This window comes from Osmerus eperlanus, chromosome 4, assembly GCF_963692335.1.
Source record: "Osmerus eperlanus chromosome 4, fOsmEpe2.1, whole genome shotgun sequence".
In the NCBI taxonomy this organism is placed as follows: Eukaryota; Metazoa; Chordata; class Actinopteri; order Osmeriformes; family Osmeridae; genus Osmerus; species Osmerus eperlanus.
The window spans coordinates 15,381,713-15,453,801 of record NC_085021.1 but is presented as its reverse complement, the minus strand read 5'-3'; the positions used below and the strand labels follow the sequence as shown (position 1 = coordinate 15,453,801).

General features: G+C 43.8%; 2 protein-coding genes across 5 annotated transcripts; one reads left to right on the top strand and one right to left on the bottom strand.

Annotated features, from left to right (window-relative positions):
- Window positions 1-1,229: 1,229 nt before the first annotated feature.
- dag1 (dystroglycan 1) lies at window positions 1,230-11,243 on the top strand. Of its 3 annotated transcripts, none has more exons than XM_062459519.1 (3): window positions 1,230-1,424; window positions 5,609-6,169; window positions 7,334-11,243. In XM_062459519.1, the coding sequence occupies exons 2-3, from the start codon at window positions 5,804-5,806 to the stop codon at window positions 9,644-9,646; spliced, it is 2,679 nt and encodes an 892-aa protein (XP_062315503.1). In that variant the 5' UTR covers window positions 1,230-1,424; window positions 5,609-5,803; the 3' UTR covers window positions 9,647-11,243. The 3 variants fall into 3 exon arrangements, with proteins under 3 accessions (XP_062315503.1, XP_062315501.1, XP_062315502.1); XM_062459517.1 differs by lacking the exon at window positions 1,230-1,424 and adding an exon at window positions 1,513-1,665; XM_062459518.1 differs by lacking the exon at window positions 1,230-1,424 and adding an exon at window positions 3,288-3,461.
- Window positions 11,244-22,143: 10,900 nt separating this feature from the next.
- On the bottom strand, window positions 22,144-64,410 carry LOC134019028 (metabotropic glutamate receptor 7-like). 2 transcript variants are annotated; one of them, XM_062459511.1, is made up of 11 exons: window positions 63,783-64,410; window positions 62,792-63,572; window positions 46,725-46,941; window positions 41,513-41,648; window positions 40,771-40,925; window positions 39,545-39,682; window positions 37,112-37,312; window positions 34,066-34,205; window positions 31,691-32,626; window positions 25,863-26,118; window positions 22,144-23,049 (listed from the first exon to the last, which is right to left on the bottom strand). In XM_062459511.1, exons 2-11 carry the CDS (start codon window positions 63,299-63,301, stop codon window positions 23,000-23,002), a joined length of 2,739 nt encoding a protein of 912 aa, XP_062315495.1. In that variant the 5' UTR covers window positions 63,302-63,572; window positions 63,783-64,410; the 3' UTR covers window positions 22,144-22,999. The 2 variants fall into 2 exon arrangements, with proteins under 2 accessions (XP_062315495.1, XP_062315496.1); XM_062459512.1 differs by lacking the exons at window positions 62,792-63,572; window positions 63,783-64,410 and adding an exon at window positions 48,224-48,320.
- Window positions 64,411-72,089: the final 7,679 nt, after the last annotated feature.

The window sequence follows — 72,089 nt, the reverse complement described above, 5'->3', positions numbered from 1 at the left end:
ATACATATTTTTTTGTTAATAACTTAATTGACATGTACGTAAAGAGAACACTTTCAGATTCAAGAGCTCTGAGGAGTTCTGTGAAGGTTACAGGTACAGTGTACTGGCATCCATAGAGCAGAAAGTGTGGGATAAGAGTTTACATGACCTAGACAACTATCAAGGAACACCACAGGCATGTCCCTAATAATTCTACAGTTTCAACAGCCACGTGTTTGCACTATATGACACATAGTTCTCCAAACCAATGAGTGTTTTTCACCGATTCTTTTATTTGACTACTGACCAAATTTCAAGCGTGTAATCAGATAGTAGATAATCTTAATCAATGTCTTGATATAGTGAAGTGAGGGGAATGACCAGATCTGATTTAGAAAATGTTCTTAGTGAAGATGAGCAACTATTGAAAACGTAAGTTTGAGAACAAGAGTGCCCTTTGCACAAACTGAAATCTTTACCATACCTCTGTCAATATTTCAACATGTTCAAAAACAAACATAACCTTTAGACTTAATAATCAACCTCTCTTTCTCCGACAAATTCTGACCCATAGTCATACAATGCGTATGTTATGCTAATTTCTAAGCTCATTTTAAGCCAAATCAACTTGTATGTCATCACAAATCTTTGCCATTAATTTTGTATAGCCTACTGAAACATATTTTAGGTTTGGCAGGCACATTAAATGAGGGTAAAGTTTCAGTTTTTGGTTCAATATCTTACTTTTCCACCATCAAAGACAGAAGAGGCTGGCACACTTTAATACATTTCTAAATTAAAACATGTGCAGGGGATATGCTTTGAACTTGGAATACCACAAAACCACAGGGTTCAGTTTTACTTCTTGGTTATAATTATTCAGAGTTGAGGTAGGTATGTCTTCCATTCAATTATAAAACAATGTATTTATATACATATTGTGGATGTTTAGTGAAAGGCAAGCCTTCAAAAACTAAGGTTGTGTGCGTGACATTTACAAATATAAATTCTGCAGATATGTATGATCATTTATTATAAACATGTGGTTGGTCTTTGGCAAATTGTAATGGGGAAATGTTGTTGTCCTCATACAACAAAAACACTCAGTGTTAATCTTGTAACATCTGAGAAGGCTTACACGGTTGGGTTTCTGTATTTATAATTTTCAGTTGCTCTAATATCACTGCACCTGTGCGTCCGTCAAAATAAACAGGGTGCGAGCCCAGATCGAGGCGGAGTCAAACACTAGGATGAAAAAAGATTTGACACTCACCTGTAGACAAGGCGGAAGGACAGAGAGCAGAAAGTAGCACGAAGACCTTTCTGCCCAGCATATAGTGACTTTGCTAAGGCTAGTCTCCTTGCCATATAGCTTACATTTTGAGATATCAAACGATGGATATTTATTACATTTAGAGCGAAGAGGAGACATATACGTTAACAAGGTCAGTTTTCTGCATGTTAACATCTATAGATGTTATCATATCGTATTTGCTTTGCTAAATGGTTGGGTCACAACTGACCTAAAATATTTCATTTCATCACCATCCCCAAGCAGCAAGCTACAACACTCGATTAGTCGAGACTACTGCATCTTCTCTACGGAAGGTTAACAACAGTCATTCTTTGGTTTTTCGCAGTCGACATTCCACGAAATGGATGCATTCGGAAGAGAATAGTTAAAGCGTACGTATGTTATAATAACTGCATGTTGTCTTTGAACTATACACATCTTAGCGAGAAACATTTGTCTAGAGATTGGTTTGGGTGCGCTAGGCTAGAACAAGAGCACTAGCCTACTAGCGCCAGCTAACCCGGACAGTTTTCCCATTTTCCTAGAACAGGTGCATTTCGAGAGTGAAAGCCACGGGATGCGGGGTGTCGCGGCTAGGGGGTTCAAATAAGAAATGCCCAAAAATCTGTTGCGTAAAGAAACCAAATGATAATAAGCTTAGTGTATTCCATATTATTCCTTTGCTGTTGGCGTATTCTAAACGGCCGATATTATAATGGCTATTTTATCTTGCTAGCTACTGTCACTCAACCAATTGGGCCCACTGCCTCAGCAAGTAGAGAACCTTGCAGTCGCTATCTTGAGATTGCTGTGCTATTATTGCTAGCTAGTTAGCTCTAGCCTCAGTATATCTTTCGAGCTAGGTAGCAGCCAATGCTGTTCCTTAAAATATGAACGGTGACATTGACTATTTACAATCTTGCGGGAGTGACTGGAAAATAAAAACATGTACTTTTATAATATGCATAATGATACGTTGGGGGCAGCATAATGACCTGGGAAATCATTTTTAGCGCGCGCTTATTTTCATTTAGCTAGCTAACACAGCACGAGCTAATGGGACAATTATTTATTTGAACTGTGATAGCCGGGTACTAGCTGTTAGCAAATCAGTTGTCTCACACCATTCCATCACTTCTTGGTAGCCAGCCACAACGTTAGGTGGATGTGCCTTTCAATTACACAACACATTGGGTAAAAGCAAATATTACCAGGTGCTAGCTACTTTTTCTGCATATTCAGCAAATAAGAAAAATCATTTTTTAAATGAAGGTCAGTTTTCAGCCAGTATCGGCTGTGCAATATGAGCATTTAAGGTAGAAGGCAGACTCAATCGTGTGACGTTATCTTTATTTATTCTTTACTTGGGTTGTCAGGGTGGTGTTGTGCAATGTTTTGGGTTTGGATGTCCCTCTTTGTTTCCCAATCAACAATTCCGATTGCAAAGCAAGCAAGTCTTGGATATGTTTAATATTCAGCTCATGTGCTTTCCAGTGGCTGCTGGATGTGGGATACGTCAATTCAATTTGTCCTGAATGCCACTGTGCATTTGAGGACTAATTATTTTTGATGGTTTAAAATTATTGCCTACTGTACTGCTTAAATATCAGAGAATTGGAAGGGGAAATGACGCATTTCATGAAGCAATTGTGAGCATCTTTGTTATTCTTGATACATAGTAGACATATTTCCAGTATGTCAATTAACATTGTACACCAGGTTGCAGGTCAGTTGTGGGTGGGGGGCAAGCTTGGATACATTGAGTTTGGCATCTTGGCCTAAAGGACAGTGAAAATGAGATAATTTGCATGGAATCTGTTATATTAGAAAATATTGTTACAGGAGCGTTATCGTAGGTACAAACACATCACTTGTTTAGGGAAGTACCCTTGACCTTTTTTTTTTTTTTAACACAAGTTGGAATCATGTTTAGGAAATTGGAGCATGATGGAATCTAGGCCACAGTGAATAGCATTCTTTTGAGGCACAACATACTTTTACTTTTTGAGTAGTGTACTGTAAGGTGTCTTTCAGTAATTTAATGACCCTATGGACTATACACTAGCACTTCAGTCAACAGTGAAACTATGTGGTTCGATGTTGGTATGAGTTGCCTTTGCCTGTATTCAAGCATGGCCTTGTACAGTATGTCTTAAAGAAGCAGCATAAAAATGCGGCTTTGGAAAATGTAACTATAGAGTTAACCTTAATATCAGTCATAGGGTGGGTTTATGGAGCTAAAGCTTATGTTATGGTACATTGAAATCTAGATTTGCAGATTTGAACGTGGCTAACATAGGGAGTAGACCATTAGAGAGTTTGAGTATGAATTGATGAAAGATAACTCAAGCCAAACTTGTTAATTGTTTTGTCTTAGAATGATTGTGTGGAAAAGTCAGAGCCATCTAACGGACAAACTATTTTTTGGCAAGGAAATAAGATAAGGAATTCTATTAAAGAGGAAATGGTGGGTTTAGAAAATAGCCAGCTGGGTTAGCCTACTCCAAATTACATGAGTCAATGGGGGCGACTGTCTGTACGGTAGCCAATACTTAGAAATTTTTAGCGACATGGTAAAAAAAACAAAAAAACAAAGCCCTGTATTGGAGATGGTTCAATTTCTGTATCCAGCACAGAATATTAGTAGAGGATAGTGTGAAGCAAAGGAACCCTGTGGATAAGGTTTAATTGAACATTCCAGCATACTCAGTTGGGGATCCAGTCATAACAATGCCCTTCTATGGCAGAAACACCATAACTAGCTTCTGTAAGTGGTCTACCCTAGCACAAAATGTATCTCCCTTTGTATTGCACAAAATGTAGAAGTGGGACGTGGGCCTGCAGAGATGACAAAATAAGACAGTCCACAGGTTTCTCGTTATAATACAAATAGAAAAAGTTCATTGTGTTCAACACCCAGATACCATTTTTGACTGCATGGTGACTTCCTCCTGAGGAATGCAATGTTTCTCTGGAAAACACTTTGACTTAACTTTAGATGATCTGCTGCCTTAGCATTTAAGTTGACGCTCCCCGATCGATCTTGTCTGATCGCGAAAGGAATGTGATGACAGCATTTGGCCTCTGAGCAGCGTTGGCTCGGCTGTCAGCACAGTGGAGACCCTGACCCACCCCTTTACGTTTCAATACTGAATCTGAAGGATATTGCCAGTTGTTTCAAAGGAGAGAGAAATGCCTCACCAGTTGAGTTGTCAGGGATGTGTATGAGAGCTTTTGATAGAGGGAGAATGAATATTTGTGTATCATGGAACAAAGAACAATCAAAAAAACACCATAGTGGTGATAAACATTTGATAGTATTTCTCCTTAAGGCTATAATAGAGGATCTATGTAAGTGGACAGACAACTTTCCTTCCTCAAAATACTCTACATGCATGTGGTTTTCCACACATGATGACTGCAATAGGCTACTCATTGTTGTTTAAGTGCCCACTACTGTAGCTCCCCTCCTTGTGCCTGTTCCTCTCTGATCACTTATCTGATGGGAGATGAGAGAGAGGCAGCATGGTTGAGAGGTCTCTGTCTGTACTGAAGGAAAAGGGGAGAAGAAAGCAAACCCCTAAAGAGTTGTCGGACACAGTATTGGTCTTTATGAGCTGACGTCACAGGCTGCATTAAAATTCCAGGCAACTGTCCGACCCTGCCCTGGCCGTCTCTCAGTGCTACAGGATTGGGGTTGGCTGGGTCAGCACAGTAGAGACTCTAATTCCCACCCCCAGGGCACTTAATTAAAACTTACAACCAAGACAAACGACCTTTGACTCATTCCATCTCACAAGAATCTGACATGCAAAGGTTAGATCAGTTGGAGATCAACATACCCTCTTTACTAATGCTTTTTGCAACGCATAATATTCAGATGTTTGTAGTCTGTTTCTGAATCATGAAAGTTTGTTTTCTATAACTTGTAAAATGATCACTGGCTTTTAGCAGACTATTGTAGCGTATCTGACTGATTAGGCTAGTTCAGTACTGCTATTGAAAATGTTCACTTGTAAGATACATTATAACACCTCTTGACAATGTAGGATGTTAAAATGACTTGCTTTTCTAAAAGCTTTTTGTTATGTTGTCATTGATATTTAGTTCATGGGCCATTGCATTGAAGAATTGTGGTAGTCAAACTCTTTCTCCAATACTGTGTAAAACACCAAACACATTGCCTATTGAGAATGTGCATAATGGTGTTTTACAGAGCTGAAAATGGTCCTTTCTATCACAAGCGTGAAATTCCTTTAGTCAAGTTCAAATGAGGTTTGATGAGTTTGTTCATTAACCGTATCAGATTCTTACATGAATTGTCTCTCTCTCCAGTTGCTGTTTGACAAGCTGCCAACGCACTCTTCATGGATGACAGGGGGAGACGACAGGGGAAGAACAAAGTGAAACAGTGTTACATCTGAGCTCAGCCCTTCAGCCAGAGGATCAAGCCCACCATCCTGACGCCAGTGCATGTGGGCCCTGACGTTGTTCTAACACAGGAGGCAGGGAACACAAAGGCCTACCATCATGCACTATAGACAGACAGACGAAGGCTGTGGGGACGCAGGGAGAAGCAGGCCACCTCCAGGCAGAACTATCTCTCTGGTGTTGGTGATCCTGGTAGCCCTGGCCCCGTCTAGCGTGCGTGGCAGCCTGGAGGACACCCTGGGGGAGATCATAACCATGGATCTGGAGGCCTCCATGCACTCCTCTGTGCTGTCAGAGCTGCATGCCACAGCCTCTGTTACAAAGGGCCCTCCCACTACTGCTCCAGAATCCTTTGCACCCACCGAAGGAGCTTCCACGGGCATCCCAGACTCCTCTGCTGTGGTCGGCCAGGTGTTTCAGATGAGGCTTCCACCCAGGCCAGGCAATGGCAGCTGTAACATCCAGGTAAGCTCTGATAGGGTGACATATTTCTTCATGCTTTTTATACCATTTAGTTGTATAGTAGGGGGGCTTCTACTCCCTACAGATATAACTTAATGGACTGCAAACATGCCACACTGTGCATGCATTGGGCCATTTGTCCCTTTTACCAGGTAAATTATCCCACCAGTACTGGTTAGATAGGACCCTAGAGCTCACCTATGTTGCATGCCAATGCATTTTAAGTATAATGTATTCATGTATCTGTATTCTTCTGGCTTTATATTGTATGAATAGATTGCTGCCATGGAATTTTTCTAATATGGCTGAGTTGATATATGTTCTGATTATGTTGATTGATAACCTATATTGTGTAATCCCAATTTTTGTAGAAATAGCAGGTTTATCTTCTACCTTATCTTGCTAAGACTTTGTGACTGAACACCTATTGTACTCACTCCTGGCAGTTCCCCAAATGTGTGTGAATTGGGAACAGTTATTACACCTGAAAGAAAATAGCCTTTGTGTGTGTGTGTGGATAGTCCACAAAGGAAACAATGCCTCATGTCACTGCATAGAAGGCCTTTTCATTAAGCTTAACTTTATGAAACCATAATCACTCAACTGCTTGATTTTCTTGTATTTGCTTTTATTTCCTATGATTCCCTGGTCATGTGGCCTTCTTGATTGTTCTTGTATAAATGCAATCTGACATTAAACATGTAGTGTCATTTCCGTGCAAGACTTAAGCCCTAGTTTTCTTTTTTTGTGCTGATGTAGGTTAACATCTTATCTGAAATCTACGTATAGGGAAATCTACCTAACAATATAGAATGTACATCACCTTTCAGATTGAATTTATCTCTATCATGAATGATTGAAACGGACTGTGGTACAATTTGTTCCCTTTGACTCGATGAATGAGTCGAGATGTATTAATGCCATTTTGTGATTTTGAATGATATCTTGTCCTATCGTAATATCTCAAAATGAAGGGCAATGATGACTCAGGCAGCTGTCACGAGGTGAATAGGAGCTTGGTCTGGTTTCCTGTTTATTACCTCTTGTTTTTTTGTTTACTATATTGGCACAGCTAATGACCTCCTCCTCGTGCACTTCCTTATGATGTATTAGGCATACTTTTTCCTCCTTGAACTATTCTATTTTTGTGTCTCATTTCTCATCCAGCTAACCGAGATGGGCAAGGAGAGTCTCCCCTCCTGGCTGCATTGGGAAAGAGAGTTGTGCTTCCTCCGAGGCCTGGCCATGGAGCAGGACAAAGGTGTGCTCCACATCTCTGTATCTGGAGAAGACAGAAACAGGGTTGCCAGCAGCCCAGTTGCCCACAGCAAGGAGGTTTTCTCAATCGAGGTGTACCCAGAGGAGCGAGCCGACACTGAACCAGCCCTGTTGGCCCTCCAATCCGAGGCCTATGGCCACCAGCCCTTCACTTGTGGCAGTGAGGAGCCTGTCACCGTCCTCACCATTATCCTGGATGCTGATCTCACCAAGATGGATGCCCAGCAGAGAGTCGATCTCTTGGCCAGCATGAGAAAATTCTCTGGCATTCCTCTTGAGCACATGAGAGTGGTCCCTGTGGTAAACAATCGTCTGTTTGACATGACCGCTTTCATGGCTGGACCTGGTAATGCCAAGAAAGTGGTGGAAAATGGGGCCCTGTTGTCATGGAAACTGGGTTGCGCATTGGACCAGAGCAATATCCCTGACATTAGCAGTGTCCAATCACCAGCCAAGGATGGGACCATGTCCGCCAAGCTGGGCTACCCTGTAGTCGGTTGGCATATTGTTAACAAAAAGCCCCATATGGTGAAACGAGTCAGGAGGCAATTGTACAATACCCCCACCCCTGTGCCCTCATTGCTTCCCCCAACCACACATCCTGAACCCCCTGTTCGCATTGTGCCCACCCCAACTTCACCTTCCATTGCCCCGGCCACTGACCACTCCGCACCCCCTGTCCGTGGACCTTTGCCTCTGCCAGTGAAGCCCACTATAAGGGTGAGGGATCAGATAGCCCACACTCCTGTACTGGGTCCTCCCCAGCCCACCAGAGTTATAGGGACCACCAGTACCATCCCCATCCAGCCCACCATGACCCGTCCTGTGTTTGTGGAGGCCACGGCTCTGCCTACCCCCCAAACCACCAGAAGGCCTAAGACTTCACCTACAAAGAAAACCAAAAAGCCCAAAACCTCCACTCCAGCCCCAAGAGAACCTAAAACTACAACTACCAAGCCACCCAGACGCACTACCCTTCAGTCTCTGCCTCCAGACTACAACAACAAAAAGCCTGAGATCCGCAATGCCATTGATGAGGTGAATGTCTGGGTGGGGACGTACTTTGAGGTCAAGATTCCCCCAGACACTTTCTTTGACCGAGAGGACGGCACCACAGACAAGCTGCGTTTGACTTTGAAGAAGAAGGACAATGAGGTGGTGAGCGAAACCTCCTGGATCCAGTTCAATAGCACCATCCAGCTGCTGTACGGCCTGCCTGAGCAGGAGCACGAGGGCAAACATGAGTACTTCATGCTGGCCACTGACAAGGGAGGCATGAGCACAATAGACGCCTTTGAAGTACGTGTGAACCGCTGGTCCACCAACGACAAACCCCCCGTTGTATTCGCTGCCCGGTTCCACGGTGACCCCAAGACACTGACTGATGACATCCACAAGAAGATCCTCCTGACCAGGAAGCTGGCGTATGCGTTGGGGGATCGCAACAGCAGCACGGTCACTCTGAAGAGCATCACCAAGGGCTCTATTGTGGTGGAGTGGACCAACAACAGCCTCCAGCAAAACCCCTGCCCAAAGGATCAGATTGCTGTCCTCAGCAGCAAGATCTCCGACCCCCAGGGCAGGCCCAAGCTGGCCTTCACCAAGGCTATGGAGCCAGAGTTTAAAGCAATCAACATCTCTGTTCATGGCACCAACAAGTGTCAGAGCTACACATTTGTTCCCCCGAGAGAGGTGGCGATCCCTGTCCCTCCCACAGCAACTCCTTCCCCGGGCACAGGTCGTAGGAGCAGCGACGATGTCTACCTGCACACAGTCATCCCGGCCGTGGTGGTGGCAGCGCTGCTGCTTATAGCCGGGGTCATCGCCATGGTCTGCTACCGCAAGAAACGCAAGGGGAAGATGACCATTGAGGAGCAGGCCACTTTCATCAAGAAAGGAGTGCCCATCATCTTTGCTGATGAGTTGGATGACTCCAAGTCCCCTCCTTCCTCTAGCATACCCCTTATCCTCCAAGAGGAGAAGCCTCCCCTGCCCCCGCCAGAGTACCCCAACATGGCGGGTCCCCACAGCACCTTGCTCAGCCAGGACCTGCTCGAGGAGTACTCCATGTATCAGGACGAGGATCCCAACGCACCACCCTACCAGCCCCCTCCGCCGTTCACCGTCCCCATAGAGGGCAAGGGCTCCCGCCCCAAGAACATGACGGCATACAGGTCGCCCCCTCCCTACGTGCCTCCCTAACGCTCACAGGAGCCTATGTCTGGGAAGGAGGAGGTCTGTGGTGACGGTTGTTTGTTTGAAATGAATGAAAGGAGTAATTTTACATATCTGTTCAATAAAATGGCTTTGGAGAGGAACAGGCAACTAGACCCATATAAATGACCATCGTGGATACTATTCAGTACTGTACAAGTCTACTGGCACAGGACAACTGAACAGAAACTGTTTGTAACTCTAGCACTCTTTTTCTTGTCCTTCAGTTTTGCTTTTGACTCTTGCGTAATCTTTTCTTTTTCTTTTTTTTATCTCTTTTTGCCAAGAAGAATCATTTTTATCTGAGAAGATGTACTGTTTCTATTGTATAGAACATAATAAAGAAGCAGGAAAGACTGCAAGCTAGAGGGCCTTGGAGCAAATGTCACCATGACAACAGACTTGAGGCTCTCACTCACAGCGTTAATCTTTATACCAATTCAGTATATCGCTTTTATCCGTCTGTGGGTTAGGTTTACTAAGACTTTGCACCTGTTATTTCTAGAGGGGAATATAAGACAAAAAGCCAAACTAAAAGCATGAAACCATCCTTTTGTTACAGATAATTTTAAGTTCTTTTTTAATCATTCATTTTTCCTCTTTGTCACATGTTTAGTTCCCTCTTGACAATAACATGTGCAAATTTGCACTTAGGCAAATTCTTACTAAAACTTACTCTTTGTGTCTTGCAGAAGTGAACATTGTAATGGTAGTCATAAAAGGACACTATCTTATTTCTTTTAACACACCACTGGACTGAAAGGTCATCTGTTACTTAATCAATACGGGCAGCAGTACACTGATCACGCTTGTTGTTAATGTAGCCTAATTGAATTTCAAAACAGGAATAATAATTAAGACATTTACAGTGTGTTAACCTGTCACTGACCCTGCTGTCCACAACAAGAAATCTGGATTCTGGGGTTGCTAAGGTAATGCTTGGGACAGAACAACCTTCATGGGGTTTTGGTACCACCACAATGCAGGGTCAATTAGATGCTGTTTTTAGCAGCCGAGGGAGAATCAGTAATGGAAGGTAGATGTATGTTCTACATTACACTTTTTGTCGTGGGTGTGAGGGGGAAGGTACAGTACTGTATTATCACTGCTCTGCCTCTTTGCTGCTGCACTGTCTTTGTAGTGTGCTGCCTGTTCTAGGTTCAGAAGAGGCATGGGGACAGGTGTGTGTGTACATAATGGTGTGCCTGTGATGCTGAACATCCTCCATAACGTTAGGGTTTTATCAATAGAGTTAGTAGGGACAGTGGGGTGGGGGGGGGAGAATCATTTTATTTTTAATTGTCTGTCTAGATTTATGATCAATCTGTCATGAACAGAAACAATGTAATCGTTTGTGGGAGGACAAAAAGAGTTGACTTGCCCATCACTGAAAATATTGCATCATGTTAAGAATATGATGGGAGAAGAGACCACAAGTGAATAATGTACGTTTCATATCTGATATCACCGTAAGGAAAAATGGCAGAAAAAAATCTAATGTTTTTACTGAATTTTTGATACAGTCTTAAATTGTTTTATGAAAATATATTAATAAAGATGTACTACTATTTGGTAAAGCCTCAAAGATTGTTCAAGTTCCTCTTCTTTGGTTTAACTTCAGACTATTATTAGACGAGAAAACAATAATCAGTTGAAACATGCAGTCCATGAGTGTTTTTACCATGAATGCATTTAGATTCACATTCTACTCAAGATCATCACAGCCAGGGCCTTCATACTGTATGTTAAAATATTTCATTTTTCCATTTCATTAATCATAGATTTTCCTGTTATTTTTGTTCTATTCTGATGTAGCATTATGAGCTATTGATAAACAATACAGATTCAAACAGTTGTGCATTTTACAATGCAAATGAGAGATTCATACTGAATATGGATATTTATTGTATTGGTCTTAAGGAGCTAAAGAAAGCACTTGCTAGGCATATATTTAGCATAAACAGTTTTAAAATCAAACAGTTCTTTGTATCTTAAACACTAGATTGAGCCGTATCAGAAACTCAGTGAATGATGACTACATTACAATTCATGATGAGGAAAAGGTATTCTTGTGCTTTACAAGCTGTAGTGTTTCTAGTCCACCAACTGAGAACTTTATCAGATATAGGTACCACCCAGAGCAGTGTTCTACACAATAACACTTTGCAAAAACTTAATTAGCAAATTGCTGTACTTTGTTTTTCTCAGAACACCAGAAACCTTTTAACAAATAGCCGTTACATGGTGTTCCTGTTAATTAATCTTGCCAACAGATTTCTGATAATACAGTACTACTGCGCTCTTAAAAGGAAATGCCTATGATGGCCTGGTATTAAAACATCACCTTCCAGCTGTGTAAGCCACTCTTTGTTGGAGAACTTGTTGGATCCATGCTGCCTTTTTTTCAAGAGAAAGATTATGGTCCTATTTTAACACTGGTGTTATCTTCGGGTCATTCTGACCCATCAGTCATTGTGACCCACCATCGTATTGCGACAACTTTACCTCATACTAAAACAAACTGAAGCATTTTCTTTTAACTGTCGGGCAGTCTCAGACCCCCCACATTGCAATGGTTAAAAGAAAATTATTTTTCGTTATGAACCTTTGGGTGACCCGAAGGCAGCACAAGGGTTAACAGAAGGGCTCCCACCCTACAACTTCGGGTGGGCAGCACAGAGTTCTTTGCTCCTACCTATCTCCCTGGGTCATCTATCTATAACAGTGACTAATCAAAGCTTTAGGATTGTCATATTGAAGGGCCTCTATTATGAGGGCTCTATCTGGAAAGGTCAAAAGCAATTCTATTAGCAGCTGGTGAGCATTGCAGACCCATGCTTCATTGACAAAACCATTTTAAAAATTAATATCAACACTACAATGTACCTCAGCCAGCAGCCCTCACCAACGTCCAGGTTTATCTTATCGACAAAGCCACAGTGTGCACCCCACCCATGTTAATGCCCATACGTACCTGGGTGTGTTTTTTTAAGTGTTTGCCATTGTGTTTCATATAGGCCAAGGCCTCGGTATGCCTTCAGAATGTGTTTCATAACTACTTTAGTCAGAGCTTACTGTCAGCGAGTCATGTTAGCTAGTGTATCATGCCTTTTTATCTCACTCTCTCACTCGCTCTCCCTTTTTAAGTAAATACTAGGTAAAAAACAACAGAATGGATCCATTGTTTGTATCAGATTGCCATAATTCCATGAATTGTCTAGGAAACAGGTTTTGCTGTATGAGTCTGTACTGGCAGGGCTCGACAATAACGATGGCCCGATGGCCCGGGGCCAGTAAAAAGTAACGTCGGGACAGTTAAACTAGCAACTCACTGGCCCGATCGGGCCACTGCAAATTATTGATTGAAAAAAAAAATTGCATTGTAAAAGTTAACATCCTTCATATGTTTTGCTATCTGCTAAATGCATAAATAACTTTGCAGCTCGTGGGGCGCACAGTTGGCAAATCAAGAGTTGAGGAGTGACGACTGGTTGTCAAATTGTAATTCTCTTATCTCGATACATTTTTTAACAACTGGCGCGAGACTGGCGCGAGACAATAAAGTGAAGATGGCAGCAAAGTAGAGCTACGAGCTCAAACGGAAGCAACTTTTTTATGGAACGAAGATGCACTGTGTCGTTTGTCGTATGTTCCCGTCTAAAGCAGACAAAAGTGGATATTTTTACATTTTACAGAGGCACCGACAATTTTCGAAAACAATACCTGACCAGCCATGCTAGCAGTAGCAGACAGCACCTGGTTTGCGTGACAGCTAAGCGGATGGTTGACAATCCATCTTCCAGGCCGTTGACTATGCTGGTCAGGAATTGAAATGTAGATGCCCATCGTGTTATTGCACGATTTATAACAACGGCATATCACGTAATTAAGACGGGCCAAGCGTTCGCCTCGTTCCCCCAGGCTATTGAACTGCAGCAGAAGAATGGTGTCGACTTGGGTACTTAGTATCATACTGATTAAATGCTATGGAAGCTTTTATATATTAGCATTGAGGGACCAGAGGTTTCAGTTGTGCAGAGAGATGGCTGTCAGCAGGGAAGAGAGCACGTCACGTTTGAGGTTAAAAGTCAATTGTTTTGCTGACTATTACCTTTTTATTTTTTATCACTAGAAATGTGATTTCATTTTTGTTCTTTTTATATCCAGGATGTGTTTAATAAATGGTTAAACATGTTAACAGAATAACACAACTTATAAGTCTTTGGTTTTGTTGTAACAATGATAAATTACAACTTTTGGAGGGGGGGCCAGTAAAAATTGTCTTGGGGCCAGTAAGTTTCAAACCCACTGGCCCGGTGGGGCCAGTGCCAAAAAATGTTAATGTTGAGCCCTGACTGGGCTATTTTAGAGCAGCAGTATTGGGGGGGGGGGGGGGGGGGGGGGGGGGGAGATGGAGTGGTGTCAAAACTGGGAGATGAGGCTTTTTCATGCTCCCTGCACTTATTAATAATGTACTTGGAATGAAGGTTAATGTATGTGATGAAATATGTATGAGTTTTATGAGAACCTATGCAGAACTGACCTTTCAGTTGTCAATGTGTTAGATGCACTGCTCTTGGCAGACTAGGTGGTGCCTGTATTGGTACAAGAATTTCGACCTCTGTAAGATGACCAGTCAGCAGGTCCAAGCTGCTCAGGTTCTTTGTAGTACCAACACAGACTGTTCCTATGGAGGGACACATGCATCCATGTAGTAGCCCTCCATCTGTGGAAGGTATGTATCTGTATGAGGAACAGGGAGAGCACAATCCTCTCATCAAGTGGGATGATCATTTCTGGGATCATAACAAATGCTCATTAGCTACATGGTGGCACTGGACTAAACTCTCCCTGGTAAGAGGAGGTTAATTGTTTCTCACTAATAATATACTCTGAATCCGTCATTGATTCCAACTGTCAAATTATTCTAAAAGACACTAATGATGTGTCCTTCTAAGCAGCCCAGTAGCTCTTCAGGCTATTAGCCAGTCTGGTAATTAGCATGGCCAGTGGAGAGGCTGTGTGAGGTTAGAGTTAGAGCTGCAAACTGCTGTTGACTTTTAAGCTGTCATAGACATACTGTACTGCCCAATCAGGATTTTTTGTGATGTATTTTTTTACCCTTACTGAAAGCTAATTTGGTTGTTTGCCGTAAATCAGCTGCAGTATTGCAGAATTTGAACCTAACGATAAACAGAATAACTTTTAGTTGCTTACACTTCATAAAGAAAAACTGTTCTTTGATTTTCTATTTTAATATTTACAAAATGTTCTGGAAAGTATGTGACAAGCATCTGGCAAATAATTTGGTATTCTATTTGAATTATGTAAAAAAAAAACAGAATAAGACATCTTTTTGAAGAAGTTATGAGTCTACACATTTTTCTTTGATAGAATTAGGAACTCAGTTCTTATTCATCAGACGTCTGCAGAAAAGTTCTGATCATATCCTAGTGTTGAGGACATGCCTGAGGTTTTCTGCTTATAAGACATTTTTATGACACAGATTTATTGGCCTATTAATCTTGAAAACTGATAACCTTCAGATGAGTTGAGGCAAAATGTGGTTGAAACAGGGAAAAGAAGAGGAGGAATAGGGATGGGAGGAAAGAACATGTAGGAGAACAAAGAATACGACTTAAATAGTGACCAGCTCAATACTCAAGTCCTATTGCTCCATGTTACCTCTACACAAATACAATCCTTGTAAAATAATAAAATCACGAGATCAGTTTTGTTTCAGAAATTACCCTTCACACCTTCCACTAGGCACAGCAGAATGTGGAGCACAAAGGAACAGTGTGTGATTTATAAACATTTATTGTTGTGGATGATACATGTACACAAAGGGGTGCGCAGCATATTCAACAGTGCCATCTTGTGAAAGAGAAAATAAAAGAATTACTGCACATTAATTTACAATTTTCAAACATGACACTTCCTGCCAGGAGATGGCAGTAGCAACCTACCATGTCTGATGGGAGCGAGCGCATCAAGCCAGTAAATGTAAGAATAAATCGACATTTTGAAGAGGCATCCTCATCTTAATGTATACATGTACACTTATGTTACAATTCTAACAATGTAAAAAAATACATACTGTATATTTGATCAATCATCCATTGATATTACAGTAAAAACAACACGCATAAAATGGTGGCTTTGCTCCTTGCAGTCATGTTACTAAAAAAACATGACAGGATGATACATAAGGGTTTCATCATCAAATTACATTCTGATAAAAAAAAAAAACACTTGATGTAACCCTCAAGTTAACTGTTTTGTTAATAGAGTATCAGTAATGAACTGATCCTCAATTAATTCACCCAACAATAACACATGTACAGTACCCTCTAGAGTCACACTTATTAGAAAATGTGCTAAGTTGGAACAACTGTGAGATTCCCCTCATAATTCCCTCATAGATTTAGAAAGTTTAGGCAAATTGCATTTCTCCTCTTATCTCAATAATTGGATCCGTTCCAGAGACTAGAGAGAAGGCTTTTTTTCAGCAGTAAAAGAACAGCAAAGCCCCCATTTATTTAAATGTGGTGAATTGTCACTCGAATATAGGGGGAGGTTATGACAACCAACAGTTGGAGAAAACATGACAGAGTGGAGTTGTACTGACTGCTCCCACTGGCTTTGAGGCAGTGAGGTGCATTTCAAGATGCCCTACCTTCCTGGAGCCCAGAGCACGAGCTTGAAGAACCTGTGGAAACTGTCATGTGAAAGGTTATCCAAAACATTTGCTTTGCTGTACAGCAGCACGAGAAGAGCAATGGCAGACTACGCCAAGGTCATGTCAGCACCAGCTGTTTAGCGGTCTTCATCCCCTACAAATGACCTCCTGGGGATTCTGACCACAGCAAGAAGCAATACTCTCTGCTTTCTTATGGATCTCAGGCCAGAATTAGAACCACCCAAGACATTTCACATATTCTCATAACATGCAGTAAGATCCTATTTTAAGTCTCAGTGACACCCAACTAAGGTTGCCTTGTAGATTGGTGTACGGGCAGTATTTCATACATTTATAACTTAAGGGGTTAAGATGGTTCGGCCCTCAGTTAAAGAATAATGTTTGCACAGGGCTTTGCTCTCCCTGCCCTCTGTGTCTCCTGCCTGCCCGATGGCCAGATGGGCATGTGTGGGTCATTGAATGTGGAGATGAGCCTAAGCTGGGCCCCTTCTGTTCTCTGTGAGGGGCCACTCTGGGGACCTGAGCCCTGGAGACCAGCATTCTATGAGCTGGATGGAAAGAAGATGGATAGATAGTAAACACACACACAAGGCTGGACCACATCCATGCAAGATTCACAGTCTTGAAGAGGCATGCCTGCAGACACACACACACACACACACGTGTGTTTGCATGTCCTTCCTTACATAAGCAACAAAAAACTAGTGAAAAATCCATGTGGTTTTACATGCATAATAAACAAACATGCATATATGACTCATTTCTATTCGTCACATAAGACAGGCTGAAGAGCAGGATTTTGTTCTCCGAGTTAGATCACTTCAACTCATGTCATGTGGAAATTTAGTCAAGTCATCGCCAACTGTAACCACGGTCTATAACAGCCATTGTCAGGATACATAATTAATGGAGCCTTTGGGTAGAGTTTAATCAAATGTGGGGTGATCTACACTACTGAGACTACTGAAAAATGAGACACACAATTATCACTGACATTGTAGCAATATGAGACTATTATTCAGATTCTGTACTACTGTACAACATTTTTAGTTTCAATCCACAGTGGCTTTTGAAGCCTAACCCCCACAGTCTGTATGAATGTCTGTTGTCTGTTGAATATGCAAGCTTTAGGTTACAGAGATACAGTATATATCAGGATCAGAATTGCCTCCTCAGGACAATAAATAATTTTGTAATGAAATATTTTTTATTTATCGAATGTTCAAATCATTCCTATCATCCAATCCCTCTTATATTCTTCAAATTTTTTCAAAACCTTTTCCTTCTGTTTGTCTGTCTAACCTTTCTTTTTTCTTTCTTTCTTTCTTTTTTTTACCTTTTCCTTTATTTCAAATAACAGTGACGTGATGGTTGTGAAAATACATTGTTTGTGCCACACTTCATCAAGGGCTCAATCAAGGGCTTAGCTTCAATCATATTCACAGTTTAGGGGACAGATGGATATGCCTTACATTAAATACTGTAGGCTGTTTCTCCACCATAGACCTGTGCCATTATTCAGTGAATCACTTACTATTGTGAACATGTGCAAGGCCATGTAAAGAACATGTTTTAATCAGCCGGAGCATAACAAATATGCAACACATTTGCAGCACATTCACACAACATTCATTGTTTTTTGATTGAAAAGTGAAAACAATGTTTTTAAAATGACACATACAACAGCCAGCAAGTAACAACATATCTGTTATTGCCACACACAGCAAAGAGTTGTTGTCTTACTCAGTCATCTTAAAAATACAATGTGGATTTAACTGAGGTTTGGGAGTAGAAGACCACTCCACAACTTCCATCTGCCACCTCGTCTACGCACATGATTACCATATCATCACACACCTGATGCTCATCAGCTAATCCAAAGTATAACTCGTTGGCAGCCTACTATAAATATAACTTCATTATATCGGCCACTCGAGTGTGTCTTCTTTTGCATCCCATCCCCTCCCCCCCCCATCTCCCCCCTCCCCATCTCCCCCTCCCCATCTCCCCCCTCCCCATCTCCTCATCTCACCCACCCCATCTCCCCCTCCCCATCTCCCCCCTCCCCATCTCCCCATCTCCCCATCTCCCCCCTCCCCATCTCCCCATCTCCCCCCTCCCCATCTCCCCATCTCCCCCCTCCCCATCTCCTCATCTCCCCCCTCCCCATCTCCCCATCTCCCCCCTCCCCATCTCCCCCCTCCCCATCTCCTCATCTCCCCCCTCCCCATCTCCTCATCTCCCCCCTCCCCATCTCCCCATCTCCCCCCTCCCCATCTCCCCCCTCCCCATCTCCCCATCTCCTCCCTCCCCATCTCCCCATCTCCCCCTCCCCATCTCCCCATCTCCCCCTCCACATCTCTCCCCTCCCCCTCTCCCCCCTCCCCATCCCCCCCCCCCCCATCTCCCCATCTCCCCCTCCCCATCTCCCCCCTCCCCATCTCCCCATCTCCTCGTCTCCTCTTGAGCTTCCCTTCTGCTGTCCAGACAGGCACCTTGATGGGATTGGCCAAGCTCCTTCAAGAAGCCCTTTCGAGACCCGAGGACTAATACACCACATCCAGAATCTTAAGGCTGGAGCTCTCACTGACTCCCTTAATGAACTAATTCATGCTTGTTCTTCCTTAAATAAAACCCCCCAAAACATTCCCATGTTGCTGTGGTCTTTGAACTTGTGAACAGTCAATCATACCCATAATGTCAGATACCATACAGTATGGGATTTCTACATGTCTAAAAATCGAATTAGCCCCCAGAGTATAGGAAAGACAGGAGAAGGAGAGAGATGGGAGAGGAGCATGAGAGAGAGGGTGTTTGAAGTTCCAGAAAGATGGAAAAAGGGGGGACAGAGAAACCAATTTAGAGAGAGGGAGAGAGGGAGGAACCCCATGGTACCCTATGCAGTTCTATGGTTCTACACGTGCTGAATCCCCAGATGATGCCTGGTGAAGAGAAAGGAGGTGACTGAGTTAATTGTAGACTGTCACGATCCATATTTCTAATGACTGTCAAAGAAACAAATTTCAAATGGATTCTCTCCACCCACTAAACTTCTCTCCAGAGCAAAGGCAGTAGAAGAGAAAGACAAATAAATAAATACCAGGAGACAGTAATGTGATGAGAATAATGTCTGCTCCCTTCCTCTGATTAAAAATGGAGTACCATTGTGATGCCAATCCCCCCCCCCCCCCTCCAAACACACACACACATTGTATACTGTCTCAGCAGAAAGGAATAGTTGAGTGGACCAGTGTATGCAGAAGCTGCCACCTAATGCCTCTTTAGACAATTGGACTGAAATGACCTATTTCTCTGGCGTTAGTCAGAGCTGTTGGCTTACTTACTCTTTTCAATTCAGTAGATGTCAATCAGCGGTGGATGTATTCATGAAATAGTATGAGACCTTCAGGGTCACTCACAATCATCAAAACCAATGACAAGAACACGATCCGCTGAGATTCATAAATGTATTTCATTCACAAAACAACATCAGCCTGCGACGGTAAAACCAATTAAGGGTAGGCTCTCTGGAATGACCACACCATGGTATTTGACCTACATTTTACTTCTCCAGGCAGGAAACAGAAGATAAAGAGATCAATACAACAGAAACAAGGAAGCACAGAGAGATTACTGTAAGAAAGAAAATAAGAGAAACAAGATAAATACAAATAGGAAATGAGAGAGGCTTTCTCTAGAGGAATTTGTTGCATCTAGCCCAGCCGTCCAGGGAGGGGAAGCAGATAACGTTTCAGAGCAGCTGGAGTTGGATAATTGGACATTTATGGAGAGATAGGAGAGCACAGAGCGGGGAGGAGCCATGAAAAAGAGCTCATCTGGACTCAGCATCGGTAAATTGTCTGTGAAGGAGTTCTGATAAGATAAGGAAGGATTTCCTCAAAGCCAGAGCAGAAGGAACCTGAGACATGGGTATTCTGAGAGGGTAAAAGACTGTTCTGAGTGCCGCAACTTAGATTTGACATGATGTCATCGATGCGCACAAGCACACACATCACACAGCTACAATGGGCTTCTATCCATCTTTGGAGGCAAGTTAAAGCACGTGCAGGTCATCCAGTGTTCACACATCCTAAATCCAGTTCACTCTTATAATATACTCCACCCAGTTGTTTTTTCCACAGAAAGTCTAGTTAGTGAGATAATTCATTGTAATGGTTTTAGGGCCTCCACATTGTTCCCTGGCGGATGCTGCATGTGTCTCAGTCTCGCTCGATAACTCCCTTCTCCTTTCTCTTTGATCTTCTCCCAGGAAACGGCCTACGGAACTGATGCATACAAAGCAGATACTGACTTACCTTATCTTTAGAGTTTGGAATGGGCAAGTCACATGATTCCCATCATTCTGAAGGTGCAGAACACACCTTGCTTTAGTGATGTCTTCTTTGTCACGCATGATCTTCCCTCAAGTACGCTCTTCTTTTTATGTCTACTGCTCTTTATAGTCAGAAGACTATTAGTTGGGTGTTTTGAATGGCTTTGCCTGCTGTTTTGTTTGTTACTTCTGAGCATTTTGAGTTGGCTTTCTTTTTTTGCTCATAAGGCCACAGATCCCAAACCAGACCAACCCCCACTGATTACTTGCATACAGGCACTGAGGCAAGCAATTAATTTGGTGGAGGGGAAGCTAGTCTTAATTGGGCATAAGTGGGATTTTTCTTGGCTGAGCGCAAGAGGAATGACAGACTAAGTATAAGAAGTAAAGACCATCTGGTCCCACAGGATCGCTGACTTGCCAGACAAATGGAATGAGAAACAACAGAGACCTTGTGTAAGGATGGATCTCTCTATACATCTACATCTCTCTCTTTCTCTGTGTCTCACACATACACATGCTCTGGTCATGTGTCAGGGTTCCATAGCCTCCAGGGGTTGTTGTGTAGTAAAAGAAACACAACTTCAATGTTTGATGTATTGTAATCAATGTAGACATTTTGAAAAGCTTACATTTTCAGGCGTGGATAGAAATAAATAGTGTTTAGCTCATAAAGGCTTTGTTGTCAGGACGACAAATTGATCTGCCATGTTTTATTATTCCTGTAGGTTGGTATAGCGAGACAGGGCAGTTTCTCAGGAGAGGGACACAGAAACATAGCGAGAGAGCAGAGGAGAGGACAAGAGAACAACAGAGAAAGGAGCGAGCGAAACAAAGAGAGAAAAGAGGGAGAGAGTTAAAAAGAGATCAAGTGGGAGGAGATGGCGGTAGAGGGGAGACAGACATCCTAGTGGACATCCTCTCTCTTGCTCTCCAAGGATCTCCTCCTCTGCATGGCAGCATAGCTCATCGAGCCTGATAATGGGGCATTCATGGGGGTGACGGTCTCAATGAGCACATTACATTTTCATCAGTTTACAGGAAACTCATCAACATAACACTGATTGATGGTCATTATTTATGCATCAGTGCAAACAGCTCATGCTTTATCCTTCTAACAACCATGCTCACACACATACCTGCATGCTCACACATACAGTACACACACACACACACACACACACACAAATAACCATGCCATTATTCCTTAATTAATTGTATAAAAGATAACAAAATTATTTTATTACATGTGGATAATTTGACAGACAATATCATAACTTACTTGCATGATTGTTCCGATATGTTTTCCACACCACTGATAATTAATCATAAATTTACCCTGTACAAAACCATAGAAAACAGACATGCTTGCAGAAACAGAAGGGTCAATTGAACAACTAATTAAAGCCATATTCTGTCATGTATGATAAATTGTCTTATAAAGAAATGAATAAACTGCAGAATGATACTTTCGCTCATTTTCATTTTCTGAATTTATTCTTTTTTTTTGTTTGTTTTACATCAAATAGAACAGACATACATTGACACATGCAATGTGAACACTTGGTGTTTTCATTTCCATTCAAAGCCAATTGAATATACATTAGATACCATTTTTGTACCTCAAACATGAAAATACTCTCAGATATTTACAAAAAATAAAAATACATAACCTAATTCTGAAATAGTTACAGTACTTGTGTTAAAATGAGATTTTAGTTGATTCTATAAAACAAAAGAATTTCAATAGAGTTTTCTATTCAAGGTGTTCAACAGACTATATGCTGATAAAATATATAATACACAAGGAACTTAAGAAATCACACTTAAGGAAAACGAATATAATGGATACTTCAAGAGAATATGGCTTTAATGAAATATTTAAAAAGAAACTCTGATTAACAGCCCTACTGTCCTTTTCCCAGTGGTTCTTAGGTTGATCGACCATGGATATAGCCAGTAAGACATTCCGTCAGTGGTTCACTGACTGTGACAGGGTGCGAGGAAGCGGCTCAGACATCGGTGGAATAGTCCAAACCCAGAACCTCCAGTCTGGTTCCAGAACGGGGCCTGTTCATAGTCTGGTCCCCGGCTGTATTTACCTGCACATACTTCCCCATGTGCACTATCTGTCATTCCTCATCCAGTTCCTTCTTTTCCAGTGACAAAGTCATGAATGCTGACGCTACCCACAGTCCTAGGTAGTGCATAGGTGGGAAGGTCAATCTGCCTCCCCTCTCTCTACTGAGGCTCCTCCCCCTTGGACATCACAGAGATGGGAGCCGGAGGGTTTCCTAGATGCCAATCAGATCCTGAGGTTATTGTAACTCACATATGTTTTCTTGGTAGCTTGACCTGAAAATGAAGATGGGGTTATCGGTTAAAAGTGGCATTTAGGATCACCAACAAGACAAATCACACAATGCAAAATGTAGACATAGAGAGAAAGGCAGCATAATTAATAACAAATCCCAAACAGTGTGCCATCAAAGGAAACACTGGCAGGATTAGAACAACATTTTACACCGCTGCTGTGTTGAACTTGGTTTCTATTTTCAGTTGCTAACTAGCGCTAAAAAAACACAAACACCACACACGTGGGCACCTAACAAATGCTAGGGCATATAATGTGATCCCAGTATGGATTGCCATGTAAACAGATCTGAAAATGGCTGAGTGCCTAGGTAGTTTGTGTGTCTGTGTGTGTGTCTGTATCTGTGTGTGTGTGCCTGTGCAGTGCTACCAGTCAGAACTGGAGAATGTCGATGTACATTGCGTTTCTTAAACAGAGACATAGCTGTAAACTCTCCATCTACTGCTGTAAATGTTGCCATGGCGACCAACTCCTATGGGCTATGCAATTAAAGTCGTACCACTTCCTAACAGCCTTATTTTGTAGTCTTGGCCAGTGACTTTGATGAATAAAACATATGTAAATATACAACATGGTGCAGGCTTACAGTATGACTTCTTTTGGAGGAGAAAGTAATGATGTCGGTGTGTGCTTGGCATGAGAGTGTGTGAAATGGAAATCTACACATCTTAACCTCTAAATTCTACAGCAGAGTTTAGAGCTCACTGAATGGGAACAGTATTGTCAACCTCTTTCTGCTTCTCTGTGTTTCTGTGACTGCATTGCTTTATCAAAGTATTGATTGTTCATAATACAAAGATTTACTAGAAAATCGTTAAACTATCCACACATGATTGTACTCAATTCATCTCAGCATGTAATCAGTACTGGAACAGAAAAGGTGCTTTTCCAATATCTTCAAATTACCTGGCATATTTCAAAGAGAGGTAATAATACAGATCTTATGCCGTATCAATACCAATCTGAGGTGCGCCTAATGCTTAATCTACTACTTAATCCTAGGAATCATTAGGAATCATCCTGAGGTGATGTGCCCTGAGAGGGCCCCGGCACTCTGATGGTTACAGCAGCTGACGGACCGTCTCCTGGGGCCACAAAGCTGCAGCTCAGGTTCCAGGGCGGTCATGCACATAAATTCGTCATTAATAAATGTCACTCCCTCTGCTGCTAAAAAAGAAGGGCATGAGGGGGTGGCAGAGGCGAGGGGGTTGGAGGGAGGGGGGGAGAAGACGTGGGTGTCGGGCAGACAGAAGGTGAGAGACGGGCACAGCAGATGACACAGTGTACGTTTGGGGGGGACTCTCAGAGACAAGGCCCATTAGAGCTGTACAGGCCCTGCTTGGGGACCTCAGTGCAGCCACGGCAGCTGTGGAGGTTCGCCCTCGAAGCAGTGTGTGTGTGCTCTCCGTGTGTCACACGTGTGGGGCAGGGGCCAATTGCATTTCCCCTAAGACCACCTCTGACAAATTCCACCACACATGCATATGGACACTCACACACACACACACACACACACACACACACACACACACACACACATGCCCACACTATCCTACACCCACACATGCTTCAGCTCATATCTCATGAGTATGACAATCAGGGGGTGTTTGGAGAATCTCCCATGAAGAGCTGTCATGGCATAGAGAAGAAGATGGCTCTATATATTCATAGAGAAGTGCAGAAGAGAACCTGTTGATGACATTAGACATGAGAGTGCCATATGATTAGTGGCAGCACAGGAAAAATTGGGGTCCTCTGATGCATCATTAGCATTGACTGTCAATCTTATAGACTGAGATGAATAACACGCACCAAGCTTCTGAGGGAACAGAGGTCTAGCATAGATTCATTATGTTAATCCCGCCCATTGTGAATATCAAATGTTCAAATCCTACTGATTACTAGTGATTATTCCTACAAGTCCCTTGCTGTGTGGCCCCACCAGTGATGTTGGCCTCCTTGCTCCAGTGATAGTCTGACTGCTGTCTCTAGATAACGGGATCAGGCCTACAACCTAGCAGACGTGGTGTTGTGTCGCTGACACACAGTCATTGGATGAGATTAAATGGCTCCATTACCGTGGTGTATCCTGAACCTCATGCGCTCCTAATGCTGAACAGTGACATTACTCTGTGCTCTGAGGAAAAGACCCACCATGTTCTGTCTTGGCCTCTACTGCTCTCTAAAGCTAGAGGTCTTACCATATCTCAGAGAACCAGATAAAGAAGGTCCCCTAAAGACAAGCAAAGCCCTTGCATTCCCCGACTGGAATATAATACACCATTGATACAGTTCAAGAATAGAAGAAAGGGGGATTAGAGTGTAATGTTGAAAAACCTAAGATTCTACAGGAAGTGCAAAGACCTAGGGGCCAACTGAAACAGTCAGTGAACTCTACTTCCTGGGTTCCTTGTTGACATAATCACGATCTAATCCGTCTTTAAGTGACTCCAGGCCCACCAGAGACCCTCAGTGTTGTGCAAATCATAGAGGCCTAATGAGATATTTCCATCCCTTTAACTCCCTCAACAGAAGTGACTCATAGGGTCTGTGGCAGTCTGACAAACATGCGTGGAGGAGGGAGAAACGTTGATGGCATTTGAGTTTCCTTCAGCACAAATCAGACAAATCATTTAGCGGGTCTACCCGGGATAGACTCAGGACATCCCACTGAACGTTGTGCCTTCTGTGTAGACATAGAGGATCAACAACACACACAGAATACAACAGAATATCACCGACACTAAGCAGTATATAAGGTCCGAGGAGCTAGAAGTTGGATCAGGAGACTCACTCATGGGGTCGGTCGTGGCAGGGTTCTCACACAGCTCTGTCTTGGCCTCTCCGTTGGGGCGCTCTCCGGGCTTCTGGGCCAGGCGTGAGGACATGGTGGCGGCCGTGACCACGGCTTTGAAGCTCCTCTTCCTCTTCTGCACATTGAGCTCCGGGTGGAAGATGATGACGTACACCTTGGGCATGTAGAGCATGCCGAGCGCTACAGAGGCACTGAGGTTCATGGAGATGGTCAGCGTGGTGGTCTGGATGTACAGCTGGAGGAAGGGGGGGGAGGGGGAAGGAGGGGAGAGGAGGGAGTTGATCACGACATACTGTGGTGCTGTGAGGAGACATCGAGCATGTGGCTGTTCCCTGCTTCGTTACAGGTGAGAGAAAGAGTTGAACCACAGGAGAGAGCATTATCAGAGGTAAGATTCGGCAGGTGGTCTGAATGTATGGAGGAATCTACAAGCGGTGCCTATTATACTGCAGGCAACTCTTACACACACTGAATCCTACTCTCACTATCCATACAATAGCTGTTCTCACAACAGAGGAATGAGTGGAGATAATCATGCAGCGACATGCATTTATATCAGAGCAGTAAACTCAACAGCCTATCTCAGTTTAACTGCGAGAAGAAGACTTTTATTTCTCAGACTATCTTCCCCTTAGGGTGTTCCCAGTGTGAGTGCTGTTTGTGGTTAAGAGGATGGTGCTTGTGTGTCCCCACTGTGACCCCACAGCTGATATCAAACCCTGACCGTTGGTCTCAACAGCACCAGCCCACCCGCCAGTACGACTAAAACCTCACAACGCTCTAGCAAGGAGCAGCATCCCTTCCCAGTCTTTTAACATCAGGGCTTGACAGCCATACAGTCAATCGGTAGACATTAGACTGAAGTGCCTGAGGAAAGTACCTTACTATGAATCCAACATAAATTAAGAAGGATTAAGAATACATATACTGTAGACTTTGCTTGGCCCTCAAAGAGAGTCTCAGCCTCTCAGTTCTGGCTGAGTGCGAGGGCAGCCTGTGATAGGCTCACATTGGGATAAGTGGCTTAAGATCGTTCACACAACCGTCATTCCATGGTGGCATGAGCATGTGGAAACTGCTGAGGTCCTTCACCACTGGGAGCTTACTCTTTCTCTTTCACTTGCATAACACCATTCATCCAGTAAAGTTAAAACTTGCATAACCTTTAACCAAAGTATAATTTAGCTTTGTACAGAATGTCACAATGGTATTCTTAAAAGGAAATCGCTCTCCAATCATGGAACCATTCAGAAACCTGCAAGGCACTTGTTGCGTTTAAGGGGCTTAGAGGACGCTCGTGCCCATGCTGAGGGGACTGCTCAGGGGGTGTAAAGAGCTCACCACCACCATCTACTTAAATCAACTTACTGTACTTGAAAGACTAAAATGCCACTCATGTTCTTTTAGAGCATTTTGGAGTGAATGCAGAAAAGGGAAATGGGGGATTCAGTCACAGATATCTGCATGGCAATAAAACTGACTGAACTGGAAAGAGAAAATGTCACAATTTACATACAGTTCTTTCAGAGTAAATAGCACCACTGATGGTACTCTTATCGTTCGGTCTAAAGACATCAATTTACATGGCAGTCATGTTCTGTCTTTCTGATCTCAGCAATTCATTTAAATAGCAAAACTATCAACGTGCCGATAAACATACCTCTCTCTCGTGCTCTCTCTCTCTCTCTCTCTCTCTCTCTCTCTCTCTCTCTCTCTCTCTCTCTCTCTCTCTCTCTCTCTGACTCTCTGTCTCTCTCTCTCTCTCTCTCTCTGACTCTCTGTCTCTCTGTCTCTCTCTCTCTCTCTCTCTCTCTCTCTCTCTCTCTCTTGTCTCTCTCTGTCTCTCTCTGTCTCTCTCTGTGTAGACAAACAACAGAGAGATAGAGAAAGAAAGAGATCTAGCGCACCATGCATTAATAACACTATGAATGTCATGGTGCCCATATCAAGTGGTTCTCAACACATTCCGTTCCGCCTCATTGTCAACCAACAAAAGAATGGAATGGTTGTGCATGCTCCAGATTGTGTTGCTGTCAATTTGTGGAGCGTATGACTGGGTATGGGAACATTGATCAGAGCTCTGAAGCAATGTATGATCATTTCTAATCACTAAACAATATCCAGCCCTAGTTATGTTTCCATGTTTGCTACCAGGTAACCTATGTCAAGTAACCATAGCAACACCACACACAGTTTTTTTACTAACTACTAAAACACAGCTGAAACAAGTGTTTAATGATATTCTGGTATCTTCTATAATGCATTTCTGATAGAATCAAAATGTATTTATTGATCATATGAGAGAGTTGATTTGAGACCACACTAACCAGAGACACTTGACGTAGTTCAGGGGTTCTCTCTCTTTGACTGTGTCTTTCTCAACCAACACACACACATGCATAGATACATGTCTGCATACATCATGTCACCACATTGCTACGGTAACCTGTCCAAGCTGTCTTCTGAGTGCAGTAGGAGCCTGACCCAAATTCTCAGTCCTCTCACCCATCACAAGAATGTTTAGCTTGTCATGGAGCATTCATAATTAATTCCTGTTGCTTTAACATAAATAAATACATGAAGTCAATTTCACAACTGCTTGGCAACTCTCTATTTATAGTCTAGTCACTGTAATGATTTATTAAGATACTCATCAGGAATCAAACGATTGCCTGTGAGTTTTACATCTTAATGATGAGCCAAATGCCCAGACCAACATCCACACAGAACATATGCTGTCTTCCACTCAAACAAAAGCTGCTGACAACTATTACATAGTCATTGCCACCGGGGATGGATTTAAAGCACAGGCAATTTAGTGTCGTATAAATTGAAGATTATAAATGCGTACAGAGATGGAGACTCGATCCAGTTAGTGACATTTAAAGGTTGTTCTCTGCCCTGAAAGTGAATGCCTTTAATAATGGATTGCGTGATTTGAGTCTCACTCTGCTAATTCTCTGCTAATCCACCTGGTAGTCTCCTGGTGTTAAGGGTGGCCTACTTTCTAGGCTGGCTGGGATCATGAATAACTCTGCCTGCCTTCCGCGCCCACTCTGGGGACCTCAGTCTGCTTATGAATGGCTCTCATCAACTTTCTGATTGGCTGTCATTCTCTGTTGAAAATGTAAATTCTGGACCAGCATAGATTAAAAACAGCCTCACATACAGCAAAAGAGTTCCTATGCTGGGATCCACTCAAAAAGCCTCTGTGGTAGAATGTGTTTACAATAGGTCTACAATTACTTTCTCAAATATGCAATTCTAATTAATTTCTCTGAGGTTGTCACTAAGGTTCAGAATTTACAAACAGCCTCTGGTTTCCACAATTCTTCCCTGTTGACTTTCAGGTTTTTGTGAGCAGATATTGTACTTTTACTGAAGGTCCCAGAGGCACACATAAGCATCATCCAAAAACAGGAGTACAGGGAGGCAATGCCTCCACCAGGAATGTTATGTCACCCTCTCATCAAATAAAGTTCTTTGTAGAAAGAGAACAGGATTAAAAGGTACTCCAGCAAAGAGCTTTTTTTTGCCTGTTTAAAATTGAATGAGGAAATGGATCTTGCCAAGTATCCTTTGTCACTGGTAATCTATCTTGGCAGCTCTGTGTGTATATGAGAAGTTCATATGAGAACAAGAACCCTATAACAAGAGTCTAAGTGTATAACAGACATGTTGTGGTAGGAGTCATGTGTAAAGGGGTTTCCTCTCAATGTGGCGAGACCTAACTCTTGCTGATTGTGTCTTGGAAGCTTTCTCTGCTTCCAGAGAAGGTTCAGATGCTTGCTGTTTCAGGATGACTTCCATGCCTGTCCATACCTGTATTAATATCTAGTGGATTACAATTTGAATAAAATAGTGATAGTATCATTACTGTAATGTTGTTTATAAGACTGGACTTTACAACCGTGAAGTACAATGCATTGTTTATTAAAACCTGACAGATGACACAGAAAATGTCAATGGCTTAAAATGTCAATGTCATACTGTAACTATGGCTGACAAAATAGGCATGTTGTGGCACCATTACTTTAATTGATGAGTATTATTTACACTTTGGTACATTTTCCAGATGTTTAGTTTGCCGGAATAATGTCTCTTATATTCCTGGTAGTTGAGTTTGCGTTTCCAAAATGTCTATTTCTGATAGCTACTTTTTAATGAGAAGGCTCTGGAAACTGATGATTTTCACAGTCATCAAGCCCAGTGTGGTGACTGAACACAAGCAGGTGCAGAGGAGAGGGGGGCAGGACGCTATATGATCTTTTGTTGCCGTTTGCGCATGGCTTCCCCCTACATTGGTTTGGGACAGGGGCTGGGGCAGGGGAGGGGGGAGCGTCACAGGTGAATAAGGACAGAGGAATTGTGCCAAGCTGTAGAGAATTCACTCAGCACAGCCACAGACTTCTAGCTGTGATATCAAGCGGGGATAGAATAACATAAGGTCAAATGGATATCTAAATCTGGATTTAGGATTAACAGCAGCAGCATGATCACAACTGTGCCTCTACAAATCTTTCGATAATGGTTGGCTCGGAATGACAGAGATGAATCGAAATCAAAAGTCTGTGTGACTTTCAGCCTCAGAAAACCCTGCAAGGTATTTGTAAGATAAGAGACCAGCTCAAATACACCAGTGTGTTTCCAAGTGTGCACAAGTCCTTGTCCTTACACACACAAACACACACACACACATGCATGCAAGCACACAGAAGCACACAAAACCTAAACATCTTTCACCTTAAACTCACCTTATCCACACAGTGTAACCTTTCTAACTGGATTGTTGGAAAAGGTAGGTGTCTTGCTTGAGTGACAGCTTACATAACTTTAACTTCCTATCTACTGAAGCACACAGGGGTGGGCCCACAGAAACCATGTCTGCAGTGGCTACAGTGTGAGCTGGAGGTGTGTGGAAGATGTGAGCCAGTCATATCCTTTAAGGGTTAACTGCATAAGGAGGAAAGATAAACACATTACCGGCTCGCTAGTCACCGTGAGTAACATAATGAACTCCTAATCGCTTCTGAGGGCGTAATTCATCTATGAAATCAGCAGCAAATTGAGATGAGGAAAATAAGTTTCTGATCCATCTTGTTGTGTAGCATAGCGGGAAGGATATTGAGCGGTGTGCCTCTCAAAAGGTTAGCAGTAACACTTTCCTGTCAACGTCGATATTGTGCCAGTGGAAAACTTCCCCTCAGTTCAATCATGTACACAGAACCTGCCAAGCAGCACACACCGGGCATGAACAGAGCCAATGAATGCATCTGTATTCTGTCCAATACTGGTCAGATAAGCAATGGCTAGCACTGAGGGTTAGAATGTCACATTCTCCATCAACTCCGCTACCTGCTGATGTCAAGTGAATTCTCGAGTGCAGTTGTTAACAAATGGAGTGCCTAGAGTCAGATCTCCATATGTTCCCCACTTCCCACAACTCTTCCTCCTCCAACTCCACCCTTCTCCTCCTCTGCAGCTGCAACCCTATTTCAAACAATCCTCAGGCACCCCACAACATTCCAGTACTTAGCCATCCCTCTCCCTCTCCTTTAAAATGCCTATTTATGTCCTTCAGTCCAGAGCCGTACGATTTTGAAATCAAAAGAAAATGAGTGTTGAACATTTAAATTGTGTGTGTGTGTGTGTGTATGTATGTTTGCACACGTGTGTGTGTCGTCTGTGCGAATGTGTTGACATGAATGTGTGTTTGCAAGCGATAAAACGAAGGCACAAGGCAGAGGATGGCGTGACGGCAGAGGGAAGGAGAGAGAGAGGGCGGTAGGGCGAGAGCGATGACTCACCTTCTCTGCAGACTGGGCCGTGCCAAAGAAGATGGGGATGAAGGCCAGCCACACGATGCAGGTGGTGTACATGGTGAAGCCAATGGGCTTGGCCTCGTTGAAGTCCTCTGGCACGTCCCTGGTCTTGATGGCGTAGATGGTACACGTGACCATCAGCAGGATGCTGTAGCCCAGCGAGCAGATGATCTGCAGGTCTGTGATGTCACACTTCAGCACACCGCGGGCCAGCATCGGATCGATTGTCTTCTGCTCCTCGTAGTCGATGATGGTGTTGGGCGGGTCCACGGCGAACCACACCAGCACGCCCAGAAGCTGCACGCAGATCAGGCTGGAGGTGATGGCGATCTGGGAGGTGGGGCTGATGAGGCGAGGGGCGGTGACCGTCTGCTTGCCCTGCTCGAAGATGCGGTAGATGCGGTTGGTCTTGGTGAGCAGCGCGGCGTAGCTGATGCACATGCCCAGGCCCAGGAAGATCCGGCGGAAGGAGCACACGCCCACGTCGGGCTTGGCGATCATCAGGAAGGTGATGATGTAACACAGGAAGATGCCCGTCAGCAGCACGTAGCTCAGCTCCCGCCCCGACGCCCGCACGATGGGCGTGTCGTTGTAGCGCACGAACGTCGCCATGACGAAGATGGTGGCGACGATGCCCAGCATGGCGAGGAACACGGGGACCACGGCCCAGGGGGAGTGCCACTCCAGCTTGACGATGGGGATGGGCTGGCAGGCGGTGCGGTTGGGGTTGGGCCGCATGTCGTAGGCGCACAGGCGACAGGAGGTCTCGTCATACTGGTACTGGTAGCCGTCACACAGCTCGCAGTGCCAGCAGCAGGGCATGCCCTTCACCTTCTTCTTCCGCTCGCCAGTCTTACAGGGCAGGCTGCACACAGAGATAGGGACCTCCTGCTCCCCCTCCGGCCACTGCAGCTCCTCCAGCTGACTCAGGCAGAACACATCGCACACCAAGAGAGAGAGAGAGAGAGAGAGAGAGAGAGAGAGAGAGATAGTTTGTTATTAGTGTACTAAATGGATGTACTAATTAGAAGGAGTTGCTACTTGGATAATAGTGGATAATCGTCTGCAGTATATTTACCTGGTGGCAAAAGGGATGTAATGGTATGCATTAAGTGTTTCAAAAGGACTGCCAGGTGAGCAGGTTTCTGCCTTAATGAATGCCCTCACCAACAGTCATGACTGTAGCCCAAAGGCATGCTATTATAATACTAGAATACAGGCGAGAAAAACACTGCTGGATTGTTTCCCCAAAGAAGATTTTATCTTCCACCACTATGTAGTAATGGAAATCTCCAAGGCCACAGCGCTTACTTTTTATTGAATGGAAAAAAATGTAACAATGAAATTCCAGATACATGTGATTACTGTAATAAAGAACACAGGAGCCAGTGAGGTACAAAATGGGATTAGTCTGGACGAGATGAGGGATTTAGAGCTGTAAAATACCTTTTTTACGGTTGTCTTAGTCAGGGCTGTACTCTGGATCTTCATAGTGACTCAGAGAAAGCCTACAATACCAGAGGAAGGCCTGAGGAAAGATGCTAAGATACTGAACCACCTCTGGGATACTGCACTGCTATTCAAAGCCACATTACTCTAACCCATGCCACAGTACATATCAATACGTGTAATCTCCAGCACCGACTTCTCTTTAGGACTGACACACTGAAGCCTATCTCTCATGTCATCACTCCCACAATCTCTGCCAAGAATGGAGATCTTTTAGTAACAAATCGGAACTTGTTTTAATAATGATGACATCAAGTCTTGACTGACCTACACAGACTCCTACAGCACAACGTACTGAAGGATGAACCAAACACTTGTTCTCTAATATCAACAATATATCAACACATCAGAGTCAGCCAGAAGTTACTGTGGATGCTAGCAGGTGTTTTGCCTGTATACCTGGCTGACAGATGTGTTGTTTTGCAGCTGTCGCCGCAGATCACCATCTATCTGTGGCCGAGCAACAGACCTTTATTTTATAGACAATAAACAGTGCTGTATGGAGAGGTTCCTGATTACACACTGGCTGGAAACAGTAATGAGACCAACAGCACTGTTGCTATGGAGACTACATGCAAGATTTGTCACCTTGGATGGAACTGGCTGCCTTAGTATTTCAATTTTGATTTTATGGTTAATGGTTAATGTGACCCTACTACACTGCTTCTTCATTGATTATATAATTACATGATTATACACTTTTCTGTCAAATGTCCCTCAACAATCAAAACGTTCTGTCCTGTAATTATCAGTTTGCTCTCTCTGGCCAGACAGCCACCAGAGCGGCCCAAGCTGTCATTTAGTAGCCCTCTTTGTGGCCTGCTCTTAACCGAGGGCCCTGCCAGCCTCACCTTGAGCTGCAGTGTCTCCACCCACTGGCCCACGGGCCTGTACTCAGGGATAGACGAGTTGGTCTTCTGGAACTGGAACAGGTCATAGCGTCCTGGGGCGTCACCGTTTCTGTTGAACATGACTGAGGTGCCGGCGCTGCCTGCAGAGGAGAAGAGAGGAAGGCCAGTCTCAGAATGCTGTCTCAAGCACACGCTCTCTAGGGAATACAGTGCGAACATTAAGTCAGAACAGAGCAACATTGGTGTTCAGCCCACTGCCTTTCCCTATGTGATGGGTAACCTAGAAAGTAATGGTACAGACACAGGCCTGGGGGTCACAGTGGTTTGGTCCCTGTATGCACAGTAGGAGCTAGTCATAATGGCCATGACCTATATCCCTGCCCCCCTGGGGATAGGAGGCAGGCCAACTAGTTCCATTCTGACCAGCAGCTTCACCTGGTTGATCAGAGATCCAGAGAAGCTCTGTATTTATATCTGTGCTCTACATCATTAGATCCGTGCGCCACATCATTAGGATCCGTGCACCGCCTCATTAGGATCTGTGCAGCGCATCATAAGAGCCATGTGCAGCTGTAAATCTGTGGACCGATATGATAAGATGCTTGTTCTTCAACATGGATGCACATTTCCTAAGGTCAGAATCAAACAATTCCAGTTGGACGTTCAGGACATGTGGAGGAGAGCAGAGATAAATAGGTCAGCCAGAGCATCGTATGGCTCCCATCTGGTCTCAGTTTGTAACAGGCTGTATCAAGCAGAGCCCTGTAGATTTCACTAATTAGCTTAGTGAAGACTCTGGACACCTGAAACATTGTACTTGGAGCAGTCTGTGGATTATTAAAATGGAGTGTGTGTGTGTGTTCCCTGACGCACCTGTGAAGGTTCATTTGCTCTGGACAAAGTGTCTGTGTGTATATGTGTTTACTGTACGTTGGTTTGTGCATGTTTGGGTTGACGCTTGCATTTCTAGCTTGTTCACAGAGTGAGAACGTGTTGTGCTTTGTAATGTGACATTTGCCCCTTCATGCACTCTGGGTCATTCTCTATTACCTTGCCAGAGTGAGAGAAACTAAAACACTATTCTTTCATCCATGTGTTCACCTTGAAACAGCATACAAAAACTCATGGGGAAGGTACCATTTCTGAAATGGGACAGGGGGAGTCACACCACTGTTGGCATGGGAATTGTCTGCCTTAATAGCTCTGGCTATAAAAAGTGTAAAGGTGAAGGATAACATAACAGAAGTCTAAAATGGTCTAGGGGACATGCTGCCATTGTGTTTTGTGCAGGACTCCTGTCCTGGAGGTACACCTCCCCCCTAGTTTCTGCTGGAAGAATACCAGTGCTCCATTCAACTTACATCCAAGGACATTTGTCATTGAACATTTCTCCTAAAGCCCCAGTCTTCAACACCTGTCTACGGTCTCAGTCAAGTAGCAGGAACAAGCAGTAGTGAGGGAAAAACCTCCCTTTCAACTCCTTCATGAGCCACTTTGAGGAAATAATGTATAGTCAGGGCTTTCCATCGAACCACAAGAGATCCAGAGTGAGAATCAAGATTCTCTCATCTATTCTAAATCATCCAGTCTTTGACAGCATGGTGAAAGATCATTTAAGTTCAATAGGCTGGGGGTGTGAATACATGTTTTCAAAAAATGTGTAGCGTGCTACTAAAACACTGTTTACAGTATAAAAACATACAGCAGAAGAATGGCTGCTGTAGCAAAATAAACCTCCCTCAATTCAATACAAAAACAAAATACACGGGTGGTAGTCGACAGCCTGTCACTTCTGTTTCCTCCAGACAGACAGTGGAGTTGTTGACATACTGTATTGACAGTGTTGACATAGTATCCTGCAGCCCTACAGTAAGTATGACAGCAAGAATGTGAATGTTCCCGCCCATGGCAATACACACGGCTGCATGCACACACACATTCATTTACTTTAGATAGTGAAATAAATGCTTGGCCACTTGGCTCTTTGGTTCTAAAGCAAATAATTAGGCAACATTGCTGTCTTTGCAGATACAAATCCATTACATATTCAATTCTATTTCCCGTTGCCTGTCATTTCCAAGGGAACAAAATGATCCGTGTAGACAGCTTTGTGAGAGCGCTGTATTAGATAAAAGATTCATACGTTTGCATGTGGCACTGAACTAAGACATGACTAAAGTGCCCTGCTGCTATGCTGTGTGGAGCAGTGTGGGTGGACTGGGGAGCCACGGCTGTTTCTCTCGCATCATTATTCTCTTTCTCTCTCTCCCTCCCTCTCTTCCTCTCTTCAGTTCTGTGGCTCCGGCACAGTGGGGAGATCAACAAAGAAGTCTAACACTGGCTCTCACCCGCATACACATTAACGCAGACACACACACACACAAACACACACACCCTAATATGCACCGACCCTGTCTAGATGCAGTAAAGAACAGTTGAGATAAGGTTGTCAAAGCCGCAGGAGAAGTAACTTTTGCATACTGTTAAAAGGGTTTGTGAATACTGCATCCCTGGGGGTAGAGAGATAGGGGCTTCCTGACTAAAGCTTACCTGAGGTGAGTCTCCCTGCTCGCTCAGTACAGCTACATTAGCCTGGTTTGTTTGCTATGCTCATGGCTCTACACGTGAATGGAGATGACAACAGCATGCATTATTCTGTTTCTGAGGACTGTGGCACACTTTACAGGTTGTATTGGAATGTGTTCCACGGGTATATAATCTATTTAGAAAGCCAGGGTCCTTTTGGGACCTTTGACAATTATTGTCCAGAAATGCAGTGGCGAGTCCACACGAACCTCATCTGACCACTAGTGAGAGACATCTCTGGAACAAATAAATCATACAATAAGAGGGAATTACCATCATTTCAAGAAAAAAAGCTTTAATAGTAAAGCATAAAAAAATAAGATTTGTATTCTAGACTGAAATAGAGACAACATTGTAAGGGTATGGAAATCCTCCTTGTATTCACAGGGTTCTACAACCCATTTTCCTTCCCCAACCTCACCAACAGAACGCATACCCTGTTAGGGGAGGCCTGACTCACCGTTGAAGTTGCCATTCCTAATGTATTTGAGCAGGGTCTTTCCATCAGCAAGCTCCATCTGGGGGCAGATACCAGGGTGGTCTGGACACAGGTCTCTCTGCATGCTGTGGAGGGCGTGGGCCATGGCGTACACCGCATCTATCACAAACTGAACCTTTCCCTCCTGTTCATACTTGGAGTCGATACCTATTCGCTCCTGACCTAAGGGAATAAAGGAGGGAGAAAAACAGAAGATGTCACAGATATGGAGGTGAAGATATTATATTCTGTAAGCAGCATACAATGTCACCTCAGTCACTGGTATTTATACAGCCTCCTTTAACTACCAACAACCAATTACTGGGGTCAGATGGCTGAGCGGTTAGGGAATTGGGCTATTAATCAGAAGGTTGCTGGCTCGATTCCCGGTCGTGCAATATGATGTTGTGTCCTTGGGCAAGGCACTTCACCCTACTTGCCTCGGGGGAATGTCCCTGTACTTACTGTAAGTCGCTCTGGATAAGAGCGTCTGCTAAATGTTTGTTCAAAAACAAATACTAAATGTACTGCTGTACAGTTATAATATATTTAAACTTGAATTAAACTTTGCAAATAAAGATAGATACAATGCTGCGTTTCAGTAAATGTCAGAATAGCCAGTGATACACTCGGCTGGTTACAGTGCAGAAGCCCCATCCTCTGAGACTCCCTTCAATGCATTGCCCTTTCACTGTAGGCTTTTTACATCACACTGCCTCGGCACTGGTTGCATATATAATGAATTCATCTAGCTGGTAAGGATCCTGCACTGGCCTGTTTCAAAGTGGTAATGTGAACAGATTTCTTTATGATGTTGGGCATATGGAAACTAAATGTGTTCATTTGAAAGAATAAGAAAGTAATTAGCATGAAAGCATTACTGTAACAAGAAAGAAACAAATACATTGGGGGTGCAAAAATAACAGATGAAATGGAATATGTTACAGTAAACAGCACATCAGGGAGCACCAGCCAGAGCACTAGGGGAGTGTGTGTTGTGTGTGTGCGTGTGCGTGTGTGTGTGTGTGTGTGTGTGTGTGAGAGAGAGAGAGAGAGAGAGAGAGAGAGAGAGAGAGAGAGAGAGAGAGAGAGAGAGAGAGAGAGAGAGAGAGAGAGAGAAAGAAAGAGAGAGAGAGAGAGTATGTGTGTTGTGAACACTGTATGAAGGTTTGCAGTCCAAGCAAACCAAAAAGCCGGGCCCACCATGACGAGAACATGAACGTGGGAGAATGGCACAAGCTGAAGGAGGTCAAAAGCAATAAATGTTGACATTTCCTCCCGTTTCTCTCCCTTGAACAAATATTTCAGCCCACGCACAACCTTTTTGTTTTCCAGCGTGGTGAGTAGAGTTGAATGCAAAAGCCTCTGCCTTTAGACATTCATAAATTAGACATGCCTGCAATAATATGGAAAATAGGGAGTCAGATGGCTGAGTGGTTAGGGAATCGGGCTAGTAATCAGAAGGTTGCCGGTTCGATTCCCCACCAGGACAAATGACGTTGTGTCCTTGGGCAAGGCACTTCACCCTACTTGCCTCAGGGGGAATGTCCCTGTACTTACTGTAAGTCGCTCTGGATAAGAGCGTCTGCTAAATGTAAAAAAATAAATAAAAAAATAAGTCTCTACAATTCTTAGAGAAACATTTTCTTAAATCTGACTGAAAGCAAACAACCCCAATATAGAGTTTAGTCTCTTAGATATAATACTTTGAGGTGAAAAAAGTCATCTTAAAGCAGAACTGTAGTGGAGTGCTGCAAGGACAAGATTCAGAAGTAGGTGGCACATAAGTCCCTGTGTACACTTGTGTCACATGCACACAAAGAGCACATCTTCAAAGCTGCCGTTATAGTCGCTGCTGTCATCTATTTCACCTGAACAGACACAGCTCTGAACACAAACACAGGGCCATAGACAGCACATCCCTGCCAGCCCCACCCCTACGCTGGAGCTCTAAGGGGTAGTACACAGGATCAGCTGTCTAACGAAAACTCACAACAAACTGTGAACAATATCAACAAACCTCACTGGAAGTGATGTTCGCAGTGGGATCAAAACCCTGTCTGTAATACGACACTTGGGATCACGAACAGCATTACCTTGCACACTGAGTTACCTCGCACCGTTCTCTCTACTGCACCCTTACCAAATGATATGCATGTTGTCTGCTTAGTATACAGGTCATGATCTGCTGTGTAGTCATGTTGCAGGTTTGGGCAGAGTAGAAGTTCCCCATCATACAGTATTAGCTAGCAAGCCAGCCAGCCAGCCAAACAGCTAGGTAGGTAGCTAGGTAGGTAGCTAGGTAGGTAGCTAGGTAGGTAGGTAGCTAGGTAGGTTGGTAGGTAAGTAGGCGGATGGACAGACGGACAGACAGATAGATAGTTAGATAGATAGACAGATAGATAGTCTCAGTACCTGTGCACTTCCTACTTGTGTCCTCTCTCTTGGAGGAGCTGAGGAGCCTACAGTCGAAGTTCTCCTCCCAGAACTCTGCAAACCACACATTCCTGCGATTGTTCTCAAGGGTGAGCGCCATGAAGTATTCATCAAACCCTGAGAATCGAAACAAGGAGAACACTGCAGTTCCGTACCAATTATTAACAAAGACCAACCTGGAGGTAATGAAGCAAGGTGTGTGTGTGTGTGTCTGTGTGTGTTCGGCAGCCCCACTTTCTATGGCCAATGTTCCTAAAAATGTGACCACTGAGGTTTCTTCCTTCTTCCTGTCTATGAAACTTACTTAATCTGGGATATTACATTAATTAAAAAGCCTGATGCATAATAAATGATAGGGTTCGTACGGTAAACGAGTCTCCCTTATTTCCTGCGGGTAATCAATATTATAGTTGTAATATCTGTCTACTGTGTAATAACATGCACAGACACAGGCCACTGTTAAGAGGTATCAGCTGCAACAGTGTCTGCATCGCAGCACCCTCCGTGATCTTCACACTTTGGAGGTTTCCTCTCTCTTTCTCTATCACTTGCGCTCCCTCCACTCCTCGCTCTCCCCCTGTCATGTCGGCTGAATCACAGCGAGAAGAGATAATGACTAATCAGGACTGAATGACTCGACTGATATTCTTTTGAGAGGTCCATCAATGATGCATGTTAGATTAATATAGTCCTTCTGCCTCCTGGCTTGACCAGACCATACATTGTCCTGTCTAGACCTCTGTAATCAAAGAAGACTTTATAAAAGTGGGTCAGATGGCTGAGCGGTTAGGGAGTCAGGCTAGTAAACAGAAGGTTGTTGGTTCGATTCCCGGCCTTGCCAAATGACGTTGTGTCCTTGGGCAAGGCACTTCACCCTACTTGCCTCGGGGGGGAATGTCCCTGTACTTACTTTAAGTTGCTCTGGATAAGAGCGTCTGCTAAATGTAAAAGTCATACTTTCATAGACTGTAATAGTTATGGCTATTATGCCAAGACCCTATAAATAACGTTCTCCTAGTGACTATGCAGACTGATCAAATAAACCATTAAAACCATGTTGAAATATGACAATAGTATCTGTTCAAGACAGCGACAGCAATTCAGCTACTAATACATATTCAGTGACTTTGCACCCCAGTACCACCCACAAGCTGGTGAACTGGGAAGGGGTATTTGTTTGTGTGGGCGTGTGTATGTGTGTGTACCTTTAATGGAGGAGCGTTTGGGCAGTATGGTGACTGCTCCTACAGCCACGTCCTCCAGCTGGTGGATAGGGCTGCTCTTCGCCCCCCAGCTGTCAGATCCAATCCACAGGAAATGCCCCACCTGATTGGCCCTCTTGGTGGCATTGAGAACTCCCCTGCAAGGGCAGCCATGTGTGAACCACAGCCGATACATGCAATCCAATACCCATTAGGAAGCTACTGCAAGCTATGCACACACTCAACTGCAACAAGCTCCTGAGAGTTTTCAAAGTGGACGCATACCATAAAATAGTGTCTCAGTATCACACACATTCAATCATCATCCATAATTGTATTATTGTGTATATAGGCTAGAGTGTAAAGCAAGTTCTCTCTATCGCTCCATCACTCTCAGGGTCTCTCCCCCCCCTTCTCTCTTATAATAAATGTCAGTTTGTATCCATCTAAATCTAATTTTCAAAAAAATCCCCAGGATGCTAGATTCACTCTTTCTTTCCTGAGACATTCCCCACAAGGCATTGCAAATGAAACAATATCTCCAGCTCCTTGCTTGTGATCCATGCTCTGACTTCTCCTCCGAGGCATGTTTGTGTTGCCTACACCGTGTACACACAGTAAATCTGTCTGCCTCCAACCTGTCCTCAGGGGCTTCTCCTCTGAGATTAAAAAACGCACCAAGGTTAGTAATCAACACCCCTCAACAACATGGATGTACCCAGCTGCAGTTTAGGGCTCTACCCACCGTATGTCTTCCTCACTGGCGAAGATGATGACTGCCCGGGAGTGCTGCGTCTCCAGCAGTTGTTGGATGGCTTTGTCGTAATCCTCCATCTTGGAGTTAGGAGGAATCTTCAAAGACTGAGCAATGCAGATCTCACCTTTAAAGGAGAAAGAGTGAGATGATGAGGCCTCAGGGACACACACACTCACACACACACACACACAAAACCACACACGCACACAAAAACCCTCAAGTCAAAACTCTTTCTCGATAAAGCTAAAGCTTTTCTCATGGAAATAATAGGAACTTCTAAACAAAGAGTTGGTGAGAAGATTGTGTCTTATATCCCGCTCTAGGATATTTCTTAGAGTGATGAATAGATGTGTAAAAACCACACACAATACATCACATTTACATTTCCGTCAACTCTAAGTCATGGTGGCTTACAACAAGAGGGATGAAAAAAAGGAATGGAAAGGAAATCAGAAAAGTGAATAGTTAAACCATTTACAAAATGACAAAAGGGTTATGAGCAGAACCACAGCAAACTAAATGAATTTCCATGAAAACCGTACTGTAGAATGAACAAGAGAATGAGCACCTTCACTTTTCACAATTGATGAACACAGACATTTAAAAGTCCACCTCTTAATTGACTTTCCATTTAAATTAATTACCAAACATCACTGGGTGGTCACTGGTCCAATCAGATAGCCTGGCAGACTATACAAACAAAGATCATATTAATATTGACAATGAATCATTTTTTGGACAGGTCACTAATGAGTTTATACAGGATGAAAGCTACTGATTGCTTATTAGATATTTGGCAAGCAGCCCGTGACAGTCACCTCAGAGAAGTGGCCTAAACTTTGTTGGCCATTGTCCTTGAGGAAATATTGATTAAGGCAATCTCTTGGGTTAATCCATGCTTGTCCAAATTTTAAACAAGGGCCTATACAATGACCCAATTTGCACCTGTCCACAGTTTAAGGTCATGCTTAAATATTGCCCGATAGCTCCGATAAGCGAGGTAAACACTGCTGGTGAAAACAAAGGCTGTTCAGGGAGGGATGAGATGGACCAGACTCCCCGGCAAATTAGCTTCTGTGCTGCGTCATCTTTAGGTCACATTCAAATACTCATTACCTGGCACAGACTAAACATTCTATCTTTTTAAAATACCCTGATTAGCACGGCTCTCCGGGAGAAGATGTGGGAGTGCTGGCTGACCTAACCTTTCAAGCTGGAGGAGTAAACAGACATCATTGTACACCTGAGCTGAGGCACATCATAACTACAGCAGCCACCATAGCAGCAAACAGGGTCCTGAGTCAACACACACAGCTCTCTATCCAAACCAATTAAAATGTCTCCCACTCAAGCGCTCCAGTACCAGATAACCTTTCAGTTTGGGTTTTCCTCAGCAGACAGAGAAATGGGAGGCAGGTCCTAATTGTCTCCTCAGGCTCATTACTATGATATAAACAGCTTTTAGCTGGCAGAACACACTTTGGCCAGTGCTTTTTGATGTGTTTACTGTGATACATCAAAAGACAGTGGCAGGTGATTGGTGGACCACTCCCCAACCTCTCAGCCCAGACCAGCCCATAAACAAACAAATAAAAAATGATTGGAAGACACTGAACCTCCACAAAGACAGTGAGGATGGCTCCTGTAATCGTCTTTAAGTGGACAAAACACGGGGGTGGCGCTCCCCTCCATAGTCATGGTAATGCTGGGGAATTGTGCTGTTCTCCTAAAATGAAATGTGCCTGGCTCCTTGCTGTTCCAGCTCCAGTACTGTGGAGCAGCAGCTGCTGTATGTCTCACAGGGACACAGCTAAAGCTCGATTTTAGCACAGAGATTTCAAAATGATTCTTTGGGGCTCTGGGAGGCTTATGACGCTGCACATCAAGGTTTTCCTTTTTGGGGAAACGGTCGTTCTTTTCTATGTCTAATTCTGTGGAAGGTATTAACAACACTTTTCAGCTTCAGGTGCTGTCATTCGCCCGCCTGTTTGTCTCTGGGTATTATGTGTGAGCATTAATGTAACATCATGTAAATCTAAAATGTGCATGTGCATGGCCTTATGTGTCACAATGTGGCGTATAGAGTGCTCTGTCAGACGCGACAGAGACATATGCTACTGTAGGTCAAAGCAGCCAGAGTTAGAGACAGAGGCCACAGCTGATGAAGATAAGCAGCCTTCAGAGCGGCTTCATCCCTGGGCATCAGGCTTGAACATGCTGCGAGGACTAGACTGCCCTGCAGGCTTCACACTGGTTGTGCAGTGAAGGCTAAATTATTGAATGGCTGCAGAATTCCTCGTCAATCCGTCGACCAAGAGGATAATGCCAGAGCCAGGCCTATGTCCTGTCAGGATCCTGTGTTGAGGGTCTGACAGTCTTCACCTGGCCGTGGCAGGCCTTTTCAGGACATGAAAGACCTTTCCCTCGAGGGGGAGGTCTAAAAGACAGGGCTTAGAGTTGTGCTAAACAATACTGTATTTTAGAGAAATGTCAAGCTACCAGAATCACCAGAATTGGAGGATACAGTAAGACGAATTCCAATGCAAGATAGCACTTCTCCTGTTGCAAAGTCTCATGGACCTTGCAACAGTGTAAGCCAGACAAACATTATGCAAGCTTGTCAAGTGTTCTTTTGTGACACTGCAAGTATTAAAAACCTTTCAATATGAAACATTAAAACAATATTCCATTTATTGGGAGTACAGTTACTATCTACATATTCTCCATCCCCTGACTCCGTGCTCCCCATTTCAATGTTTGATTAATACATCAGAGATAAAATAGTGATGGTTTCATTCATCAGTCTTCTGTTGATGAGTGGCAGTGCCAGAGGTCGTGTGCTGCATTAACTGCTTCAATTATTCATCCTAAATCCCAGAGATTCGGGAAATGCACTACAGGGTGAGGAATCGTCCGTTCCTATTTAGCTTGGTCAACACATCCAGGAACGCCCTCTGAATCTGACTGGCTCTTGATGGAGTCAGCCCCCCCACAACCCCCCGCCCCTGTATCTCCTCCCGGCCCCCTGCACCCAGCCCCAGGGGGATCCATAATGCTCCAATTATATTTATCACCTCCTGAGCAGAGAGGCAGAACGACTGACTCCCTCCATCCCTCTCTCCTTCCACTTTTCTCCTCAACACAAGTGGGAAAATGGAATGGCATTCCTATTCTAGATGTGTGTGCCCTTTATATCCTATATTCCCCTCTACTGCCGTGTTCATAGTGCATGTCACTCAACAATAGACGACTATCCTGCAGGAGAAGGCTGTTCTATTTGTTGTGTTCATCTTCAGCAAATGCGTTAAGCTGTTGACCAAACACATGGGGCAACTCACTTGAGTGAACTTCACATTCAAACAAAAAATCTAAATCTTTTATATTTTTCCTCAAAACCCAATGCTAAATATTTGGACTATAGTTTGACATGTTTTCCACAAGCGATATGAAAATATGGTTTTGGCAGCTTGCTTGTAATTAATTTTAGAGTGATGTTTTGTGGGAGTTTTGTCCTCAAACGTGCTTGCATGAGTCTGTTTATCAAAGAGAAAACCCCTAACTGCATCGCTTTGGACTGGATCCAGAATCCAGACACAGAAAAATACAAATCAGATTAGTCTTTTCTCTGCTCCACTTACAAGCAAAGACAACTCAAAAGAAACAGCTATGGCGAAAGCTCTACAGGAGAGAAGAGAAGGAAGAGAAGAAATGATCGATACGAGCTGACCATCACTCCAGACGCTGCCCAGGGTAATGGGCACCCATATTGCATTAGTCTGCTGGGTGATTCTCCTTGAAGTGGTGAGGCGAGAATCCTACTAGTACTAATGCATTTGACATTTCACTCTAACCCAACCCACAAAAACATCTCTTGGTATCAGATTTCAACCTTATGGGCTAGTGCACTGTATGTTGTTGATATATTGTGTGCTGTAATACAGCCTATCTCTCTCATCTATGTATATGTTCTTTTACAATTAACTCACTACACCCTCGAGCAGGGATAGAGACAGCCTGTTGTTGTCTATGGGGAGCTGCTGATACACGGTGCTGTATCCTTTGAATGTATAGTTCCTCTTTCCTATTATGTAATAAACCCTTTGATTAAAGATACCATGCCTGCGGTGCATCTAATTCTCATTAGAGTTGTATATAAATGCAGGATATTGTTTTGTTGCTGCAGCTCTCTCTTGTAAAAGTGCCTCAACAGCAACAATATCCCATCATTTCACAGTCCTTCGTCTCAGCTCCTCTCAAGTCACAGCAGTAATATCAATGTTGAGTTCACTGGCCTTTACCAACAAAACACTTCAGTGGGAAACACAACAAATGAAAACTATCTAGTAACTGAAGGCATGTCATGCACACTGGAGGGTGTAACAAGGCAAAATGAAACTTCCAAAATAACCAGTAAATCATCAGGACTTTTCCCTCATGCCCCCTCAGCCAACCACACAAGCTAACTCTTCCCAGCTGTTCTCTCTCGACACAAACTCCAAAGCTACAACAGCCTCTTCAAGATTTAATGAGTGATCAGACTGCACATGAACGCGCACATATGAAATATTCATGTCTGCTGGACTTCTGATCGTGGCCCGTGGGATATCATTAGCTTTCTCCATCTCAGAGGTTCTCTCACGTCGCTCCAGTTCGGAGCTGGGAAAGTGGAGGGTGGACCAGACTGAAAAGGAAGTCACAGAGGCTGCACAGCACAGGAGGTGAGCTGGGATGTGTGGAGGTCAGGTTGGACTTATGAGGTGACCCTCATTCCCCCAATGAATACTGTAACATGAAGGCTGCACCTTGCATCATGGAATGGAATTTTCCAGTCCACACGAGGAAGTGGGTGATGCCTTAGTGCAGCCCACACACCAAGCTATTCATACTTTTATATCAACCACTTTGATCCACTTTCAACTCTGATGAGAAAGTGTTTAATTTACCTATGACTCATCAATAATAGATTTACTGCAGCAACATCCACATTTATCTATCTAGGTCTAAGCATATTTAGGTCTATTGTGATATTTTGTACACGGAATAACAAGTACATTAGGGCAACATAGCAGAAGCTTGAACTTTGCCAAGTTAATTACCTCAGTGTGACATAATTTCCCTCAGTGTGACATAATTTCCCTCAGTGTGACATCATTTCCCTCAGTGTGACCTCACTTCCCTGGCCACACAGCCCCCACCTCACCTGCTTCCTTGGAAAGCTTTGTGAAGGCCTCTACGCCTCTCTCTCCGTAGCTGCCCTCCGAAGCCACAGTGGAGACGTAGGTCCAGCCCAGGGCCCTGATGATGTCCACCATGGCCTGGGCCTGGAACGAGTCTGGGGGCACCACTCTGGAGAAGAAGTCATAGCGCCTGTCGTCACTTAGTTCCGGGGCTGTAGATGCGTAGCTGATCTGGGGGATCTGTTTGGCAGAGAGACAGAAGGAGAGATCTTCAGTCGACCATGAAAGCTGATGTGCCGAGTGTGTGATGTGGGCACTCTGGTACACAGTGGTGTCCATGGCTGTCGCAGGCACCTGCGGGTGGTGGATAGTGTGAGTGAATGATCAGAGGAAACTGAGTTGGGAAACTTCAATCCTCACAATGTCTCCATCCACTGAAAGCCCTGTGGTGTGAGATGAGAGGTAGGCACAAATGGCTGTCATGCAGAACCTAGGTGAGTGTTACTCACTGATAGGGGAGACCTGAGTCCCACTTGAAATTTGGGCTGCACTTACAGTAGATAGGCTGTAAAACTTCTCAGAGTAACTACAGTAACTATGCTATTCATCATCTTTATCTACGGAGGTGTGCTGATTTCCTATTGTAATCATGGCTGCCATCATCCTTCAACAGTTCAGGTACTGTCAGATGATGCATAAGGGAATACTGTACACAGTTTAGAAGGTAGGTCAGGGGTGGTATTGTATGTGTGTATGTACCCCCGTTTCTGTGATGAAGACTCGTCCTGTTGTGATCCTATCTCAGACACCTCATCAGCAGCGGTCTCTGAGGTGCCCTACCCTCGGCAACCCTTTGCTCACCTCCACTCTGCAATCACTGCAGGTGGAATGAATGTCCAGCCTCAACATGGCTGCCTTGCATTACTCAGGTGAGTAATGTTGTAAACACTCTTTCTCTCTATCTCTCTCTCTCTCTTCCTCTCACACACACACACACACACACACACATTCACATAGATGTTGAATGTGGTACATCATCACACAGTCTAATCTAAGGGCTCCATGAATGCCATCCATTTCTATTAGAGTGATCAAAAGCCAGTGGACACTGGGGAAACACAGGAATGAGGACACAGCAGCTCACTGATAGGATTCTAGAGCACTGCTTCACAACCACAGAGTGTGAGTTATAGCTTTGACCCACAACTCAAAAGGGGTCAACTGCATAATACGGACAAATAGAGGAGAGGAAAGGGAGGTCGTGTTCATGACAACTTGATAGTTGTTGAATGGGCTAAATGTACCACAGTACCAAGTCTGCTGATGTAATGCAATTAAACAAATCCAGGAAAGAGGGATATATCAGATGTTTGTGGGTGAGCCACTTAAGCTGTGCCTGAATTCAATGTGCTGGGTCAAAAGGGGACAATAGCAAACTTATGGAAAAGGAGAGTAACAGCAATAAGCAATTAAAAACACCCTGGGCCTCTCACAAGGTCCAGCCAGGAGTCATGTACTGTACCTCAACAAAGCTCTTGCTGTTTTGTCCATGCACTCAAGCTTCCATAAAGGTCTTATAGATTTGTTGAGTCACATCCTACATTTGCAGGAATACGGCTTGTCTCCTTCTCAAACTCTCCTTAGCCTCTGGCTGCAGGGAGGCATTAAGATCATGGTGTTCTCAGTTCAGTCCAGTTACTGTTGATAGTAATTAGCACTTTGAACCCTGTGAAAGAAAAGCCTAAACTTTGAATCTGTTAATGTCTAGGTGTGAGGCTAAGAGCTTCCGAAATTACAAACCCATGAAAAGCTGTTGAAACAAGCCGTTAGCAGTCAGCTAATGGACTACAAATTAAGCGAGATGCTAGTTTGTGATGTCAACTTTTAGTGTGAAATGGATTGATTTAATGACACTCTTTTGAAAAGTTGATTATGTCTTCCTCAGTGGATAGCAGGTACTAAAGGCCAACTTTTTGTTGTCGCTTACACTTGTGCATCAATTATTATCAAACGCAACATCAATTAAATGAACTCCTGCTTCACCAGCCCATGCTTTAGTAGTTAGACCAAGGAGCAGCTTGCTGCAGAGTGCTTTCATTTTGGACGTTGATGAAACCATCCTGCTTAATTCAATTTCTAGCTAAGGAGTTAGCAAAATAATGCAGTGTCAGTTGTATATCAGAAAACTAACCCAAAATTATTTACCATTGTAAATCCAGTCTTGGGTTCAATACATGATAATATTTTGCAATAGATGAGTTATGATAGATTAAATTATGGAGTATTAGAGTCTATCTTAGAGTTGAACCTTACTGTTTATAAAAAAGCTTAATCCAAATGAATCGAACCCTCCCTAGTGGATATAAGACAGTGTTGTGACTGCTGTTCATGCTAGCTGTCCAGACCAATTAAAAAAAAGAACAAAGTCAACATGAGAAACTGAACCCAGGCCCCAAAAAATAGATGAACAATGGGACTCCTTTCAACATTACAATTACCCAAAGCTGATGTCTGGCGCCTGTCGTTTGCAGTATGGATCAAAGGTAGGATTGCTGAGGGTAATCGCAGGGCTTGCTCTTAAATGTATCTGGGCTGACAGGATCGATAAGAGGAAAACACAGAGGTCTGTTATAGGGGACACTGTTGTATTGATTCACCACCGCAAAGTGCCGCCTCCCTCCCTGAATAAGGGCTGTGGTCTAAAGAGGGGTGACGGATAGGGAGGGAGGGAGGTAGGAGGGAGGGAGGGAGGGACAACGTGAGAGTGTAAGGGGAAGGTAAGAGGCAGACAGAGCAAAAGGGGCATTCGGCTTACTGACATTCAATTCGATTTTCAAGCAGGATGTTTATGAGAGAAGGTGGCTAAGCGGGGTTACTGTATAAAGGTTAGACATACTCTCTTCAGCAGGAATGCTGAGTGAAGTTAATTAGTGCAGCTTGGCCTTTCCTCTGTTATTTCACAGAGCCAGTCTGCTAAGCAGCGTGGCCAGGTGAGATGCAGGAATGTTATTTGTCCTGCTGCGCTAATGGGAGTATTCTTCTTCAGAGTGGAGTGACGCCTTCCATCTGTAACACACTTCCCTGGCGACAGATACAGAAGCTGCCTCCAGCTTGTTTCATGAAGTATAAACGCTAGCACAAGAAAATACGATTTTCAAAAAATAATATGGGGAGCATATGGTCCAATCCACTTCTCGGTAGGGGTAATGGCAAGCATCTATCTTTGCCATCTGAAGGAAGAATGGATCTGGCATTTTCCTGGAGATGAGGAAACAGACTATTTCACTGATAAACAAAGTGGACAGGGATTCGACGCATGCCCCCCCCGGCGTGAGTAATCAAAAGCGTTCCTTCATGTAGAGCCCCAACCTCACAGGCCCTGCAGCACTGAAGTCCCCCTCAGTGTGAAGGCTTTGAGCTGTACATGTCACCAGGAGTCTGGAGTTTGCCACAGAGACTTGGGCAGCCGCCAGCCTTGCTTTGGTCTCCATTAATCTTAGGCGAACTTACAAAGAACGAAGAGGGAAAACAACCCCCAAACTCTATTTGACAGAGCTGATCCGTTTTCAGTGAATGATTTTAAGTGGACCGAGGAGAGCCAGCTCCTATTGCAGGAGCCCCTGTGCTTCTATTTACTGCATGATTAGACTCTAAGTATATCTTGACATCAGTCAGCTTGGCTGTGTGGGTTGAGACTGTCAGTGGTGACAGCGGATGTGGCAGCGGGTTTCAACCGACTGAACTCTAACCTCATGCTGTCCGTGGCCAAATGCCAGTGCACAGCCTGTTCCTGTGACACTGTAACACACACACACTGCATATTTGTCAAAGGATCTGGACAAGGGGCCATCTTGGAAAAGATGAATCATTAATTTACCAGAGCCACGATGGAATACAAATGGTGGCCCTCAACAAAAGAAATCCTTTAAGACAGTGCAGTACAACAGAACGGTGTGCATTGAGGCCCGCAAACGGAATGTGTGTGTCAGATAAACAGGTCTTTAAAGATATTAACTTGAACGTTCTTCCTGATAAATGAAAGAGGATGACGCAGACAAAAGTAGGATTTAGGCAGCAGGCCATTCGTATTCAGATGACAGAGCCATTTGTCAGCAGGGCAGAGGTAATGACTGTGTCCATACATGGAACCCCGGGCTGGGCTTTGGTAATCTCTCCACACCAGAGCATGGCGCTGCCAACGCAGGCGAGCAGGGAGGGAGGGACACCACTCACTCAACCCCTCTGGCTGTCTTCCTTTCTCTTTTGCTCCTTCTGTATCTCACTCCCTGTCTGTGTGACTCTTTCTCTTCCCGCCTATCTGTCTTTCACTCTCTCACACTCCCACACTTTCAAGAAAAGCCCATTTCCATTCCGCTCACACGTCATCTCCCCCTCTTTTGCCCCCGACACACACATCCTTTCTTTCTCTGTCCATCTCTCTCTCTCCCCCCTCTCTCTGTCCCTTCCCATTTTTTCTCTCTCTACAGAGTTCCTTGTGTCCCTCCCTGTGTCCCTCCCTGTGTCCCTCCCTGTGTCCCTCCCTGTGTCTCTCTCTGTGTCCCTCCCTGTGTCCCTCCCTGTGTCTCTCTCTGTGCCTGCAGACCCTCCCACACAGAGGAGCAGCAGACACGTCCTGCCCCCGAGGGGTCCTGAGACTGCCAGTTTCCCTGAGCTGAGCCAATCTGCCCGCAGTCATTCACACACCCGCCAGTCTGTTCACCCTACCCTCCTGTCTGCCTCTCTGTCCTTGGTCCCCCACCCTCCCTGACGCTCACCCGAGCCAGCCTCCCCTTTCTCGGTCTCACTCTCTGGCCTCCCGCTCTGTCGTTTCCGCTCCAAACTGAGTGACTTTCACCAATGTCAGTCCAACCACAAACACATACACTTTCTCCTGTCAGCCAGTCTCCGACAAGCCAACCTGTCCCTGTCCAGCTGGTTAGGCTTCACTCTAGCACCTCCCGGTCTGTCTCTCAGTTCTCCTCCTCTCCCCGCCAGCCTCTCCTCTCCAGTGCCTCCACTCAGTTCTCAAGTCTCCCTCCTTTGCGCTTCACCTTTATTGCCAAACATAAGACAAGTCACATCTTGCTCGGATCCAGTCCTGCTATCATGTAACAAAATGCTTCGGAATAAACCTTTCCATGGCCCCTACCTGCTCAGTATCCTTCCCAGTTTCCCTGGTTCCCTCCCCCTCTCTCTGCCTCCTTCTCTCCCCACTCACAGGGGTGTGCTGGGTCTGTGGTCTGACACGGCTGCCTTGCCAGGATATATTTTAAGACGCCCAGCATGTTGCTCCACAGGGAGAGAGACAAGGTATGACTCACAAATCAGATATTTGACCACGAGAGCCGCACGATAGAGTGCAGCCGCGGCGTGTGGGAGGAGAGTATGACTAGCTCACAAAGGGGAACCTGACCGACCTACATGTTCCCATCTGGTAAACAGCCTGCTATTGCAATAATGTTGCTGTTGGAGAAGCAGAAATGTTTCTTAACTGCAGTTAGCCATCATCACTGGACCCTGACTGGCTGTGTAGAGGAAGGATTTCAACAGTTGTTCAGTTAGATTTGACTGCAAACCTGAAATTAATTAGCAGCCTGGTGTGTTAGTTAGTCCTATGGTTCATTTAACAACATTGACATGCATGTGGCATACAGCACATATTTAATAGCACCTAATAAACTACTCACATGTCTAAAGACAAAGAAAAACCACATGCTGCATATTCCAGTTCACCTGTGCTGGATAGACCATATGGCTAATCTGATGGATTTTCTCTCTACAGATGCTGCTATTGAGACCACTCAGACAGCAGGAATAAAATATAGCCTGCAGCTTTATGACAAAGTGTTATTAAATGTATTCCTCTCTCTCTATCCACACTGGTGATCACATTAGAGAGAGTCATATTGATTTTGCCCAAGCACAGGCTGGAAGGTGTGCTGGACTTTGCCTTATTCACCCACTGCCATCTTTAGAGAACAAGTGGATATCTTTCTTTTAAATCTGAGAAAGCAGTGTATAATAATATGCATGAAAAACACTGAACAATTCTCCAGGCTAGCAGCCTTCAGATGAGAAGGCACAACAAAAACACTTATGACAAGAAAACTAAAGTAATCCCTCGCATCCTATATTACTGCATTATTTAAAGCATGGTGGACGTGTGCGTGTGTAGACAGACGCATGCAAGAACGCGTGCATATGCCCTTACTGCTTTGAGGTTTATGTGTGCACTTGTCTGTGTGTGTGTGTGTGTGCGTGTGTGATCATACACCAGTGACATGGCACAATCTCTGCTCTGCCTCATTGTGCTGGTCGGTCTTTGTCTGGCCCTGACAGGTTATTTACCACGGAGCAGAGAGAGGTGCTTGTTTGTTCTACCTCCACCTGAAGCATGGAGGGGCTCGACACATTCATTGTCTGTCTCCGGTCTTGTGTCTTCAACACCCTGCCCTGCATTCCAATGACTGCTATCCTCTCTCTCTCTCTCTCTCTCTCTCTCTCTCTCTCTCTCTCTCTCTCTCTCTCTCTCTCTCTCTCGCTCCATCTAACTCTCTCTTATTCTACCTCTCTTTCTCCCTCCGTCACCCTCTTCCTCTGTCTCTCTCCCTGTGTCTCTGCCTCGCTTTCCCTCCCTCTTTCTCTACGCCAATTTCTCTCTTTCTGTCTCCATCTCCATCTCCTTCTCTCCACCCCCCCCTCTCTCTTTCAATATCTATTTCTCCTTTTCTGTCCTGTCATTTCTCTCTCCACATCTCTCCCTCTCAAAGCCGACAGGGCACCATCATCGGCCCCATTTCTCCTCTACCAGCGCAGACAAAGCAGACGAGCCGCTCTGATCGTATCTCCCCGTCTGTCTGCTGCTCACAGGCCAGTCTTCAGTCGGCTGCTGTAATTACCTACTGATCGCTGCATCACAAAATATCACAGATACTGTACTTCTTCAGTGTCTGACTCTCAGAAACAAGTTGGTCCTATGCACTCAAGACGTATGGATCGGAACAAAACAGAGTTGAATGGACACTTATCAGTTCACCAGCCTGCGCTTGTGGAGTCGCCCCAAACCTCGCCCACAGTCAGGAAGATTACACTATCTCATCATCAATATCCGTAAATGCTTGAAATTATTCTCAACCCCCATACAACACAGTTACACAAACCTCACAGCTCTCCGTGTCTGTTGAGTCTGAAGATGTGGTGAGAACGGAAAATGTTCCCTGCTGCACATTCTAGCCAGAAGATGTACAACATTCTTGGCTCTTTTCTAACCTTTGACAGATGGGTGGCTGATTGTAGCTGATATGATCGTTATACAAGCCGAGGACCGATAAGAGCTCGCATCCTTCCTGAAATACTCTGATCTGATACAGATTACGTAATACTATTTCCCAGGAGGTAATTACCAAGGCACACAATTTTTTGCAATTATGACATTTGATAAGTAAGCATCCATAGTTTTGACATTTGTGGCACTGTTACTTAACAGGTAGCACCTTAACTAGGCTGCAAAACCGTGTTAACCATGTCCTTGGAAGCTTCTCTCTCTTCAGTGTTGTGATCCAATAACCACAGCTCGTGAAAGTCCCTGGTGTCTCCAATAGGACTGCTGTCTTCTCCTTTACATCCTCACACATCATAAAGGTCCTGTCTCTAACCTGGCCCACGCCTCTGTGGTCCTCAACTTAACCTAGCTTCTGCCTGTCTTGACCTTACTTGGACTGACACGGTCAACCTCGCCCTGGCCCGGCCATCTGCTCTGCTATGCTGATGGAAACAGGGCTGATACTGCAGGCCTAACCTGACACAGAGCCACTGCTCTCCCTGTCTGATGACACCCGCTGCATTGGAAATGTCCTTTCAATCTATGCAAGACCTTGTGCTTATCAACTGTCTGAGCTCATGAGTCACCAAAGGTCTCTGAAGTCTCTGATTTATGCACCTAGAGGACCTAGAGGATTTATCTAGCCGTTAAATGCTGGTCCTACATTAGTCTACACTTGCTTTCCTCTTGCAGTGGCCTGGCTGTCAGAGAGCTACAGAGTGGCATGTATATGGGAACAGGAGTTAGGGATGCGTTGCAGACACCAGATCAGACAATTACCCTCGGAGAAGTCAACCAACTGGAACAGGCCTGATCTGTTTACTGCCGACTGGATGGGAGCACTGGTCTCCTGGAAGAAACAAACAACCCCCGACACAGAGATGGACAGAGGAAATCCATCATGAGGATAATGGTATCAGTGGTAAATGATGGTGAGTAGAAGGATGATGATGATGATGATGATGGCAGTGGTGTTGGTGTGTGATCATGATACTAAAGGTATTGTGGTGTGGTGGGTGTATGGAGGGATGGAGATAAGGGAATAATATACAATGAACAAAATGCAATATTAATGGTTCAACATAAATTAACAATGTGAAAACATTCCCAAGTAAGTACCTTGGACAGTTTTAACTGGGGTCAAGTCAAACTGTATGCAGGCACTGGTAAATTGGCCTGTGCTGTGCTTTAACAGCCTACAAGGAGGGTTACACTGTACTGTCCAGGAACAGATTAATTGCAGTTTTCCACATTTCATTGGTCTTCGACCCTCGAATTGATAAGGCAAGGCCACTAGTGATTTGATCCATGATTTTATCCAATGAGAGGGTATTGATCCAGGATCTGTCATTTGCACACACAGATGAAAGCCATGAGACTGAGAGGGGTGGTTAGAAAGAACTAAATTTTTCCATCAATTGACAATTTTCAGTGGTCAACTGCAGATAAAAAAAGCCATTATCAAAAAGATGGGTCTGGTTCTTTGCAAAATGTCAATTGGGATTGACTTCTTCCCCTAATCAATGTGAACGTCACTCCAATGTGCGCTTTCCAGAGGTTCCTTTCAATCCTATGGGATTTGCATCTGAAAGCAGTAATCCTGTCAACTGATTTCTTATGTATGCTCTTGCTGCTGCAGCATAGCATACTTTTCAAGCTTAAGGGACATACACACACACACACACACACACACACACACACACACACATAGCACTGCAACGCCTAGGCAGAGCAAAAGAGAGAGGAAACATGAACATTGCCCACCAAGCTATCCAAAAAACATAGCCAAGAGCAAATTCATAACATCTAATTCAGGAGCAGTAATCCAATTAATTTTGGGGCTGTGAAATCAACAAGTCAAGTACAACTACTTTTTTCTAAATTGATTCTATTGTAATTATTCTTTGCAGTTTTATAATACAGCGATTCATTGCTACCTGCGGTTGTGTTGTTACAGGTTGTGCTGGCCTTAAGACTTGTTGTAGTAACACAAGCACACAACAAGGAAATAATCTAAATGAAGATGTGTCATGTGTATTATGTATGTGTTTATGGGCCACACCTGCCTTCCTGTTCCACACCTCCTCACAAACACACACATTCTGTGTATGTACACTCACTGCACATCAAACACGGCAGACCGGAGAGAGCATTTTCTTCTTCTTACTGTAGCTCAGAAGGAGGTGTGTCAGCCAACTCTTCTCTCTCAGCCAGTCTTTAGTGGCATGTCCACCCACATTAGACTCTTCATATGGAGTCCACACACAGCCCAGTACCACCATCCTCCTGGCAAAGAGCAGGGTCATGTGACCACTGCTTTGTTAGGTGGTCAGAAAACTGGCGGTGTTCCGTATTTGTGTTTGTATGTTTGTGTACTGTGTGTATGTGGGAAGGTAGGGGTTTGGGGAGTTTGGGAGTAGTTGAAGGCAAGGGACCTGTGTGCTCACAGTGAAAGATTATTCTTGCTTCTCAGGATTTCTTAAATCGCAACATCGCAACAAGTCTTGAAGGGGAATTCTCACTGATGAGCAGCTGTGCTGGATTAGTCTGTGTGGACTGACTTCTAAAGTCCTATGTATGAAAGGAAAGTAAGATAAGTGGAATGGAGTGAGAAGCTTCTAGGCTTCAAAAAATAAACTGGAATCATTGCTTTGCAGCAGCCACCAAACATACATAACATTTTAAATGTCTCTCTTTTGTTCTAACTTTTGTTCTACCTTTCTCTTCCTTTCTGAATGGCAAAAGGGTGCACACACAGTGATGAATAATCTGATGCAACATCACCATGCAAAGGCACTATCAAAATGTGTGGGTGTGTGAGATGATTTGCTTGCTATTTATATAAAAACCTGTTTTAGTAAAAAGAGAAAAGGCTGTTAGCCAAATCATATCAAAACAGTAAAAAAACATATGTTTGCACTATTGGGAGAATTTAATCTACTACTTTGGAGAGTCGAAGTGCTCGGCTCAAGAAACATTTCCAGTCCTAACCAGCAGAACACATTGAGTTTAGAAGAGTCATGGCATGGGCGCTCAAATCTATTTCAGAATTGCCCTATAATTTTTGAATTGCCTACAATTAGAATTGTATATCTGTGACTGTGAGTTCCCTTCCCTGTGTCATACTGACCAGAGAGATGGTTAAATCCATCAGTGAAAAAGTGAGAGTGTGAGTGTGCCTCCCCATGGCTTCCCTCAGTTATCCCCCTAAGAGGATTGGACCTACTGGGGTTTCCTCTCCCCTATCTCCTTCAGCTGGCTACAACCACTGAGCAAAACTTCCAGAACTCACAGTCACATCCCAGCCAGTTCAACGGTCAGGCTGACGATAAAGAGTGGTGTGACCTCAACGTGAGATTTAAGAGTCAAGCTGTTAAGTAGTCATCTTGTTCCCTCCAGTGTAGGTCTAGGAGGGGGATGATGCTCAGAGTCAACAAAGCCTCACTAAGACTGCTGAGAGACCATCTCCTTCCATCCCAAGCCCTACCCTAGCCCTTAGCTCTCACAAGACTCAGAGTCTCAGAAGGATGGACAAACAAACTGTTAGATATACTGTAGCTAGATTAAGTGAGATGCATACTAGCTCCACATGGTGAAAAGAAACAATATGAAATCAGCGTATGGACAAATAGACTCTGATAAGTAATAGCTGAGTATGTGGCAGTACACTGAGTATATGGTTGTAATGCTCAGTGTGTTGTTATGTGAGTGAATGGCTGAGTGCTACTCGCTCATCCCCAGAGAAGTGGAGGAAAGCTACTAATGGGGAAACAAGGTTTCTCAATCTCCCACTGAAAGACCTTCTCTGACCCCAGGACCCCATGTCACTGACAATGACAACTTGTTTGATGGAGAGATATTTTATTCATTTTATTAATATTGCATTAGTCACCTACACTGCGCTGTGTGGGTCCATGTATGCCCGCTCTGCTGAACATGATTCCAACAAAGCTTGTTTGCAATATTCGGTCTGTATAAAAGGCCAGAGAGGGTACGCATTTGTTTAATCATGCAGTACATTCCCCACCTTTTTGTACACTAACAACGTTCCGTTTTGAGTTTGATAATTGCTCCTGGTAAGTCTGAATAAATTATTATTATTATTCTTATCAGCATTTTCACCTATCTAGGACACACAAAAACATTTATGAAAGAGCTCTCTGTGTCACACTCAGAGTAAAAGCCAATTAGCAAGGCTCGCTTTGGAAGAAAAATACAAGACCCAGAACCACTGGCATGGAACAAAACAAATCCACTCGAGGTTTGTATTTTCTTACTGTGTGCACATGGGTGTCTGTGTGCACAGGGGTGTGTGTGTGCACAGGGGTGTGTGTGTGAGGGAGAGAGACAAAGAGAGAGAGTTTGCATCAGTGAGTGTGCCTTCCTTTGTCCAACCTGCCACATATTCACTGGAGGCAGAAATGAGGTGTCATAGATGTGACTAATTGACCTGCGCTGTCATCCATACAGATACAGGGAGTCAGATGGCTGAGCGGTGAGGGAGTCGGGCTAGTAATCTGAAGGTTGCCAGTTCGATTCCCGGCCGTGTCAAATGACGTTGTGTCCTTGGGCAAGGCACTTCACCCTACTTGCTTCGGGGGGAATGTCCCTGTACTTACTGTAAGTCGCTCTGGATAAGAGCGTCTGCTAAATGACTAAATGTAAATGTCCAAATGGCAAACCATTTTAACCTGTGACATTTGACAACTTCCATGCCAGTTCTGCAGCACATAGCCTACATGTTTGTGTGCCTGTTTGGACTGCTGTCAGCCAAATAGATCAGTCTGCCAGGCTTCAATCTACCTGGAATCAATCACAGTGATGATTCAGTAGAAAAGAGGAGAGATCAAACGGCAAGCAGAGCCTGTCAGGCTATGAGAGGAGAGGACATCAATGCCTCACCTCGACAGCTGGTCTGCAGGGGCCGCGTCCCTCGACAGAAGGACAAGACAGAGTTCACCTGCATTCAATACAAAGTTCCGCCTTGGTCTTTGGGAACGGAGAGGAGACAGAACGTTGCACGCAGTTTTTCCTGATGTAAATGTCAGCCTCATAAAAACCTATTCCACTGTTCATTCAAAGGAAGGGACATTGTCTGAGAGGTATTTCAGTAGAACTGACTTCTTCTCAACAGTTGGGAGAGTACACAGAGACAGAGAAGGATGTAAGGATGGGGACTTTTGGGTTTGCTCGTCCCTGACTGTAAGACTGTAAGATATGATGGCAGGCAATAAACTTGTTAATAATATCTGACTCCAACTTTGAAATGTGCATTTATCGTTACCTGTAACCTAGAGCACTAAAGAGTCAATGACATATCTCCAACGTAGGTGAGAGTTGTTTTAATTATTGATCAGGGCACCGATCTCAAAGCTGTTCAAAACAGCTGTTCAACCGAAACTAAGACTATGGAGTTAACCACGATCAAAGTATACAAACCTGACCTTAAGCTAGGATAAAATGCCCGGAGCATAGAAAGACCCACTGAAATGATTCAGAAGCCCCACTTTTGTCTTTGTCCAGTGTTTATGGTTTTGTTACAGTCATCAATATAAATCCGACTAGCGTGAGTGTGAAAGATACGTATGACAAGGACTAGTGACTTTGAAAGCAAAATGATAGTTTTGTTATCTAAATAGTAAGCTAATCGATATGTAATATTAATTAAATGAAATCATACAGAAACATGCCTTCAGAGAATTAATTAACCAAGGCAATCTAGTGAAATGAAATGCCAAGGTGCCTAGCATACCAGAGGTTGTATAGTCAACAAAAATCATAGGTCCACATGCCTAGAGCCTGGGAGTAAAGTCTCAAAGTTACAATGACCCAGTCTCATACAGAACCCACACATCCTACCAAACTGTGGGACACAAAGAAGAGGAAGTCTGAAAGCATTCCAATTCAAATTAGACCATCCCAGCCTTCACTCAGTGGCTGCAGGAGATCAAATGTGATGCCTGTGGAAGACAAAGGAATATGCAAACACATTTTGGCCTGCTGCATGCACAAATTGTGTAAAACCAGTCAAATAAGCAACACTAAAGACATTACTAAAATATGGTGCGTAGAAGAAGAAACAAAATTATACCAAACATGACCTTAAAGGTTGTTCAAAACATTATCTACAGAAACATTTTCCAGCTTTGAATGATAAATCCAGAGTCTTCATCAGTTCACCTTCCTCTTCACTGCTGAGACTAATCCTCAAGAATTGTGTGCTCGAAGGTGTGAAGACAGTCTTTTTGGAACAATTGCTTCCACAGGGGAGGAGGGAACTCTCCCCCTTTTGTATGGTCATCAAGGTGCAAATGAAGTACTGGCTGAGAATCCATGGGGTACCCCCTAATTCAGCACTACAATCAACTTCTGAAGGTTGAAAAGTCCTTCACTCTGTAATAATTCAAAAGTTGACATAGTCGTTGTCTTTTTTTTCCCTGTGCCATTGTTGCTTCTCATTTCCAACACAGCATGAGAGGCAGGGAAATAAAAACATCTTCAGAGCAAATCGGCCTCACCATGGCAACAGTATTGATCAACACTCCTGGGTCCTCAGAAAAATCTATCCCTCATGTCAATTTCCCAGCATTAACAGTTCAGTGGCCACTCACGCCTCGAACAGACAGCTAGGATATTTAGTGTCTGGCAATAAAATCTACAATCACTATTTAGGTTCCCTCATGATTCATTTATCACAGGGGGAGAGGCTCACAATGGGTGGATGATACGACAACATCACTGAGCTTCAGTAGAGGACAAACAGACGCAGCGGACCCACTGAAGGGTGATGCCTTCTGAGTTTCACTGCAGATTGAGAAAACGCATTTTCGACACTAATCTGAATGTGAGCTACAGGGAGTGGTAGGGATAATGGAATAATGGCAGAACAGTGTGTTATCTAAATATACTGTATAACATGCGCTAACCATCTGATAGCCTACTTTATCAACTGAGGTTGCAGATAGGACATGGCATTTTCAATCATGTCTGATCAGGTGTTCTCGTTCAGAATGTGACTAATTTCATTTGGCACTTGATAGATTGGAGTTGAAAACAATCTCTGAAACTTCTAATTGCTACCACACATCAATCTGATGCTGTGAGACAGATGAGTGTAAATGGTCTGGCAGCTGTCGGATGGAAGATCTATTGATTTCTACAAGGACTCATATCTAACCAATGTTTACTATCAATGGGATCATGGTGATCATTTAGGTAGACATCGGCTTGGCTGGATGTCAATGTATACCAGGCTGAAATGGAGAGGTAAATGAGCCTCTCCACCCTGACAAGAGCAGGGTTGACTGCAGGGATCAAGATTGCAAGAGACAGCTATACGCAAGTCTGTGCAGTGGGGAAATTAGCATAAATGCAGAGTGACTGGCTGAGCAAACGCAGGAAGGAGCTTTGTGACAGCGCCTGTCAGCCCACTGATGCCTCCCGCCTGATTACTACGCTGAGGCTCCTGAGCCCCAGCACACCTACGCTGCTGCAGCTCACACAAAAACACTCACCTTGTGGTGACAACGAGGAGAATTAGAGAATCATAAAATGTCTCCATAATCTGAACCAATTATTGAGTATAAAATCTATTTAAGCAAATATTGAATAAAATAGGGTTGCATTTCCCTGGAACATTAATTTATTCAGTTGCTCAATTCAGAAGATGAACAGAGAGAGAGAGAGGCCTGTTCTGCCAAGGCCGAGTTTGTTGTGGGAAGTGTCAGCCTGGCGGTCCATCCCATCCAGCCACAAAGCCTCGGAGACAAGGAAGACTATAGAGTGGTTTGATATGGATTACACTTGGTGTTAAAGGAGAGGGTAATGTGTGTGTGTGCGTGCATGTGTGTGTGTATAAATGAGTGTGTGTGGTGGGGGCTAAAAGCATGTTAAGTACTTTGAAGACTCTCCAAACAGCTACTCAGGGTCAAAGATGTTGTTTGTCTAATTGATTTAGAAAACAATCACAAAAGTCACAGTAAACTGAAGATGATTAGTACTTTCAACATAACACTAATGTTTTTTCCAAGGCCTTCCAACAAGGTACGTTGTTTTTTCCATCAACATAAGTTGTATTTGTCTACAAGTTTGGAAATATCAGTATTATATAAGTATGGTATTTGTTTTAATCAGAGCTAGTAATGGATCTCTGTTGGGCGTCTAACTCCACTGCAGTAGGAACAGTAGACCAACAGAATGCAGACTGACAGACTGAGGCGTCCCTCCATAAAAGAAGCCTGTCAGATCGAATTCTAAACTCAATCATGTATACTCGATTCATATCATTGTCACAAACATACTCGGGGGTGCTACCTGAAATGCTGATACCATTGTGCAGACCTTTCAGAGACCACAGTTTTGATTAGTTGTGTGTGTTTGTGAGTATTTCAATCTGTCAGGCATAGCCCCTTCGGTACGCATTCAGTATTCCACCGTGGAGAGAGGTAGGGAGCCAGCGCTCAGTCATTGGGAGCTGTTCTTTCAGCACCACGGCGGAGGCCCACTCAGCTAGCTCTAACCATTTTTCTCACTGGGCGAGCGTTCAAGAATAACCACGGAGGAATGGCAGCAGAGCCGAAATTTACATTGGATTCTTCCATTTGAGGAAATAAAACATTTTTACAAACAAATATACATGCAACAAGACCATTATGTAGGATAGCCTAGGCTATATTTTTAATAAGCATGCATGTGTTTTGTCCTACCTTACAGACATTACACAGAGTACGTGGCAGGCCTAGTTCTGTGACAAAGAATCACACGACTCACCTGAAAGAGGCGCAGAATGTTGGCCACCATAATCGATACTGAACTTGCCGAGGCGCCTATGACTCCAACTACTTTTTCAGGTTTGACGAACACCGGTGCTTCCCCATTAGTGCACCGGACGTCGGATGTGTCCTTCTGTATAAGGGCCTGAACAAAAGTTAGGGATTGTTCCAGCGCATAGGTATCTCTCGAACATGTGTCCAACACCCGGGCGCCCAAGGTGATGTTGGGCAAGAGTTGATCATCAATATTGATTTGGTCCAAAGCATACATCATAGCCTCGAGCCGATGGATTCCATTCTCCTTTTTTATATCTCCACAGGGCATGCCGTCGGCCCCTCTGGCGTGCACCGGGAACAGTCCACCCAGAGTCAAATGGCCCTCAATCCGGATTGAATGAGGTGCGTAAATTTCCTGTGACAGCGCAAAATCCACTAACGTTCTCAGCAACCAAAACACGCTCCATACACAGCGTGGTATCGGCTTCGTATTTGGACTGTGTCGTGCCATGATGCTCTCACCAGAATTTGTTTCAGGGAGGAAATAAGACTGCAGTAATCAACAACTAGAACTAAAATGACGACGAAGTTTGTCAATACCAGCCCATTGTTTTCACCAAGGTGGCGATCCAACAAGCTTGGTGGAAAAATCGAGATGCATTCGGTTACAAACTGCGCCCATGGCTTGGCTGCCAGAAGTGCACGTCGAAGCTTGTTGAATAGGAAAACACCCTCTGACGGTATTTCAGTACGCTCAAGAAAAGGAGACAACTTCCATCCATCTGTCAAAGAACGTAAAACAAACTACTTCACTCAAGAGTCTCACATGAAGCCAGTTTATGACAGTCGGAAATCCTCAACACAGACAGCAAAATATTGAAGAGCTACAGTCGCTTCAACAAAAGTGTAGACATATTTTCAAAACTAACAATGGGAAACGAACAGCCAATTTTTGGCTTTTTGGAGGGGAGGATTAAAAAAACATAACAAACCGTTTTCCGATAATATAACACTTCGAATTTAGTTCCGGTAGAACTGGGTGACATTATTGACGCTGAGTCCAACTTCATATGAGCGCAGTGACGGAGGCATCTCCACTGATATCCGGCAACTGCGTTTTGGTCGAACAGGAGTCCATATCATTGGAATCTCGCAAAAAGACACGACGTCCGTAAAAGCGCGGCCAGACATTTCGAAATGATCAAAATGAAAGTAGCCTAATTACAAGCGTCCTCTCTCTAGCGCGCTCTCCCCTCTCTTTCTTGCTCTCTGTGACGACCACCTCTGGCGTAAAGTAAATTAAAGACTCACAGGGAAGAATTTACCGTGCGAATTAGTTTTCGCCAGCTTTCCTTGAGAGACGCCATTCAGCTGCCGGATAAAAAAACGATACGAATGACTTCAGAGGAAGATTTCTAGGATTTAGTCACCTTAGACAGGTGTAATATATAAACTGATTTCTCTCGAAGTGTCTTTAAATGTTCTTGTATTTTCAGGAGCATTTTAAAATAATAATTTCTCTGTACATCGATAATTGCGATTTGGCACCATCATTAATTTCCTGTTCAAACTATCGTCTTCGGTGGGTACGGTGCATGCTGTAGCCTATGCAGTAGCCTAAGCTTTAACGCAGTCATTTGGGCACGATTGAAATGTAATCCCCCTCCCCTCGCTCTCTCTTTCTCTCTCCCACTTCTTGCACACAGAGTAGGCTATATGGACGCGCGCAAAGGACACACGCATCCACCCATCTAATTATAACTTCGTGTGAAAGCGATAAATGTCTGTGTGTATTGTTAATCTAAATGAAGATAGTTTTTAATTCATGAGGGTAAGGTAGGGTTTGTTTTGCTTGACTTTTTTTCACGAGATAACGTATAGCCTACATATAATAAATGAAACGGCCAAACAGGACTTAAGTATTATTAGGTCACTGGCACCTAAATGTGAAAATATCAGTAGCCTTGATTAGCCTTCTATTATATCGGTCAAAACTCTATCTCTAACTCTATCTCGGTCGTCTATCAAAACACAAAGATGTAAATGTTTGTTTGAAACAGCTATTCAAGTTTACAATGGCCATTCTTTGTCAGAAAACTGTATGTCATTGATCAATAATTATCTATAGGACTGCCCTGTGATGTGAAGCTGATGAGAGGAAAAGAGAGCTGAAGCATGAACAGACATTCTGAAGGGTTCTAAACTGGTCGCCCAGGCAACCCAAGAGTCTGCACAAGACTCTTCCTCCTTCTTGCACCCCCACTGGCACAGAATGCTGTGATACCAGTAAAAATAACCATAGATATAAGAGAGGCAGCTTCCCAGAATCACCCTCAACGTCACTGGTTTACTTTACAGGTTTCTGTTTCACAGACACAGAGATTATAATAATTTAGTTTCATGGACATGTCCAAATGTAGCCCTAGGATTAGTTTGCTGTAACTAAGTAAAAAATAAATAAATGAGAAAATAACTTCCTTGGTTGTTGAGGGGAATGTACAAGGTCAGAACTGTAGCCTATGGTTCTGATCTCTCATTTCTAGTTGCTGACAAATAACTGAGGATGTATGATTTCTTCTGACTGCTCATAGCGAGACAGCAAAGTAAGGGGGCTGTAAGAGGGCTGTATATCTACAGATCAAGAAAGTAAATTACATTTACATTTAGCAGACGCTCTTATCCAGAGCGACTTACAGTCAGTACAGGGACATTCCCCCGAGGCAAGTAGGGTGAAGTGTCTTGCCCAAGGACACAGCGTCAGTTGGCATGACCGGGAATCGAACTAGCAACCTTCGGATTACTAGCCCGATTCCCTCACCGCTCAGCCACCTGACTCACGCTGTAATGCTTCAGAATAGATGAATTGATGACTCCTTGACTCATTGATGCACTGACTGTGTTCTGATTTTCAAAAGAGATAGTGTGCACAATGGTGACAAACATGAATAAGTGTTTGCTGTGAAATAATGGGAATTAGTCTTTTACTAACAATGAATCAAGCAAAGTCAGCTCAAGAGAAAAGCTGAATCTTTGTGTGAGGTTCAAAACTGCATTCTGAAGGCATGTTCACCCCATTTCCATCCCGTTCAATTAAGAGATTAGAGGGGCTATGTAGCTCTAATTGAAACATGCCCTATTGACATTACAGGCATGAGTGGACAAATTTCATTTAATTTCAAATTAATTGGCTTGAATAGAGATTAATTCAACCCTAACTCTGCCATGTGAAGTATTTATCTGTGTTAGCAGCATTGTTGGCAGAATTATTGCTCCAACTTACCAACTCAGTATGTAACGTAGACTTTGTGGCACAAATATGCATGAATACAACATAACTATACTATATTTGAGCTCATCATATTTACTATTGAGGCAGAGCTATTGAGCTCAGTAAGCTGAGTGTAAGAAAAGGAACAGACTGCCTAGGAGAGGAGGGAGGAGAAGGGGAGAGGGAGGCAGATGGTCTCCTCCACTATGAACACAGTGAGACAGGCAGGCCTGTGAAAAATGCAGCAACAGCCCCTACAAATGACACCCTGGGAGACTGGCATTGCTACGCACAACACTAATTCCACTGCTTGGACTGTGTGGAGAGAGTCTGACTACCACTTCCACTGTCAACGGAAAGGTTACTTTTGAAAAATGGGCCCTGCACCGGGATTTAATTCACTGACTAACCTCAGGAAGAGAGGCTCCTTCCCCTGGGAACGGTCTGTGATTTAGACTGAGATTACACTTCAGTTTGGATCCACTATCCTTCTCTCTTCCTTCCTCCATTTCTTACCTTCTTCTCACTCCCCTCTCTTTCTCTGTTTCTCTGTTTCTCTGTTTCTCTCTCTTTCTCTCTCTACACGCACACACACACACACACTTCATTACAATTCCACCAAAAGGATGACATGAAGTAGCAAGGTTCCAGCGAAGTGTGAATGCATCCAGGAGAAGGTTAGTGTAAAATATACCCAACTACACAAACACTGGCCTGGCTTTCTCATCCCAGGGACTATTGTCAATGCATTGCACCTCAGAAATGATAGCTAAAAGAGACCACAGCTTGTTTTTCAGACAAATAACATGCCTTCTATAAGTTGTGAGTGCTCTTTTTCGAGTCAATTACATTTACATTTAGTCATTTAGCAGACGCTCTTATCCAGAGCGACTTACAGTAAGTACAGGGACATTCCCCCGAGGCAAGCAGGGTGAAGTGCCTTGCCCAAGGACACAAAGTCAGTTGGCATGACCGGGAATCGAACTGGCAACCTTCGGATTACTAGCCCGATTCCCTCACCGCTCAGCCACCTGACAATTACAGTCCAGGCACTGTGTGCTCTTCTCTAGAACCAGGAATTAAAGAACAATAAATAGTCACCCTCCAGGACCAAGGCAAACAGCAGTTTGCTTCAGGGCTGACAGTCAGGACAATGGAGCCGGTCTGTCAAATTAATTAACCTGGAGACCTCTTTAATTCTGGACACAAACGAAAGGTTCAGGCATCCACAGGAAAGAAATCACCCAGGAGCAGGAGGTAATTGCATGTCGCTGTGATTTGTTCTGAATGCCACAAACCACCAGGGTACGTTTGAAATCATGAATATTCCGACCAGGGTTAGGTGTTAATGTTTGATCAATGTTAGGGCAATGTTAGATTAACAAAATGAAGGTCACTGGCCTGCTGGGCCTTGTGTCTAATTAAACACCATCTGTTAAGATTCCAACTCCTCTTACTTACTCTTAGATGTTTATGTCCTGCGGTTTCTTCACAAACATTGGTGTCTACACAGGCTGGTGCTGCACTGCTGTGGTAGGGGACCCCCAACACAAAATATATATAAACTACATACAGAAAACATCATTATACATTTGACTTCAAAAACCTTCACCTGTTGTTAAACTAGTTCCCTTTTAAATCTTGTTTGTTGACTATTTTAAGTTCGATCTCTCCAACCCGCAAAGGTTTACATCAGAAGAGCGAGCAGGTGCTCTCTAGGAATGATGAGGAGCCCTTCACACTCAATTATCACTGGAATCTCCCTGTCACACTTGCTCCACTTTAATTATGTGTCAGTAAAGCTGCTGTAGCTGTTGGTGTCTCTGTGGCCAGTCAAAGCAGAGATGTGACAGACATACAGACTTGTGACCAATGGAATGTATGACAGCGGTTGTCTCCTGGTTACCAGATCGATCTCAGCTTCAGCCAACCCTGGTGTTGTTGTAGTCCGTTATACAACCTATCTGACAATCTGACATCTTATGGTGGTCTCAGACGTCTGAACTAAAACCGAAACACGCAGTCATGTTGTAACAACAGCTAACTAGGAAAAAAGTGAAACTATTCAAAGAAAAATCACTGCTGTTTTGGACCATTGTTGCTGTGGCAATTACCTACCACTATGATTGGGGTGGCTGGGCTTGTTTTGTGGGCAATAACAAGCAGCAACCATGTGAATGACAGTGAAAGGACCTGAAGGTAGTAACCCCCCACCTACTCACTTCCGTAATCTTCCTGTGGTTCTCTTAGTGAGTGACTGGGCCTTTGTTATGATACCTAACCCCATGGCCCAGCGGGCTCATTGATAAGTGGGGGCAGCTGTGGCTGGTGGGTGATTCAGCAGAAGGACGTACCCACACATTTGATTGTGATAGCGAACGCCCCTGGTATTGTGCCTGTTAATTACCTGACCTTCTGGGGAGCTCTGTGGTTCTGTATGTGAGGTATTTTATCAGAGAGGTTTCATAGAATATTATAATTGAGAAGATTTGTCCCTTGCCTTTCTGAATGATTCATAATCATCCTTTTATTCTGTATAATGACATGTGGTGTGTGTGTGCCAATGTGCATGTCGGTAGAAATTGTGTACTGTAGTTATGTTCTTGTGTGTATGTGTGTGTGTGTGTGTGTGTAGGTACCACAAATGCACACTGATTTTATATTCAGATGTTGTGATAATTTTAATTCTTAAACATTTTTAATAAGCAAGCAGACCAGCAAATTAATGGATGCAATTATTATACCAGCTGAAGGTGAAATACACCTTCCAGTTCACTTCTGTCATTTACCAGGAGACTCAAAGGTGTTGATGATAGAGATAAGAAAAGAAGTAATTCAGTATCCAAACACATTTTCTTTCTAAAACCTAATTTGTGATGTTTCCTCCCAAAACTGGGTAACAGTTATAGGCTGTAGTGTGTCTGTTCTGTCACCAGGGATATCAGGCCAGGGAATTCTGTTTGTCTCAACATTTCATCATATTCTATAACTTGTACTTCTTACTGATACATGTAGTTTGACACTGTCAGCCATGTGTCTGGACTAGAATGAGTCCTTCCAGAAACAGTGTGGGTTCTGCAATCTGCATCATTTCATTGAATGTTTGAATGTAGTATTTCTGAGGATTTCTGAGGAAACTAGATCTCAATTTGGGAGGATGGTCAAGTGTGTTGAAAGCTGCCATGACCACTGAAGACCATGCAGACAGCTGTGGTCTGATATAAGTTTCAAGAGAACAACAAGGTTTCTGTGCTGTGAAGAAGAGAAGGTGGATGTGTTGAATGAGAAAAACTGCACAGAAACACTGCTCCATGAGCACTATTCTGATTGAATGTGCAGGAATGCATTGATTAACTTATTTCTATCTTTCCTCGTTGCACATTCCTGTCAATGGAGTGGGTGCAGAATTTGCACATTTTTGGAATTAAGTGTGGTGCTCTGTGTTGAGAAAGAGCAGTTTTTCATTTTCCATAGCTCATTACCATACTGAGCTGGGAAGGGAAGACTACGGTTGAGGGCAGACCTACTTATTTTAGATAAGTGCTCTCGGTGAAATTTTTTCTTGAGTTTTAAACACACACACAGACACGTGTGGGTGCACACAGACACTTGCTTTGCTTGGGCGGACTTTTTGCTGCTGACGCACAATACATCACGCACATGAATTAATCTCTCTCACTCATTAGACAGAAATGAACTCAAATGGCAAATTACCTCACAGAGCTGGGGATGAGAAACTATAAATCAGCACCTTTAGGTACGGATGAATGCCATGTACCACTTTCTAGACTTGTGGAAGCTGTCACATATACTGTACGTCACTGCCTCTACCTTTAGACGGTACACAATTAAAATGATTCCAGTAAAATATCTGCGCATTCAAACAAAGGGGAGAAGTCCAGGGCTGCCTGGGGAGAGCATCTCCTGGTCTGAGACAGGGCTTCCCAGGGGCCTCTCTGTTCAATGAGCTTGATGCATCAGTGGTTCTCCCTGTCCCCCTGCCTCTCCCCCTGCCTCCCCACTGTCTCCCTCCCAAGGTCCCACTGGAGTACAGATGCTGGATCTGTGTGTGTCACAAAGGCTGCCTATTCTCCAGTGAGTTCCACAGCCTGCACACAGTATGGGCATCTGAGCTTACAGCTGATCACTCCTCACAGGAGAGAGGTGGAGCATTGTACATTCTCGTTATACAACTCCCAGCAGATTCAACTAATCAAGGGTTCCTCTGTGTGTGGCAAGGATCAAATATAGGTCACTGTGAGGTCAGGGTCTCTGTGCTCAGCTGACTCATGAACACTCTCCCAGGGTGACTCTTGTAGGATACCAGTTGACAGAGAGACACCAAGTCACAGAAAGATGAAGGAAGGCCTTTCTATTTACAGAGAGATGCTGAAGTGTTTGCGTCCTGTAAAATGGAATGCATGCCCAGCGGTGTGTGCGTAGGGATGGAGGAGAGCACCGGACACAGTACTGCTCTGGACAGCGCAGTGCTACACCAGAATGGCTTCTACTCTGACGGCTGCTTGCGGATTGAATAAAGCCCAGTTAATTTGCTACATATCACATTTTGTTACAGTGGTTCAGACAATCCCTTATATTTCATCAGTGGGCCCGGGAACGGGGGGTTTATATCCTGCCTCTTTCCTCCACCTCTCAGCTCGCTTTAAGCTCCTCTGTGTCACAAGTTTTTTTTCTCTCTTTAAAATATCCTTTTTGCTTTCAAGCTGAAAATCACATCTATAAATCAAAGGCAATGGGAGAAAGTGGTGAAGAGTGACAGACATTTAAATCCTCTCCATCGAGTTTCCATAGCTTCAGAAGGAAATAAACAGGAAATTAAAATGGAATTTATAACCACAGTGGCATAATGCAGGTTCTATTGAGGAGATTGCAGGCAGGTGCTCTTCTTACTGTTTTCTGATTCCATTTTTTAAATTGATCCTAGTCTCTGTCAGTAATATCCCAGGAAAGAGGCGGAAAGAAAATTCTTGCAGGATTGCTGGAGATGTCAAGTGCTTGCTTCTCTTAACTTCAGTCTATTTTGAGCTGAATGTTAGTAAACAATACCAATATATATATATATAAAAAACTGTTAGCATTAATTCACAAATGCAGACTGAGCAAGCAGCAGATAAGACATTTGAAAGGAAAGACAATCAGAAAATGTATGATCTAATTCTTATAAAATGTTAATAGCTGTTCCCTTCATTTGCTGTAAGTAGGTGATGTAATACAAGAGAGCTGTTTTCAAGACGACAGCTAATCCATCCACGCACAAGAAGAGGCCTGACTGGGCAAACAATGTGAGTCATTGAATCAATGTGAGCGCCTTAAGGGCATTTGATTAAAACTAAAAACCTGTTTGCTGGCTACATCAAATGAGAGCGTATTCTATAGACCGCATACAAAAACTTTACATCAAAGCTGATGTTATTCCAAAAAGTGACTTTCTAGGAAACACTGATTCCAGTGTGCGGTAAATATATTTAAACTGGTGAAAAAATACAGGATAGGTCATAATCTAGGCCACAGAGCAGGTAAAATGATGCCATCAGGAGGATCATTGCAAAATATATTGTTTTATTTCTTACAACCCATCCATAAATTATGTTTATTACTGTCAAGTATCCAAGTATAGGTCTAAAGAAAGGTATGAGACTATCAAACACATCTAAACATCAGAAACAATAGTAAAGTATTGCTTAAAATCACAAGAAGCTCACCCTAGGGCACCAAATGCGTTGGGACCGGCATTAACGCTATTTTTCTATTATCTGAAAGAGCTTTGTACAATGACAACAAATCTGATAGCTACATTGCAGAAGCAGTTCATGTTGGATACACTAATGGTGGAGAGGTGTAAGTGTTTCATCCATGCTGGCTTTGTTGCTCAAGGTGCAGAGATCAATATCCCTCTCCCCCTTCTCTGTTTAATGCTTGTACACACACCTCAGACAGAACAACTTCACAAGCTGGGTTGTTTTTTAAGACTGTCTTTTTCTGGTGTTCCCTTTAACGTTATTTTGAAGGC

Excerpts from the sequence above, each read along its gene's own strand:
- dag1 (XM_062459519.1), top strand. The coding sequence starts at position 5,804 with ATGCACTATAGACAGACAGACGAAGGCTGTGGGGACGCAGGGAGAAGC. Across the intron at positions 6,170-7,333 it reads ATGGCAGCTGTAACATCCAG|CTAACCGAGATGGGCAAGGA; the intron begins GTAAGCTCTGAT and ends TTTCTCATCCAG.
- LOC134019028 (XM_062459511.1), bottom strand. The coding sequence starts at position 63,301 with ATGGCACGACACAGTCCAAATACGAAGCCGATACCACGCTGTGTATGG. Across the intron at positions 40,926-41,512 it reads GCCAGTGAGGAAGACATACG|GGGAGTTCTCAATGCCACCA; the intron begins GTGGGTAGAGCC and ends CTGCCCTTGCAG. Across the intron at positions 37,313-39,544 it reads CACAAGTAGGAAGTGCACAG|GTCAGGAGCGAATAGGTATC; the intron begins GTACTGAGACTA and ends TTATTCCCTTAG.